Below are 71,367 nucleotides of genomic sequence, written 5' to 3'. Positions count from 1 at the left end.
TTTTTTACAAATTGACTATAGCATGTTATAGCAACCTACGGAAGTGATTTCAATGAAAACAAAGTGAGGACCGGCCAAAATGTCCTCACTCTGTTGGTTAAAAACCCTCACTGGTCCTCAGTATGCCGCAAGTACAAGAACACACACACACACACTACTCTCAGTGTTTAGATCCAGGCGAATCCATCGATCCCTAATGGACGATTGATCGACCCTCTTCCCTCGTCCGTACGCTCACGTCCAGCCTCCTCAAACGCCACAGAAACAGATCAAATGTTTTAATCTCTAATAAAAAAAGCGAACGAGACGAATCGTAACGAAACGCTGAAGCATTATCTGTGTTCGCCAGCCCGAGTCGTGGTTTCAGTTTTCCGATCCTGAAAGCGTCACGGAGGATTCTATCAGTAAAATACCTTTCCACTGCCTGATAATCCCAAATCCCTGCAATCTTTGAGCCCACCTTCACGATGCTGTGCTTTCCCACTTCTTAATCCGCCGTGCCAACAAATAAAGATTAAAGCCTCCTGATAAAAAATATATCGTCACGGTTATTGAAAGTCATGTTTTTTTTTTTTGATCAGATTAGAACTCTAGTTTATTTTAATCCCTGCCATTTGTCGAAAAAAAAAAAAAAGGTGCCCCAAAGAAGTTTACCCCCACGTGCCCACGGTCATCTCCATCTGCCTGCGCTACCTGACCTACGACCCCAACTACAACTTTGACGACGAGGACGAGGACGACAACGCCATGGACGCCGAGCAGAACGACGAGGATTACCAAGGTACCGACGTCTCTTAATCTGGATCCATGTGATGGATTAACGGGACATAATCTGTTGATTATTTACCCATTCGGTCCCAAAAAAATAATGATTTTGTGTTTGTCCACAAACCAAAATGACCCAATTTGACTTGATTTATGAAGCGGAAAAATCAGGAAACACTCCGATTATGACCACTAGGTGGCAGCAGCAGCAGCAAGGATTTAGTTTGTCGTTTTAAACTGGCGTTTGACCCACTCCTGTGTCTCTCTGTCCTTTGTCCAGGAAGCGACGACGAGTACAGCGACGACGACGACATGAGCTGGAAAGTGCGACGGGCGGCGGCCAAGTGTCTGGACGCCGTCGTCTCCACGCGCCACGAGATGCTGCCCGAGTTTTACCGCTCGGTGTCGCCCGCGCTCGTCTGCCGCTTCAAGGTACGAACGGGGGTGGATTATCTGTGTTACGGCCCTGTCGAACTCAAACTTGAGTTTAATCTCGGGATTTGAGATTTACTCACTCTCCCGCACCAAACCCCATAGAGAAAATCACTGATTTTAACGTCACAGAGACGCAGGCTTTTAAAAACAGTCATTCAGATTCAAATCAGTGACACAAAGTGACCACACGAGGCAGCAGTAGACCAGCAGCTCCTGTGTCCCTGTGAGCTAAAATCACTGATTTTCTCTATGGGGTTTGGTGTGGGAGAGTGAGTTGTTTACAAACTTCAGTTTCTTGTTGGAAAAAAGTCTGTCTAACAGTGAAATAAAGACGTGAACATGTTTTTAAGATGTCGTAGACTTGTTGTTATGGTGATTTTATTCAGTACAAAGGGCTCAAGTAAGAGGAAAGTGAAGTTTGAAAACCACTCACTCTCCCGCACCAAAGCCCATAGAGAAAATCACTGATTTTAACATCACAGAGACACAGGAGTTCACAGGAGTTGTTGAGTTTAAATGTCATATTTTGTCAAATTCGGCTTTTAAAATATTCAATTTAGACTTAAATTAGTGACACAAAGTGACCACACGAGGCAGCAGTGGACCAGCAGCTCCTGTGTCTTCATGAGCTAAAATCGCTGATTTTCTCTATGGGGTTTGGTGTGGCAGAGTGAGTTGTTTACAAACTTCAGTTTCCTGTTGTTAACGTCTGCCGAACAGTGAAGATAAAGACGTGGCGAGATTACGAAACGTGGCGTTTGTGTCTCCAGGAGCGCGAGGAGAACGTGAAGGCCGACGTCTTCCACGCCTACCTGTCGCTGCTCAAACAGACCAGACCGGCTCAGAGCTGGTTGACCGACCCCGACGCCATGGAGCAGGGCGAGACGCCGCTGACCATGCTGCAGAGCCAGGTAAATCTGCAGCCGCAGTGTCTGTGTGTGTGTGTGTGTGTACACCTGGTGGTGCCGTTGAGCCGCTGAAGTGAGTTCCATGCCGCTGTGGCGGCGACAGGAAACCATCAACATCCGGCGCCACCATCTGTCTGTAACATCGTCTCTCTCGGCCTCGTCCGCAGGTGCCCATGATCGTGAAAGCTCTTCACAAGCAGCTGAAGGAGAAGAGCGTGAAAACCCGTCAGTGCTGTTTCAACATGTTGACAGAGCTGGTCAACGTCCTGCCTGGAGCGCTGACTCAGCACATCCCAGTACTAATACCTGGTAATTTAAAAAACATACATATAAAAGAAATACCACTATGAGTAGCTCTTCTTAAGGAATAATTTTAATTTGCCCTGATACACTTTGACAGTGAGCTTTTTCAAAAAAACAAAAAGTATCTCGGAATGACTTGAAATTTACCATCATAATAGTCGGCATCACCCTGAACAAGGATCAGTTGAAAATATTTGCATATCTCTTAAGGAATAATTTTAATGAATTTTTGAAAATCAGGAAATGATCCATTTGCCCTGATGCACTTTGACAGTGAGCTGAGTTTTATCAAAAAATCAAAAAGTATCTCCGAATTACTTGAAATTTTAGATCATAATAGTCGACATCGCCCTAAACAAGGATCTGTTAAAAATATTTGCATATCTCTTAAGAAATAATTTTAAGGAATTTTTGAATATCAGGAAATGATCCATTTGCCCTGATGCACTTTGACAGTGAGCTGAGTTTCTTCAAAAAAACAAAAAGTATCTCGGAATGACTTGAAATTTAACATCATAATAGTCGGCATCGCCCTGAACAAGAATCCGTTGAAAATATTTGCAAACCTCTGAAGGGATAATTTTAATGAATTTTTGAAAATCAGGAAATTATCCATTTGCCCTGATGCACTTTCACAGTGAGCTGAGTTTCTTCTCAAAAAAAAAAGTATCTCCGAATTACTTGAAATTTTAGATCATAATAGTCGACATCGCCCTAAACAAGGATCTGTTGAAAATATTTGCATATCTGTTAAGAAATAATTTTAAGGAATTTTTGAAAATCAGGAAATTATCCATTTGCCCTGATGCACTTTGACAGTGAGCTGAGCTTTATCAAAAAAACAAAAAGTATCTCGGAATGACTTGAAATTTACGATCATAATAGTCGGCATCGCCCTGAATATCTCTTAAGGAATAATTTTAATGAATTTTATAAAAATATAAAAACTTTGTTTTTCAGGAATAATTTTCTCTCTCAACGACAAATCGAGCAGCTCCAACCTGAAGATCGACGCCTTGGCCTGCCTCCACGTCATCATGGTCACGCATCCCGCTCACGCCTTCCACGCCCACGTCCCCGCCCTCGTGCCGCCCGTGGTGGCGTGCGTGGGAGACCCCTTCTACAAGATCACATCCGAGGCTCTGCTCGTCACTCAGCAGCTCGTCAAGGTCTGGAGTCGCGAAAATCCGTTAAAAAACAAACAAACAAAAATCCTCCTCCGACGTCCCACGCCACTAACGTCACCGTTTGTCTCCTCCAGGTGATCCGACCTCTGGACAGCCTATCAGAGGGCTCGGACAGCTTTGACCCCTCCCCTTACATCAACGACCTTTTCACCTGCACGATCAAACGCCTGAAGGCCGCCGACATCGACCAGGAGGTGAAAGAACGAGCCATCTCCTGTATGGGACAGATCATCTGTAACCTAGGTAACCGCTACATCGCCACGACGACGATGTCACGACGTTAATCGTGCTCTGCGACGCCTTCGTTGATCTCGATTTGTCTTTTTTGTTTTCCCCAGGCGACCGTTTGCCCGCCGAACTTCCGGGAACGTTGCTGATCTTCTTGGAACGACTCAAGAACGAGATCACGAGGCTGACGACGGTCAAAGGTAAGCCCCGCCCCCCTCTTTAGCCTAGACACGCCCCCCCCCCCCCCCAAGTGTATGAAACGCCGCTGACTGTGCGTGCGTCTGTCGCCGCAGCTCTGACGCTCATCGCCGGCTCGCCGCTGAAGATCGACCTGAGGCCGGTTCTCCCCGACGCCGTTCCCATCCTCGCCTCCTTCCTGCGCAAGAACCAGCGAGCGCTGAAGCTGTGCACGCTAGCGGCGCTCGACATCCTGCTGCGAAACTACAGGTAACGCGCGACCGCTACATCAGAGAAAATCTCCCGACACGACTTACCTGATCAAAATAACGAAGTATTATTAAGCAATATGTTTTTTTTTAAATGCTTGAAAATAATGGGCGGAGCCTACTGAAGGGACTTTATCGCAATTTAGTTCGTATCATAAGCTTTCTGAAGACGTTCTGTTGTATTTACGGACGATGAACTAACATTATAAAAAGTGAGTTAACAAGAAATGGTGCAATGTTACAGTTAGCAAAGTTCGCTTTTATCTTGTAGCTGCTATTGCCGCTAGTATTGTTGCGCAATATGTAAAAAGATATGCTGTATAATATTACTTAATATCTATATAGATATATAATTCGTTAAAGGAATTGGGCGGAGCCTACTTAAGGCACTTTATCGCAATTTAGTTGATATTAGCATTCTGAAGATGTTCTGTATTTACGTACATAGAGAAAACGGATGAACTAATGCTATAAAAAGTGAGTTAGCAAGTAATGTCGCAGTGTTACAGACGCGTTAGCAAAGATCGCGTTTTTTCTTCTAGCCGCTATTGCTAACAGGCAATGAAAATATGTCATGTCACTTTTATCCCGACTAAAGTCATTGCAATTTCCGATAATCTTCGACATATGGGCGGAGTCTACCGAAGGCAAAAACACGACTTTCAGTGTTTTGGAGGCGGAGCTTATACCAAATGGGAGGGGGTAGGATATATATATGTATGTCGGTCGCAATTTTTAGCCGTGTAGCTGCTATTGCAAACAGGCGACCCAAAAAATGACGATATTTTTTCGACATTTGTGAACAATTCATTTTTTTTACGTGTTAAGAAAAATCTGTACCCTTCTATTGCACAGTTTGTTTGACGTAAAATGACCTGAAGTAAAATCAAAAGTACAAATTTCAGTGTTTGGGGGCGGAGCTTTAACCAGAATGATGAGATGTAGCTAACGGCGTAATTGTAAAAAAACATGTACCTTAAATTCATCAAATGTCTTTAAATAACGTGAGAAATTGCTCTGAAACAAATATTTTCAGTGGAAAAAACGAGATTGTTTTGTCCCCAGCTCGGCGGTGACCCCCGTCATGGTGGACGCCGTCCTCGCCGAGCTGCCGCCGCTCATCTCGGAGAGCGACATGCACGTGTCGCAGATGGCGCTCAGCTTCCTGTCCACGCTGGCGGTGACTCACCCGTCCTCGCTGGGTCAGCTGAGCGGCGGCAACATCCTCCAGCAGCTCATCGCGCTGGTCCGATCCCCGCTGCTGCAGGGCGGAGCGCTCGCCGCCATGCTGGACTTCTACCAGGTACGCACGCTGACCTCGCCCGGAGAAGTCGCGTGACTCGTGGCTAAAGGAACAAACGCTGACTGTGCTTGTTTGTGTTGTGTTTTCCAGGCTCTGGTCTCCACGGAGACTCCCGGTCTGGGCTACATGGACCTGCTGAGGATGCTAACCGGTCCCGTTTACTCTCAGAGCGCCGCGCTGCCGCACAAACAGGCGTACTGCTCCATCGCCAAATGTGTCGCCGCGCTGACCCGAGCGTGTCCGAACGAGGGACCGGCTGTGGTCGGACAGTTCATCCAGGTGAGCGTTCCTTTTTCCCGCCACTTTTAGGGAGCCTGCTTGTGGCAAAAACTAGTGTTGGGCAAGTTAACGGCGGCTAATGGCGTTGGCGGCTAACGGCGTTTGCGTCATCAATGTTAATGCACATAAATGCATGACGTGTTTCCATGACGACTGACCGGAAAAAAAAGTCCAGGCAGCATTAGCTCCGTTAGCTGTGTTAGCTCCTTTAGCGCCGTTAGCGCGCCTACAACATTTTCAGAAAGCGAGCACACATTCAGAGAGGGACAACTTCCAGAGAGCGAGGACATCGTCATAAAGTGTATACTTATACTTTAGCTCTGGGCACGTTAGCGTACCTGTGTACCGCGTATATATGTGCCTCTGTTTTTAAACTTTAGCGTTACTTTAGAGACTCATTTTAACAATATTAAAGCGTCTTTTTTTCGTTCAGTTGTCATGGAGATGCGTTAAAGTTGACGCCGGTAACATCGTTAACCGTCATTAACGTGGCTAGCACTAGCAAAAACACAACATTTTCAGTGTTTTCGAGGCGGAGCTTAGACCAAATGGGAGGGGGTAGGATATACATATATTTTTCCGTCATTTGTGAACAATTATACACTTTTTTTCCCACTCAAACGCAGACGTGAGATTGTCTTTGACGCAGTTTTTGTTGATAAAGTTTTTGTTTTGTTCAGGACGTGAAGAACAGCCGCTCCACAGACTCCATCAGGCTCCTCGCTCTGCTCTCATTGGGCGAGGTTGGACACCACGTGGACCTGAGCAGCCAACCAGAGCTGAAGACGGTCATCCTGGACGCCTTCTCCTCGTCCAGTGAAGAGGTTTGTCCGCAACACCTTTGTTGCGCTGTTGGCAGTGATTCTTCTGTGTTGTTCTGTGGCGTTAAGTCTCTCTCTGTCCTCGTGTGTCTCTCAGGTGAAGTCGGCCGCCTCGTACGCGTTGGGCAGCATCGCTGTCGGGAATCTACCCGAGTATCTTCCCTTCGTCCTGCAGGAGATCTCGTCCTCTAAGAGACAGTATCTGCTGCTGCACTCGCTCAAAGAAATCATCAGTGAGAGCCGCAGCTTACACTCTTAATCTCCGAGTGTGTGTGTGTGTTTGGTTTTAATCTGTGTGCGTGTGTGTGTTTGTGTTGTTCAGGTTCGGCGTCGGTGTCCGGTCTGAAGCCGTACGTGGAGTCGGTCTGGACTCTGCTGCTCAAGCACAGCGAGTGTCAGGAGGAAGGGACCAGGAACGTCGTCGCCGAGTGTCTGGGAAAACTGACACTGATCGACCCCGAAACGCTGCTGCCACGCCTCAAAGGATACCTGCTGTCAGGTAATCAATAATCAATAAATACTGCTGCCACGCCTCAAAGGATACCTGCTGTCAGGTAATCAATAATCAATAAATACTGCTGCCACGCCTCAAAGGATACCTGCTGTCAGGTAATCAATAATCAATAAATACTGCTGCCACGCCTCAAAGGATACCTGCTGTCAGGTAATCAATAATCAATAAATACTGTCAGGCCTAAAAGGATACCTGCTGTCAGGTAATCAATAATCAATAAATACTGCTGTCACACCTCAAAGGATACCTGCTGTCAGGTAATCAATAAATACTGTCAGGCCTAAAAGGATACCTGCTGTCAGGTAATCAATAATCAATAAATACTGCTGTCACGCCTCAAAGGATACCTGCTGTCATGTAATCGATAATTGATAATCAATAAATACTGCTGTCACACCTCAAAGGATACCTGCTGTCAGGTAATCAATAAATACTGTCAGGCCTCAAAGGATACCTGCTGTCAGGTAATCGATAATCAATAAATACTGCTGCCACGCCTCAAAGGATACCTGTCAAATGAGGTCACTGATCAATAAGTCGTAAAATCTTCAAATCAACGCTAATGCACGTTAGCGCGCGATGCGTTTCGCGACGTCATGTTTACGCGGCTCCCGATCTGTTAAAACGAGTCTCTAAAGTAACGCTAAACTTTAAAAACAGAGGCACGCACACGCAGTACGCATGCTATGCTAGTTATTTGTAGCGCTGCTCTATTTTCCTTAAATAAACAGACCGCTCCAGTTCGGCTGTAGGCTAACGCTAACGGCGCTAAAAGAGCTAACTGGTAAACGGTGACCTGGACTCCGTAAACATGACGTCACGCGCGTCTTTTTTCTGGTCAGTCGTCATGGAAACGCGTCATGCGTTAGCGTTGACGCCGTTAACGTGCCCAATGCTAAAGTATAAATATACACTTTATGGAAATGTCCTCGCTTTCTGAAAATGTTGTCAGCGTGCTAACGATGCTAAAGGAGCTAATGCAGCTAACGGAGATAACTGGTGAACAGCCACCTGGACGCGTCTTTTTCCGCTCACGTGTTTCCATGGCGACGACGCGATTTAACGTTGACTCTGCTAACGCCGCTAACGTGCTAATAAAAAGACTATGCGGTCGTTGGTAATCAGTAACTTTCATACGTAGATAAACGCACAATCAGTAAAGCAAATAAAAAAATCTTTGTGATTGGTTTTGTTATTGATTGTTTTTCTTCCCGGTAACAAAACAAACTTCGTCCAATAGAAATAAAGATGTGCTTAAGCCCCGCCCCCTCTTTTTTTTGCCTCCCAACCAATCGGAAAACCTATGTCTCTAAAACAAGTTTAATTGACGAGCAGGTCACGGATCAGTCACCTGATTGTTGATGTGAATTATTGACGATTGATTGATTGATTGATTGATCGATCGCAGGCTCGTCGTACGCCAGAAGCTCCGTGGTGACGGCGGTCAAGTTCACCATCTCTGACCAACCACAGCCCATCGACCCTCTGCTCAAGAACTGCATAGGTAACACACACTCACACACACACACAGACACACACTCGTTCATTGATCACGTATTGACGATTAACGGCTCATTGATCAGGTGACTTCCTGAAGACGCTGGAGGACCCGGACCTGAACGTGCGTCGCGTCGCCCTGGTCACGTTTAACTCGGCCGCTCACAACAAACCCAGTCTGATCCGAGAGCTGCTGGACTCGGTTCTACCGCAGCTCTACAACGAGACCAAAGTTCGCAAGGAGCTGATCCGAGAGGTGAGGAGCGAGAAAGCCGGCGAGGTGAGGAGGGAGGCGGGGCCACGCAGGTGTTTGACCTCCGTGTGTGTGTGTGTGTGTGTGTGTGTGTGTGTGTGTGTGTGTGTGCAGGTGGAGATGGGACCCTTCAAACACACAGTGGACGACGGTCTGGACCTGAGGAAAGCAGCGTTTGAGTGTATGTACACTCTGCTGGACAGCTGTCTGGACCGCATCGACATCTTCACCTTCCTCAACCACGTAGAAGACGGACTCAAGGACCACTACGACATCAAGGTACTGCAGTACTACTACTACTACTACTACTACTACTGTTACTGTTAAAGTACTGCTACTACTTTAATCCCTTTAACCTGGTGCTGTGCTCTCTGTCTGCAGATGCTCACCTTCCTGATGTTGGCCAGACTCTCGTCTCTGTGTCCCAGTGCCGTCCTCCAGAGACTGGACAGACTGGTGGAGCCGCTCAGAGCCACCTGCACCACCAAGGTACACACACACACACACTCAACCACCAGGGGGCAGCATACAAGGGTCTGAGACGGTATTTAAAGTCGTCAGTGACCTCTGACCTCCTGAAAGTGGCTCTGGTGTGTAAACAAACTGAGTCATGTGACTTGTTGTGACTTCTTGTGTGGCAGTGTTCAGCCATGATGTTGCATCACTGCCATCTACTGGAATTAATGAACTACTACATCATTCAGTCTGTGTTAGTCTGTGTCATCGACTCAGTCTGCTCATCCTCTCATTCATCTCACTCTCACCCACTCACGTCATGCCCTGTCACCCTCTCATGTCTCACCCACTCGCGTCTCACCCTCTGACACCTCACCCTCTCACATTTCACCTTCTCACATCTCACCGTCACGTCTTACCCTCTCTCATCTCACCTCTCCCCCTCTCACGTCTCACCCTCTGATGTGTCACCCTGTCACGTCTCACCCCGTCACCCTCTGAAGTCTTGCCCTTTCGCGTCTCACCCTCTGACGTCTTGCCCTCTCGCGTCTCACCCTCTGACGTCTCACCCGGTCACCCTCTCATGTGTCACCTGCTCACGTCTCACCCGCTCATGTCTCGACCTCTCACATTTCACCCTGTCACACTCTCATATCTCGCCCTGTCACGTTTCGTGTTCTCACGTCTCGCCCTCTCACCCTCACGTCTCGCCCTCTCACCCTCACGTCTCGCCCTCTAACCCTCATGTCTCGCCCTCTCACCCTCACGTCTCGCCCTCTCACCCTCATGTCTCGCCCTCTCACCCTCACGTCTCGCGCTCTCACCCTCGCGCCTCGCCCTCTCACCCTCGCGTCTCGCCCTCTCACCCTCACGTCTCGCCCTCTCACGTCTCGCCCTCTCACCCTCATGTCTCGCCCTCTAACCCTCATGTCTCGCCCTCTCACCCTCACGTCTCGCCCTCTCACGTCTCGCCCTCTAACCCTCATGTCTCGCCCTCTAACCCTCATTTCTCGCCCTCTCACCCTCACGTCTCGCCCTCTCACGTCTCGCCCTCTCACCCTCATGTCTCGCCCTCTCACCCTCACGTCTCGCCCTCTCACCCTCATGTCTCGCCCTCTCACGTCTCGCCCTCTAACCCTCATGTCTCGCCCTCTCACCCTCACGTCTCGCCCTCTAACCCTCATGTCTCGCCCTCTCACCCTCACGTCTCGCCCTCTAACCCTCATGTCTCGCCCTCTAACCCTCATTTCTCGCCCTCTCACCCTCATGTCTCGCCCTCTCACGTCTCGCCCTCTCACCCTCTCACCCTCATGTCTCGCCCTCTCCCACTCTCATGTCTCGCCCTCTCACTGGTGAAGGCTAACTCAGTCTCACCCTCTCACGTGTCTCACCCTCTCACAGTTAAAGGCTAACTCAGTCTCACCCTCTCACGTGTCTCACCCTCTCACAGGTGAAGGCTAACTCGGTCTCACCCTCTCACGTGTCTCACCCTCTCACAGGTGAAGGCTAACTCAGTCTCACCCTCTCACGTGTCTCACCCTCTCACAGGTGAAGGCTAACTCTGTGAAGCAGGAGTTTGAGAAGCAGGACGAGCTAAAGCGCTCTGCGATGCGCGCGGTCGTCGCTCTGCTAACGATCCCCGAGGCCGAGAAGTCGCCGCTCATGTCCGAGTTCCAGTCGCAGATCTCGTCCAATCAGGAGCTGGCGGCCATCTTTGACTCCATCCAGAGGGACTCCAGCTCCGCCAACATGGAGTCCATGGACACCAGCTAAACAGACGGACTACACTTCCCACAATGCAACACGGCACCACCACCCCCTCAACCCCACCCCCCCGTCTGCTGCTGGAGCGCTAACCCTGCAGCATGTTTCCATGACAACAGGACTCAAACACACACACACACACACACGATTAATGGTTTCATGATGCACTGACGTCGGAAAAAAGAGGGAGGAGCCTGAAGTACGACAAAAAAAACAACGGAAACAAAGAACAAAGAAAAAAAAATCAATAAATTCCTGAAAAATAAATTCCATGTGAGGCTCGGAAGCTCCTCCTACTTCCTGTTTGTTTTTCTAGCGCGGTCATCTGATTGGTCGATGTCCCTGTTCTTCATCATTCTTTTCCTTTTTTTTTTACTTTCTTTTTTTTCGTAATTCCAGAAGGTTCCACAGGTGCTGCGACCTGATTGGCCACTGCTGAGTGACTGACAGTGGGCGTGTTATCAGAACTGACCAATAGGGGGAGACGCAGCCTTTTCTGCCTGAGGCTGTGACAATGGGAGGAGGAGGAGGAGGGGCTCGCTCTGTTTTTTTTGTTTTTTTTGTTTGTTTTTTTTGCGAAACGTGTAGGCAGCCAATAGGATGCTTGGGAGTTACGTCGGGTGGGAGGGGCTTTACTGTTTGTGGACCAATCAGCTTCATTGTTTACCTGCCCTCGACCCCCACAGGTAGGGAGGAGGAGGAGGAGGAGGAGGAGGCGGGGTTATTGGACCAGGCCCCCACCTGACCACACCCGTCTGGACCACACGATGGCGCTAGCTGTGCGGTTGTCGCCGCGGTAACGCGCTGCGACACATTACAGGCCGATGGAATCGCGCGTGTAGCGCAAACAGGACGGCGTACAAACGCGAGGTTGTTTTTTTTTTTGTTTTTTTTTGTCGCCCGACGACGACGACGACGATTCTCTGCTAACTCGCGATAGCCGGTTGTTGGACACGCCCACTTTAACCCCTAACGTTAAAGCGACGGCGCGCGCGAGTCGGCCTTACGTCTGGTTTGAATGAAAACCAAATCAAGTCGGGTTTGTGGCGCGCTAATCTATTGTGATTTTTAAACTGGATTGAGTCGTCGTGTTGAACGAACCAGTTTAATCCGGTTTGATGCGGTTCAGTCCGGTCTGGTCAGGACACTTCACTGTTGTTTATCGCCTAAGAAAAATTAAAAAAGGTCCATTTCTGCCTGCCTTCATACTGAGACTGAGTCATTTCTCTGTGTGTGTGTGTGTGTTCTTGTACTTGTGGCATACTGAGGACCAGTGAGGGGTTTTTAACCAACAAAGTGAGGGCATTTTTACGGAGTGAGGACATTTTGGCCTATAACATGCTATACTCCATTTGTCAAAAAAAAATTACATTTTGACCAAAATGTTTTTTTCGGAAAAAAAATTGTTTTTTCGGAAAAAGAAAATGACATTTGTTTTTTCGGAAAAAGAAAATGACATTTGTTTTTTCGGAAAAAGAAAATGACATTTGTTTTTTCGGAAAAAGAAAATGACATTTGTTTTTTCGGAAAAAGAAAATGACATTTGTTTTTTCGGAAAAAGAAAATGACATTTGTTTTTTCGGAAAAAGAAAATGACATTTGTTTTTTCGGGAAAAAAAATTTTTATTTGTTTTTTCGGAAAAAAAACCTTAAATTTGTTTTTTCGGAAAAAAAAACCTTAAATTTGTTTTTTCGGAAAAAATAACTTAAATTTGTTTTTTCGGAAAAAAAAACTTAAATTTGTTTTTCCGGAAAAAGAAAATTACATTTGTTTTGGAAAAAAAAATTTTTTATTTGTTTTTTCGGAAAAACAAATGTAATTTTTTTTTTTACATTTTGGTCAACATAGTATAAGTATTATGTTTTTGTAAAATTTTGGACCAAAAATTAAAAAAAAAAAAAATCCAAAAAAGCTTTCCAGCCCTTTTTGCTCTGGGGCTCCACCTGCGGACATTTTATGGGACTGCAACCAGTAGATCTTTGACGGTTTCAGGTTAACGACTTCCTGTATGGACGAGAGGCTCCGCCTCCGATTGGCCGCTTCAACGAGGCAGAAAGTCGTCGGAGCAAACAAAGACGCTGATGCTCGTTCATCCGGTCGCCAGGCAACAGCTGCATTGATAAAGTGTGTGTGTGTGTGTGTGAGTGTGTGTGGCTGATCATTGACATGCTGATGATTTTTCCTCTTTGAAGTCGACTTAATTTATTCCGCTCTGATGAAACGATGCTGGAAACGACCACGATTCACGCTCGCACCAGAGACTCGGCAGAGAAAAGTCTACGACGCCTTTATCTAAGTTTGTAAACCACTCACTCTCCCACACCAAAGCCAGTTCACAGGAGTTGTTGATCCACTGCTGCCTCCATCACTAACTTACTATGTCTTATTTTGTCAAATTCGGCTTTTAAAATCCCAACATTTGGATTGACCTCAGTGACACAAAGTGACCACAAGAGGCAGCAGTAGACCAGCAGCTCCTGTGTCCTTGTGAGCTAAAATCACTTGTTTTCTCTATGGGCTTTGGTGTGGGAGAGTGAGTTCATTTTATTTATTTTTTGTTCTGTGGCTAAAATCCCATTTTCCCTTGTGTCGCCACTTACTTTTCTTGATTGACAGGGGGCGTCGCCGACTATGTGCACTTCAAAAACACCTTTAAAGAGCCGAGTTCCCCGTGTTTGTGCTGTGTTTCTAATAAAGTGCTCACACACACACACACACACACACAGGAAGTGTGAAGGGGAAGTGTCTATTCTTGGTGACCGTGTGGGTGTGTCTTCACAACTCGAGTGTGTGTCGCACTTTCACACACACACACACACACTGTCTCATTGACCTTTGACCTCCACTCTTAGTTGAGCGTCAACATAAAAAAACTCACAGTAAAACACTGATGATATAAACACAAAAAATCTGAATAATGCTATTTTAAATTGTATATTATATAAGATTATATAACATAAGAAGTATCATTAGTATAATTTAATATTTAGCTGAATAAGTGTTAAGATTAAAGGATAGAAAATAATGATTTTTTTTATTTAATAAAAAGTCAACATTTTTTAGGGTTTTGCATTTTTTTCAGGTAAAATTAAATATTTTTTGAATATATTTGAATAAAAACAACACTGTTTAATAACCTTTTAGTTTTTAGAAAATTGTTAGTAAGTTTAATTTGTGATGAAAATAATATATATTTTTCCATTTTTAAAATATATTTTTATTTTAAATATAATAATAAATTCAACAAGAAACACAAATAACATTATATTGTTTTGTTTTTTTAATTATTATTTTTTACAAAAATACAGTAAATTATCTATTTATTGAGGTTGAAAGAAACTTTTTTTCGAAGCCGGAAGCGGAAGCAGCTGAGCCTGTAACGTCATGAGGGGAAAAAAGGAACATCTGAGCGGAAAAGGAAGTCATTGTTGAGCTTTTCACAATAAAATCGTGAAAACTAAATTGTCAAACAAATGCGGGAAATGTTTGTTATTTTACACGGGAGTTATTTTTGTCACGATTTCTTTCATTTTCAGTATTAAATGTGTAACATATATAATGCTGTGAGGCTTTTATTTTGTAGATTGCCATCATATATTATGTCAATTTCAGTTAAAACGTGATTAATTACAAACTGGGTCATTCAGTGTGATTAAATATACTTAAAAATCTTATTTTAAGTACATTTCGTCAGACATTACAGTCCATTTCAGATTGGACTGCTTTTAATTTGAAAGCGTAGACCGGAAGCAGTTCGCGTTCACCACGTCCGGCTTGACGTGAGAGCGCGGCGGCAGCAGGAGGGAGCGGCTCTGGTAGAGCGACATCCACGGAGAGTGGAGGAAAGAGAGAGAGAGAGAGCGCAGCGCGGCGGACGGACGCACGGGTGGCTGACGGTGAGTCCCGCTTCTTTTCTCCCTCTTTTTTCCCCCCGTTTTCTCCTTCCTTTCTCGGCGTTTCCTTCTCCTGCCGTCGCGCCACCTGCGGGCGAAGCCGCGTCGGCACCGTGACAGCCCCCGGGGTGTGAGACAGACAGACAGACAGACGGGCGGACGGAGAGAGACGGAGGAAAGGCGGAAAGCAGGGGGAGACAGGCCGGTGCCGCGCCGAGCCGAGCCGAGCAGAGCAGGGCTGGGTTTGCGGAAGCGACCGAGAGCGACAGACAGTCAGACAGACAGGAGCTCCGTGTGTCATGATAATAATGATAATAATGATAATAATGGTGGTGGAGGTAGTGTGGGTGTGGACACACGGACACACACACACACACACACACACACACAGACAGCTGGGAGCATCATGGCGGCGGCGGCGGCTGTGTGTCTGTGGCGGTGTCTGTGCTCCAGGCTCCGCAGGTCCTCCACTCAGCGGGGCCTGCTGCCCCTGTGCGGCCGGGTGCGGAGCGCTCTGAGGCGGCCACAGATCTGCGGAACCCCCGCTGCTCTGCCGGAGGAAAAAAAAAAAAAAAAAATAGAGAGGAAGTAACTTATCACTGTGTGTGTGTGTGTGTGTGTGTGTGTGTGTGTGTGTGTGTGTGTGTTGCCTCTCTAGGACCTTTTCCAGTGGTCCTCATGGAGACCAAAACCCGGTCCTAATGAGGCACAACTGGTCAAGTGTGTGTGTGTGTGTGTGTGTGTGTGTGTGTGTGTGTGTGTGTGTGTGTGTGTGTGTGTGTGTGTGTGTGTGTGTGTGTGTGTGTGTGTGTGTGTGTGTGTGTGTGTGTGTGTGTGTGTGTGTGTGTGTGTGTGTGTGTGTGTGTGTGTGTGTGTGTAAAGACAAGGCTTGGTTTTATTCCTCTGTTGTACTGTCAGCAACACACACTCACACACACACACACACTTGGTATTGACAGGCCCCACCTAGTTGTGGTTGACTCAGGGATCTCTCTCTGTGTGTGTGTGTGTGTGTGTGTTCACTGTCAAGTGTAAAAAAAAAAAGCAGAACCAAACACTGAGGAAATTCTAAGATGTCATTTTTAAAGTTTTTCAAACGACTAATAATCTAATAATCTGATCATCTCAATTTAAAGAAGTACATAGTTCTTACTTTTAATCCAGTTAATCTCTTCAGATTATTCGTCAGTGTTACGACAACATTAGCGCCACGCTAATGTCGTTTAGTCTCGTAATCGGATTATAAAGGATAATAAATACGTTTTTTTTTAAGTTTGTTTGTTTTGTAACTTTGAGCTAGCTTCCCGTCTCTTGCTGCCGTTAGCGACCACCGACTCTCTGTTTGTATGCTAACAACATGGCGCCGTTGACATTGGTCAATCTGATCATAATCAGATTATTACTGGATGCGTTGACGTATAGATTTACAGGATGAACGTTATGCTACACGTTTTAGCTAACTCTGGGCTAACTTCCATTGCTTTGCCGTCGTTAGCATCCGTCCTCCCCGACGTCACCTCGCGAACGTAATTGTCCTGTAGGGGGGCGGGGCGTTGAGCTTTAGCTGTTAGCGTGTTTGAGAACCAGGATAACTCATGTAGAAACGCTCTCTCTCTCTCTCTCCTGGCCTCGCCTGCTGTTAGCGCTTCCCTCGCTAACTTCCTGTAAATCCCTGAACTCGTCAGGACTTGTTGCGTCACGCTGCAGAGCGTTGTTGTCGTGACTCACTCAAACTTTCACTCTCTGCTCTGGACGTGTCGGTTCTTCTGCTGACTGTTAGCATCAGGCTAACGAGTAGAGCAGGAGTGCAGAGCCGATCCAAATTTGGATACTAGCCTTCATGTATTCATCCAGATTTGCTTTAGACTGAGTTAGAAATAACCCAGGGTTAAGGCTAGCCCTGTGTTAAAGATAGCACTTTACTAAAATCTTGAGTTAAATGTTGTCCTGGCTTGAGGTTCTGAGCTTCATAAAGGACTTTGCTAATGATAATGCTAGGCTAAAGATAATTCTGGGTTAGGGTTAGTAGGGATAGTCTTATGTTAAAGATTAGTCTGGGTTATGGATGAGCTATCACTGGCTAATCATATTACCTTTTCACACGGTCATTGCTAACCCGGGTTTAACTTTAGCCCAGGGCTATACGGATTCACGCTGCTCCTCTCTTAGCCCTCGGGGTTTAAATGCCTGTTGGAAATGTTTGACAAATTATTTTAACTCTTTAACAACAAACAGGTTACAAGCTGAGACCTAAAGGCTAAAATCAGAGTTAGCTAGAGTTAGCCCACTTTGGAATGAGGATTCTGGGTAATGTAGCACATGTTTGGTCCTGACATCAATGCTTAAACACTCACAACAAACACACTTATCTCATCACCACGGAAACCACGGCAGGATCTAAAGCCCTCATCTGTGTTTGTGTGTGTTCTTGTATTTCTGTCTTTGTGAGGACCGGTGTCATCTTCAGACTTTTTGAGGACCTTTTTGTTTTTTTGTTTTTTTAAACGTGAAAATCATGTTTTCAAATGTCTTTTTTTTTTTAGCTCATAGCCGTTAGCTGCGATATGCACATCTGGACTTGTACAATGGAACTTCCCGTATTAAATTTAAATTGAGGCCTGATCTGTAATCTGGATCAGATCTTAATGCAAATTAGTTTACTGATAGAGTGTCTAATCCTACACACAATTCCCAAATTTCGTTCAAATCCGACAACGATTGACCGAGTTTTGATTTATACAGTTTTGCCCGTTTATAAGAAATCAGCATTTCTTGAAATCGTATTTTCGACGTCACCCGTGGATGGATTCTTACCAAAATTGAATGGGAGTGTCCTCACGTGATGACCTACACATGACGAAAAATTCAGACTGATCCGTGAAAAAAAAAAACAAACAATAGACAGGAAGTTGCTAACAGAAACTTACAGATTAACTTTAAAGGCCTTTTTTATGGGTTATAGTTACATTTAGGTGTGTGTGTGTGTGTGTGTGTGTCCTGTTGGGTCTTGTTGCCACCAGCACCAGAGGCTACGGACATACAGTGAAGCATGACTGGTATGCTACACACACACACACACAGAGGACTTGTTGTTTGTCCCCAAAATAAACGCGTGTCCCCACAATGTCAGTTGTGTGTGTATGAGTGTGTAAGTAATGCAGGTACACACACACACACACACGCGCATAGCAACAGTTACTAAGTGAAGATTCCTCAGTTATGACTTAACCACCAGCTGGGTGATCACGTGACCTGTTTTCATTAACTCGCCCCAGATGCATGCTGGGTAATTATTACCTAGCAGTGAGAATGAGGAAGTCTTTATTGTGTGTGTGTGTGTGTGTGTGTGTGTGTGTAATTGATAGTTTCACAGCTCCAGGTGCGTCCACAGTAAGAAGGGGGCGGGGCTTATGTTAATATTGGTTTTTGCCTGATTGGCTGTTGGTAAATGATGTCCAGAATGGTAACCTAGTAACCCGTCTCTCTCTCTCTGTGTGTGTGTGTGTGTGTGTGTCCCTCTGCAGACAGACAGTCAGAATGCGTGAATACAAACTGGTTGTTTTAGGATCAGGAGGCGTCGGCAAGTCAGCGCTGGTGAGTCCCTGCGTTCAGCCACACACACACACACACACACACACCTGGACACGGGTTCAAATTGTAGAATTTTCATACATGTTGTTAAACATTTATGCTAGGTTATCAATAATAAAATAAAAGAAGGAAAAAAAAAATCCTATAAAATGTTTATAGCTTCATTTATATGAGCACATTTTTGTCCTCAAGGGTGTGAACGTGAGTATTTTATGAAATATGACTTAAGAAAAAACGAATTAAGCCAAAAATAATCCAGTTTTACATGAAGTTTATTGAAAATAATTATATTATATAATTCGTATTAATATTTGATATGTATAGAAATGACTCATTTTGAAGCTCTAGGTTAAGCTAACGCAACGTTTATAATGTAGCCACGTGCTAATTTTTCAATAACATTAGAATTGACAATGTGTGTTGTTGGTTTTTTTTGAGTAAATGTAATCATTTAATAATATAAAAAGTAAAATATTATGTTTTTCACTTATGTTTCTGAGAAAAAAGTCGTGTAATCTGCCAGATTATTGGTATTAAAAAATGGTAAATAAACCAAAAACATCTCAAACTCAAAAAAACTCATATTTACAACATATTTTATTTATATTTGTATTATTTTGAGTGTTTTAATATGAAATAATTACACAAATACACATGTTTGAGTACAAGTACATGTCGACAGATTCATATTTTAAAGTGTTGTTTTGACTTTATGATGCTTTTACTTCACGTTTGATTTATTACATGTGTTTTTGCATCAAAATCTCACTCACACACACACACACACACTGTCTCCACTACAATGAAGTGCTGTAGTCCAGATGATATAATGGAGACGTGTCAGTGTGTCACATTAATTCCAATGGAATGAGTTTGAAAAGAGAACAGAGCTCCATTAACATCCACTGCCCTAATTCTCTTCATACTATACTGTCTCCCTGTCTGTCTGTGTCTCTGTCTGTCTCCCTGTCTGTCTCTGTCTGTCTCTCTTGTCTTTCTTTGTCTCCAGACTGTCCAGTTTGTTCAGGGAATCTTTGTTGAAAAATACGACCCGACGATAGAGGACTCGTACAGGAAGGTAAGACTCACTGTCTCTGTCTCTGTCACTCCACAGACATGCTAACATGCTAAAGTTAGCATGCTAACGTTAGCAGCGAACATTACTGTCAAGTAGAAAGAAGGAAAAGTGTAAAGGAAACAAAGGAAGTGAGGAGAATCGGTGATTGTAGTGTTTGTACGGAAAGCCGACAGGGTCATAATTAACAAAAAAAAAAAAAAAAATCAGGAAAGATTTGCCAAAATTAATCAATATTAAATTTAGAGACATGATGTTTTATTTTTATACAAATCAAATCAGCCAATGGTGGATAATTAATGTTGATATTTTTACCCATACATTAAGCCAATTTTCTTTTTTTTAATTTAATTTTGTCATTTGACTTTTGTGTGTGTGTGTGTGTGTGTGTGTGTGAAAATGTGGTCACTGCATCACTGACTCCACCCATGCGAGACGCGCCGCGGATGTAAATGAAGCGAAAATGCGTTTGTTAGATACTGAGAAACTGCAGGTGTGAACGGACGACGCCAGTTAGCTTAGCGCTGTCATTTCCTGCTTTTTGAAGGGGCGGACGTGTTTTCATCATCATTTAGTTTTTTAAATAAATCCACATTTATTTATTTTTATCAGATTTGACCTCTCACCTGTTCTTAATCTGAATCTGGGATTAATAATCACTCACCTACATTATCATTGTGCTGTTAGCATAGTTAGCTAAGTATCAAAGGATAAAAATATTAGTAAAAGTAACATTTTTTATATATATATATATATATATTGTAACATATTTTGATATAAGTTGTGTTTGTTTGGTTCCTAACAACACAAGTTTATATTTATTTTATATTTAAATTTGAATATAAGTAATTTTTGGTGACATTATGCTTTGAAAAAAATTAAATAAATGATTAAATTCATTAAATTAAAATTAAGTTGTTTTTATATCTTGTCTGTGAATGTAATGAATGGTTTTTGTAAAGTTTGTAACTTTACAAAAATGTGTTAACATATATATCACATCACAAAATATAGATGTTTTGTTTTTACAAAAAGCATTTGTATTTACAACATTATCAAAAAAATTTTTTTTTAAAAGTAAAAAAAAACAAAACTAATTTTAACAATTAAAAAAATAGTTGCCAGTGAGTTTTATTTTGAAAGTCCTGATGTGATGTTTTGATGTTTTTCTCACAGCAAGTGGAGGTGGATGGACAACAGTGTATGCTGGAGATCCTGGACACAGCAGGAACAGTAAGATCCGTCTGCGTCCAATCACAGATTCAGCTTTTAAGGAATATTTTTAGGGACATTTTACGATAAATTAAACTCAAAAGTCTTTCATGTGACAGAGTCATGCATATAATTATATTTGATTATATGGAGAGACAATTTGTGTCCTCGCAAGCTTTAGTTTAACCTTTATTTTGAAATAAAATCATCACTTTAAATCAAATCCATGACATAATGCAAGGACGTCCACATGTGAGACGTCCGTCCGTCCCTGACCGTCTGTCTCTGTCCACGTCTCCGTCCACAGGAGCAGTTCACGGCGATGAGGGACCTGTACATGAAGAACGGTCAGGGCTTCGCTTTGGTTTACTCCATCACGGCTCAGTCCACCTTTAACGACCTTCAGGACCTCAGAGAGCAGATCCTCAGAGTGAAGGACACCGAGGACGTACGACACGCACACACACACACACACACACACACACACACACACACACATGTCGAAGCAAAACATTTTTAATCAAGAGTTTGTAAACCACAGGGAACTGTTTGTACGGAAAGCCAACAAGGTCACAATTTGCAACTTAAAAACAAAAAATTCTAAATTCTGGAAAAATTTGCCAAAATTAACCACAAGATTTTTTGGGTTTTTTAGAGCAAAAGCAAAGCATTTTTAATCAAGAGTTTGTAAACCACTCTGTGATAATCAGTGAACTGTTTGTACGGAAAGCCGACAAGGTCACAATTTGCAACTTAAAAACTAAGAATTCTGGAAAAAAAATTGCCAAAATTAGCCAGTTGACCAAAAGATTTTGTTTTTTTTTAGAGTGAAATTTAAAAAAAATAATTAATCAAGAGGTTTAAAAATAATCATAATAATAATAAAAAAAAATTTTTTTAAATTATTAATTTTTTTATATTATTATTTAATTTATCATTATTTATTTTAATCAACCAATTAACCACAATATTTTTGTTTTTTTTATAGAGCAAAATCAAAAGACTTTTAATCGAGAGCTGTGAACTGTTTGTACGGAAAGCCAACAATCCCACAATTTGCAACTAAAAAACTAAAATTAATATTTAAAATGAATTTTTAATTCTGGAAAAATTTGCCAAAAATCAAGAGGTTTAAATAATAATAATGAATTTAAAAAAATAATTTAAAAGTATATATATTATTATTTTTATATTATTATCTATGTATTAAAATTTGCAACTTAAAAACAAAAAATTCAAAATTCTGGAAAAATTTGCCAAAGTCAACCGATTAACCACAATATTTTTGGGGGGTTTTCAGAGCAAAAGCAAAACATTTTTGATCAAGAGTTTGTAAACCACTCACTCTCCCACACCAAAGTCCCTAGAAAACCTTCATTCAAATTTAAATAAGTGACACAAAGTGACCACACGAGGCAGCAGTAGACCAGCAGCTCCCGTGTCCCTGTGAGCTAAAATCACTGGTTTTCTCTATGGGCTTTGGTGTGGGAGAGTGAGTGGTTTACAAACTTCATGTTTCAGATTAATTGTTACTTTTATTTTGGTAATGGTCAGTAAATAAATGATGTCACAGTGATGTTGACGGTAACCGTGGCGTCGTGTCGTCGCAGGTCCCGATGATTCTGGTCGGGAACAAGTGCGACCTGGAGGTGGAGCGAGTCGTGGCCAAAGAGTCCGGAATCGGACTCGCGCGCCAGTGGAACTCCTGCGCCTTCCTGGAGACTTCGGCCAAGAGCAAGATCAACGTCAACGAGGTGACGTCATCGTCCGCGTGATCGCATAAATTTAGCTACTTTTAAAATGTACGCAAACGTGACTGTAACGTTAGGTTTCCCGGATCGGGATTGGCTCCTTATTTTACTTTCTAAAATTTTTCGTAAAGTTAAGATTTTTTTTTTTTTTCGTAAAACAAATTCGTAAACTTGTACGTGTTTTTTTTTTTGTTGTTTTTTTACTTGTGTGCAGATTTTCTACGACCTCGTGCGACAGATCAACAGGAAGAGTCCAGTCCCGGGCAAAACTCGCAAAAAGTCCACCTGTCAGCTTCTCTAATGACAGGTACGTTGTTCGCTAGCGTTAGCATTTTCTAGCCCGCTAACTCTTTTTAAAAAAAAAAATTTATATTCCGAATTTAACGAACTCTCGCACTTCTGCCGCCAGTTTCCTGCTCACCTGACCGACAACCAACCAACCAACCAATCACGGGACATCTTCCAGCTGGCCACGCCCCTTTAACATAGCCATGTCACCATCGACAACATCATCAGCCGCCACCTCTGACCTCTGTTACCGCGACGACCACACCCCCCCCCCCACACACACACACACACACACACACGGAGACTGTTGCCGTGGCTACGTTTAAACCAAACGTCAACAAAATTGCAGCGTTGATGTTGATGATGATGATGAAGATGTTGTTGCAGGAATGGGTGGAGGGGGCGGGGCTGTTCAAACATCGGCCCAAATGTAAACTACATTTCCCATCATGCTCTCTGCTTGGCCATTTTTGCGCTGGGGGAGTGGCTTCTTGCTTTTATTTTGTTTTTAAATGTTTCGCGTTTCCTTTTTCTCGTTTTTTTTCGTTCGCAGAGTCGTTCGCACCGTTGCTGTCGGCCATGTTGGTTCCGCCGTTACCGTGGTGATGTTGTCGCTAACATGGCCGACAGGTGTGTGTGTGTGGCTCTGGTTAAACCTGTGGATTCATACCGTGATTATTCTTATTATTCTTATTATAGTGGTTATAATTATGATTATGTGTGAAAAAATATAAAATTAAGTTCATGTTTTTGTTTTTTTTGTGGGGGGGGTTAGCATGCAGCGGGCGGGGCGCCAGCTCACGGTGTTGTTAGCTTTGTCTTACGTTGAGTTAGCTGACCACTTAGCTTGTGAAAGGGACCGCTAACCCTGCTAATTCACTGTTTTTGACACGTTAGCCTCGCAGCTATTCAAGTGTATTGCCATTTGTGGTGTGTTAGCATTGTTGGCATACCCCCTCAAAAATGGTCACAGCTGCTGTAGCTGTAGCCATAGGCTAGCTACCGGTCATACTTGCTAGCGTTAGCCATCCATCTTGCTAGATGTTAATGTGAAACAGTTAGCTGATTATGTCAGGGAATGCTAATGCTAATTTTTATTATGTTTTGGTAGGTGTTGGCATTCCTTGCACAAATATGTGGATATTAGCTGCTGGATTTAGGCTAGTTGGACTATTCCAGCGATGGCATCAGCAGTTGCTAGCAATGCTAACACAAATCTTTTTGGGAGTACTAGAATTGTTAGCATGTTCACATAAAATAGCGTTGTGAGGCCATCTTGTCGGCTAGCTTCCAGTATGAGCCGCGTTGTTGTTGTTGTCGCATCGGAATGCTAACGGCGGCGCTCGCCCTAACGGTTAACATGTGGAGAGCTTAAGCTTTGTTAGCCTTTTTTTTCTGTAAATAATTTTTAAAAATGAACGGCTCCTGTTAGCCTGTACGCTAGCTAGCTTGTGGCGCCATTGAAATATTAATGCGATATTTTATGTGTGTGTGTGTGTGCACGCACGCTGAGGGGGGAGTGCTAATGCTAACAATTCTAGACTCCTCAAATGAACTAATATACGGTAGTAGTCGCTTCGGGCTAACTGGTTAGCGTCGCGGTGAGCTGACCTCTGACCTGCTGCTCAGGGTGGACATGTTGCCTTTAAGACAGCAGACTCACACTGGTCCAGTACTTTTGCTCTGTGTGTGTGTGTGTTTGTGTGTGTGTGTGTACTACAGTGAACCAGGCCAGTTTCTATGACGACCATTGGGGGGTTGGGGGTTGTATTTCCGTAGCAGGACGGCGCCAGCAAGTGACATTTCTGTTATTATTGATTTTTATTAACAACACATTTAAGAGGAAAACACTGAGTTCTTTTTAACTTAAGGGAAAGAAAAAAAAAAAAAAACGCATTAAACTCTGAAAATCTTACGTTAAAAAAAACCCAAAGAGCATGCTCAGATCAGCGGGCGAAGTGTTCCGTGTTCCGTACGCTAATTTTTATGCACATTTTCAATTTGTGCAATAGAATCCTGTGTGAAAACACCAACAAATATACAGTATATGATATTTTTACACTCGGCAGACGTGGAAAAACTTGCGCTTTACTCACGGAGAAATGTTTTTTCACGACAAACACACTCCTCTAGTATTTACGCGACAGTATGCGCTAACTTTTGCGTAATTTGGTGAAACGCGACGACGCCAGTGTTATCGTCGAAGACGCGCCGGTGGTTTTCCAGCGTAAATAATCTCAAAAATATATCAGTATCGTTGGCTAAGGTGAGACGAGACGGGGGGGGGGGGGGAGGGCGGGTGTAGAAGGTAAAGCCACGCCCCCTTACCCACGGGGGGGGCGTGGCGTCGGTGTTTGTTTGAAAAATGTGAGCGCGTGTTTTCGGGCCAGTGACCTCTGTGAGTACTGCTGCCCAGTGTCGTACGAGCAGAAGTGCCGCGGTAGCGCCGCGCGGTCGTGTGTAGCATGTCGTTGTTGTTTCTGTCAGTACTCCGTCTGACCTCCAGGTGGTGCTGTGACGGTTTGCATGCCCCCGCAGAAGCTAACGAGAGAAAAGTATCGTGACAAACGGACGGACGTTCATTCCAGTGTTGGCCGATTGTTTTTTTTTTTTTTTTTAAAGTCGTGCAGTAAAAGTAAATTTCGCAGAAAAAGTTTTTTTTTTTTTTTTTTTTTTTTAAATAATCGCCGAACGATTCTCGGTTCTCCCAGTGCGCTTTTTCGCATTCCAAGTATTAACATATTATTTTCCATAATAGCCTCATTGTTGCCCCCTTGTGGCTGGACGGCAGATGACACCCAATTATTAATAAGTCGCGTTTTTTTTTTTTACAACAGAAACCTTTCCCCCTGAACCCAAGATTAACGAGACGCGTTCCATTTGTAGTCGGAACTCGGAATTTCCAAGGTCGGATTCACGAATAACAAAAAAAATTGTTTTGCGTAGCTATGAAACTTTAACAGTGGCTAACCCCGGATATGTTTGCGTCCATTTTTTTGCGTCAAATCCAACCTCCAACATAAATTGAACACACAAAAAAAAAAAAAATTTGGAAGAAAATCCGATTTGCGAGAAAAAGTTGCTGACTCTGCATTCCCGACGAATAAATAATACAATCGTATGTTCTTTCTATGCCACAAGGGGGCGGGAGTGAGTCTATAATGTGCTCTAAAAATATGCGTCATCGCAATTTTTTTTTTCAAGTTACGTTTTGGCAAAGCATTATGGGAACACTTTCATTTTAAAACCCGCACTCTTTAGCATTTATAAGCAGTATATTAACTATATAAAAAACACTGTGAAGATGATTTTAAAAAAGTATAAGAATAACTTGTAACACGGCATTAGCAGAGCGCTAATCAGATTCAATAATAATATACAAATGTTCTTGTTTTTCATGCTAACCCGACGTGCTTTTAATTTGAAAACCTTCCTCGTCTGTAGGAATGCTAATTAGCCCGAGACGAACTTTTACGAATACGTATCGGAAAGTGTTTGATTACAGCTGTGCTACATGTGTCGTTATCAGTTATTCATTACGTGGTTAATATATGATCATTAAATATGTAAATAATCTTCATAAATGCTACTTTGATGCTGGTTAAAAAAAATGTTCCCGGGTTTTTTTCCCCCCGACACATTCCCGAACTGGATTATTCCAGGGATGAGAATTCCCGCCTTTTTGTTATTATTTTTTTTTTAAAGTCTCGACCAATCAGACGTAAAGACGGCTGCGGCTGATGCTCTGAGGCGGCGGCTGCAGCCTCCTGGAATGATCGATTGATTGATTGATTGATTGATTGATTGATTGATCGATGGATGATAACGATGACATCACTGACATGAATCTGCTTGTGTTTCTGTGTATCGGCATGACGACCAGTGAAATGTAAACGTTGAGCCGGTGACGTTTTTCAGGTTCAGATCTCAGACGCGCTGTTTGTTGAACTGGCATGGAAATTTAAATAAAACATTTTAAAAAATAATGACAATATTAATAATTCTAATTCTGAAATGGTCTGAACCGGTTTTGACCACCGGTGAAAACCACAGCAGCAGCAGCAGTGTGGGGGGGGGGAGGGGACGGGGGAGGGGTCAGTGGGGGGGGGGGGGAGAAGCCAAATGTAAAGTAAAAACTAAAAAGCCTTAAATGAATAAAAGTGGTGCAATTTTGTAACAGCAAACTGTGACGTGGTTTTATTCTCATTGTACACAAGATGTATCAGAGTCCTGTCATACTACTAGCTTAGATAGATAGCTAACTAGCATGGATGGATAGATGCTAGTTAGCTAACTAATTTAGATAGCATACTAATTTTCAACTAACTAAGATAGATGTTAGTTAGCTTACTAGCTTAGATAGATAGCTATATCGTGTGGATAGATGCCAGTTAGCTCACTAGCATAGATAGATAGATGCTAGTTAGTTTACTGATTTGTGTATATGCTGATGTATGATGCTTAGATAGATCGCTATAAAGCATGGATAGATGCTAGTTAGTTCATTGACTTTTATATACGCAAAGTAGCTTAGATAGATAGATGCTAGTAAGCTAATTGACTTAACTAGGTAGCTTACTAGCTTTCAATAGATAGATGTTGGTTAGGTAACTAGCTTAGATAGATGCTAGTTGGTTTACTAGCTTGGATAGATGATAGTTAGCTACTAGCATAGATAGATGCTAGTTAGTTTACTGATTTATGTATATGCTAATTAGCTTAGATAGATAGATGCTAGTTAGCTAACTCATTTAGATAGCATACTAATTTTCAATAGATAGATGCTAGTTAGGTAACTAAGATAGATGTTAGTTAGCCTACTAGCTAAGATAGATAGCTATAAAGTGTATATAGATGCTAGTTAGTTTATTGACTTTTATATACGCAAAGTAGCTTAGACAGACAGATGCTAGTTAGTTAGCTAACTAACGTAATAGGTAGCTTACTAGCTTTCAATAGATAGATGCTGGTTCGGTAACCAGCTTAGATAGATGCTAGTTATTTTACTAGCTTGGATAGATAGCCAACTAGCTTAGATAGATAGATAGATGCTAGTTCGCTAACTACCTGACTGAGATAGATAGATAGATAGATAGATAGATAGATAGATAGATAGATAGATAGATAGATAGATAGATAGATAGATAGATAGATAGATAGATAGATAGATAGATAGATGACGACCTTAAATGGATCGATGCTAGACAGGTAACTAGCTATAGCGAAATATAAATCTATATAAATATAGATATAATGTATGTTATGTTATATAATGTTTTCCTACAACAGTGTGCATGAAAATATTACAATGTATTTTCTCAATAAAAATCATAAATATGTATTTTCACTTAAAATCATCATCATATTATCAGTTGAAAATGAAACACACACACATACACTGATGCTGTGATGACGTCACGCGTCGCTGCTGTAAGAACGCGCCTGTGCGTGATGACGTATCGTCGCCATGGTAACGTCAGTGACTGGAGCAGCGGCAGGAGCCGCGCGTCGCCGCCGGTTCTCGCTCGTTAAAACCTCCGAAGTCACGGAAACACCGTAAAAAAAACCGAGCGTAAAATGTCACGTGGACGTTACGTCGAGTTCGTGTGATGATGATGATGACGCAACAGAGACGACGCCATGACAGTCCGCTTCAAGGTAACAACAACACACACACACACTACATACACAGGTGTGTTAGCATCAGGCTAGCTAGCCTAACAAACCGACGCTAACCGACGCTCTGACGTCATTATCGCGTCCTTTCTGATTTAAAATAGATCCAGGTTTAGTGAAGACTCTTTGGTTCCGGTTTACCGGACAGAAGTGGACTAGACTGCCGAGTCAGGAGGGAATACTGCGTTAATCTGATCAGATAATCCGGCTAATCTGGGTTAGAAGCAGCACACAGACAGTTAGCCTGACGTCACAATGAGAGTTCAAATCAAAACAAACTAATAAACAACATTACATTAAATATACAGAGTGTTCATTTCCTTTTTACTATTTTAATGTTTGTTTGTTATTATTGTTAGCACTTAGCTTTGCGCTATCGTAACTGTTTAAGACCAAACAAATCATGTTATTTACTGTTATTTAATTAGATTTGGATTTTATTGGTCTTTTTTGCTCATTATTACAGATATAAACATTCGTTTTTCATACATATATTTATGTTTTTAAGTGTTTTTACTGTGCTCTATATAATTTTTAATGTTTTTATGCTTTCTACTTTTTACCGTTTACCTTGTTTCTTATATACATACATATAGAAATACATTTGAGTTGAGAAAAGATGCAAAAAGACTAAACTAGCACAGATTAGCTAGTTTAGTAAGCTAGCAATTAACTAAGAATACAGAATATCATACAGTGCAGTAAAAAAAAAATCTAATCCCACTTTTTAAATATGTCATAATTTGAATCGACTGGTGAAATAATACCCTGATAACGTTTGTGCGTGTTATTTAAAAACATAAATATTGTCGTAACCTTAAGTTAAGCGACCCGAAAATAATCCGCCGCGACCCACGTGAGGGTCCCGCCCCAGTGTTTGGGCCCCAGCGTCGTCCTCGTCATCGGTGTCTGTTTTTTTGTCGGTGTTTCAGGGTCGGAGTGAATACCAGAGGTGCTTCGGCGTCCCCCGCTCCAGGAGCGCGTCGCCTCAGCGCTGCCCCCTGGTGGCCGGCCTTCGCTCCGACCAGAACTGTGAGTTTTTATGTGTATGTTAAAAAAATCAATAAATAACAACGTCACATTATGATGATGAGAGTGCCTGCTGTGCAATGCAAATTACTCCAGTTAGTACTCCGATTTAATTTTAGTACTCGCAAAAAAACTGCGAATAATTTCCACATACACATTAATGGGGAAAAATGATCACAACCTAGCCCAGTTTGGAGCGTCACAGTGTCGTCGTACTTTAACGTAGAGACGTGGTTCAAACTTTAAACGGGTCACGAGACTTAAGACTTCACTCACCTGAATCAAAGTTTCGATAACTGTTACGCTTTTTACACAATCGCAGTTTAAGTTTTGTACTTTTATTTTTAACGTTATAATGAGCGTGTATTGCGTGGCTAGAGTGGCACACTAATAATCACAAAAACCTCTAAACAAACTCTTCTCCTGACCACAAATTTCAACCCACACAGACCGTTTTTACATGAAAACGTAGCTATGGTCGTCGTCTAACGCCGTGTGTTGTTTTGATTTTCATATGACTTATAGTTTTTACTAAAATCACCTAAAAGCGCAGAGAGTTCTGCTCAAACCTCCCATTCACTCCCATGTTAAAACTCGGCTCAAAAATGAAGACGAGGCTGATTTTAAACTGTCATTTCTCGGTCAATTCACGCCCGTTTGTCACAAATTTGAACGTGGGAGTTCCCGAACGCCTCCTGACGCTCGCAAACCAAAAACTGCATCTGTATCATGAACCGTTCTTGAAATACGACAACTTTAAAGCGCGACGTTTGTCTGTTTTTCACCGTTTTTTTTGGACACTTTGTGTGTGGAAAGGGGGCGGGGTGAATCAGGGAGGGGGAGGAGCTTGTGCAACCGTGGCGACTAAAAATAATAATAACGTCAACTACTATACGGCATCGTTTCCTCAGGCGTGAGCAGAGAACCGGGTCTGCAGCGCCGCAGGAAGCTCCGCCTTCACGGCCTCGCTCGCTCCTGCTCGCCGCTGCCCGGGCCGTCGCAGCCACAGCGCCCCCTACCTGAGGCCAGCGCCACCGCACACAGACATGGGCCCTCGGCGCCGCGTGTCGACAAGAAGCGTAAGAAGGAGCTGCAGGAAAGAACAAAGTGTGTTTTTGTTGAAAATCCGATGTGAAGTGAAGAGTTTTCTTCTTCTTCTTCTTCTTCTTCAGCCTCAAACGGATGCTCCACTCCCCTCCAAACAGCACCTCCTCCTGCACCTCCTCCTGCTCCTGCTCCTCCTCCTGCTCCTCCTGCAGAACCAGAGACTCCAGCGGGACCGAGACCCGCCATGGAGCCAGAACCTCCTCGCAGATCCGCTGAAAAACCCGGTAAACGCAGACTTTTGAAATAACGCGGACGCCATTTTTGTTTCGTTCGGTTGAAGCGCGTGAGCGCCCCCTACTGCTGAGAACCATTCGCAGGCTGCCAGTTGGTCAGTGGACACAAAGGGAAAACACATTTTTGCCAAAAAAGAATCACCTAAGAATCTTACAACTGGAGGTTTTTGTCATTTTCTAAACCACTCACTCTCCCACACCAAAGTCCATAGAGAAAACCAGTGATTTTAACGTCACAGAGACACAGGAGTTCACAGGAGTTGTTGATCCACAAATGACTTATTCTTTAAATTCGGCTTTTAAAAATCTGCGTTAACAATCACCTCAGTGACACAAAATGACCACACGAGGCAGCAGTGGACCAGCAGCTCCTGTGTCCCCCGTGAGCTAAAATCACCGGTTTTCTCTATGGGGTTTGGTGTGGGAGAGTGAGTGCTGGTTTACTGTTGGAAACTGAAGTTTCAGGCAGTTTTCCAGCAGCAGGGGGCGCCACAGCACTGCTGTGAATGTGTGTCAGTGCCACACACAAGTACACTAACATGATTTTAACTGTGCCGTTTCCTCAGCCAAGCCCCGCCCCGCTCAGCCTGACGGCCAATCGCAGCCCGGCCGCCCTCTGACATCAGCAGCACCTGGCGAGCAGCGGCCGTCGGCCAATCAGGTGAGCCTCCGCCGCCGCCTCACACCTGTGTGTCAGAACAACACAACACGACACAACGTGATTGATTGACGCGAACTCCGCCCCCTCTTTTTTTGGGTGCCGCAGGACGATCGCGCTCTGCGGTGGAGGGCGGGGCTTAGGTCAGCAGGTCAGAGGTCAGAGTACCACAGACAGTACAGCTCAAAGAAGCCCGTGACCTCGGCGTCACCTTTACTGACTGCACAGAAGGTAAAGTCACAGCTGCAGTTCAGCTCTGTGTCCACCAGGTGGAGGCAGAGTGTTCGTTATGATGATGACTGATGATGATGATGATGTTGATGTGATGGCGCTGACGTGTGACCTTTGACCCTGCAGGTCATGTACTCCAGCAGCAGGTCCGTCCCTCCCTTTAAGAGAAGCACCGTTGCCATGGAGACAGAGTATGGCCGCAGCTTCCAGGGCGAGGCCCCGCCCCCTGAGCCACGCCTCCGGAAACATCTGGAATATCAGCGAATCCCGTTGTTCCACACGTACACGGTACTGAGTGTGTATGTGTGTGTGTGACTTTGTGTGTGTGTGTGTGTGTGTGTGTGTGTGTGTGTGTGTGTGTGTCTTTGTACGTGTGTGTGTGTGTGTGTGTCTTTGTGTGTGTGTGTGTGTGACTTTGTGTGTGTGTGACTTTATGTCTGTGTGTGTGTGTCTTTGTACGTGTCTTTGTACGTGTGTGTGTCTTTGTACGCGCGTGTGTGTGTGTGTGTGTCTTTGTACATGTCTGTGTGTGGGCGCGTGTCTTTTTACGTGTGTGTGTGACTTTGTATGTGTGTGTGTGTGTGTCTTTGTACGTGTGTGTGTCTTTGTGTGTGCGTGTGTGTGTGTCTTTGTACGTGTGTGTCTTTGTGTGTGTGTGTGTCTGTGTACGTGTGTGTGTGTCTTTGTGTGTGTCTCTATGTATGTGTGCTTGTGTGTGTGTATCTGTATCTTTGTGTGTGTGTCTGTGTGTGTTTTTGTATGTGTGTCATTCTAAGTGTATTTGTGTGTGTGTCTCTGTTTGTTTGTGTGTGTGTGTCTTTGTGTGTGAGTCTTTGTTAATGGTTTTTGTGTGTGTGTGTGGTATGTGCATGTCTCTGTCTGTGTGTGTGTGTCTTTGTACATGTGTGTGTGTCTATATTTGATTTAAAGAATGTTTTAAATATTTCAGATCAATAAAAAGAGGGAGGAGTCTCAGAAGAAGCTCCGCCCAGCAAATTATGTCACGTCCTCGCCTCCTCAGGTGCAGAGACGACACAGGTGTGTGTTTCTCTACGTGTGTGTTAGTGTGTGTTACAGTGTGTTACAACAACCGTGTTCATGACATTGTGTGTGTGTGTGTGTGTGTGTGTGTGTGTGTGTGTGTCGGTGTGTGTGTCTGACAGGAAGTTGACAGAGTATCAGTCCAGCTTTCACTCTCCTGCTGACAGAACACCAGAGAAGGGCGGAGCCACGGACGGCCACACCCCTCAGGTTAGTGTGTGTGTGTGTGTGTTCTTGTACTTGCGCCATACTGAGGACCAGTGAGGGTTTTTAACCAACAAAGTGAGGTCATTTTTATGGAGTGGGGACATTTTGGCCGGTCCTCACTTTGTTTTCATTGAAATCACTTCCTTAGGTCGTAAACATGCTATACTCAATTTGTCAAAAAAAAAAAAAAAACATATTTTGGACAACATAGGACGTTTTTGTCAAATTTTTGGCCAAACATTTTGGGTCAAATTTTTTTTTCAAATGTTGGGTAATTTTTTTTTTTTTTCAAATTTTGGGTCAAAGTTTTTTTTATCAAATGTTGGGTCAATTTTTTTTTTCAAATTTTGGGTCAAATATTTTTTTCAAATGTTGGGTCAATTTTTTTTTCAAATTTTGGGTAAATTTTTTTTTTCAAATTTTGGGTCAAATATTTTTTTTCAAATGTTGGGTCAATTTTTTTTTCAAATTTTGGGTCAAATTTTTTTTTTTTCAAATTTTGGGTCAAAGTTTTTTTTATCAAATGTTGGGTCAATTCTTTTTTTTTCAAATTTTGGGTCAAATTTTCTTTTTTCAAATGTTGGGTCAATTTTTTTTTCAAATTTTGGGTCAACTTTTTTTTTCAAATGTTGGGTCAACTTTTTTTTTCAAATGTTGGGTAAAAAATTTTTTTTCACATTTTGGGACAATTTTTTTTTTCACATTTTGGGACAATTTTTTTTTTCACATTTTGGGACAAAAATGTTTTTCAAATTTTGGATTTAACCATTTTGTTGAATTTTTGACCAAAAATTTAAATTAAAAAAAAATTTCCAGCCCTTTCTGCTCTGGGGCTCCACCTGCAGACATTTTATGGTACTGCAACCAGTAGTTCTTTGTAGATGTCATTCATGAAGTAGATATTTGTAATTATGTTGATTTATAAAGTGGAAATACTGGTCCTCAGTATGCAGTAAGTACAAGAATGTGTGTGTGTGTGTGTGTGTGTGTGTGTGAAACTGACTAATGTAGCGTTGTTTCCCTGAAATAAACTCTGTGGTTTTACTGCTGACACTCAGTACTCAGGTTTTCCATCGTGAGCAAAACACAACTCTCACACACACGCACACACACACACACACACACACACTGATTAAAGCCGAATTTAAATCATCATTTTCTTTTACGATTGTTTCTGTATTTGAGCAAAAGTTTGTAGATCCTCAGCTCTTCAAGCTCATCACTCACTCACTCACTCTCCCACACCAAACCCCATAGAGTAAACCAGTGATTTTAACATCACAGAGACACAGGAGTTCACAGGAGTTGTTGATCCACTGCTGCCTCCATCACTAAGTTCACATGTCATATTCGGTCAATTCGGCTTTTAAAATCTAGCGTTTGGATGTACTTAAGTGACACAGAGTGACCACACGAGGCAGCAGTAGACCAGCAGCTCCTGTGTCCCTGTGAGCTAAAATCACTGGCTTTCTCTATGGGCTTTGGTGTGGGAGAGTAAAACAGTTTTCAAAGCAAAAAAAATAAAAACAAACACCTTTTCCAAGTGTGAAAGGCTGTCTATTGATGATATACAATGACATGTAGTTCAATTTGTAAAACCACTCACTCTCCCACACCAAAGCCCATAGAGAAAACCAGTGATTTTAACGCCACAGGGACACAGGAGCTGCTGGTCCACTGCTGCCTCGTGTGGTCACTTTGTGTCACTACAGTACATCCAAATGCAAGATTTTAAAAGCCGAAATTGACCGAATATGACATGTGAACTCAGTGATGGAGGCAGCAGTGGATCAACAACTCCTGTGTCTCTGTGATGTTAAAATCACTGGTTTTCTCTATGGGCTTTGGTGTGGGAGAGTGAGCGGTTTTAGAAACTCGGGTTTCCTGTTGGAAAAGTCCGTCTTAACAGTGAAATAAAGACGTAAAGTCTTCAGTGAAGTGGTTTAAACCACGTGATGTTCAGAATAAAAACCTGAACAAAGGTTTTCTTTGATCAAACCAGTTCAGTGTCACTTCTTGTAAACCCAGCAGTGACCCCGACCTCGACCCCACTCCAGATCCTGGATTAACCCCCCGACTCCGGTTTCTTTCTCCCCATCAGCCTCAGCCTGACTCTGCAGCCGACCTCAGGTCTGCAGTGAGTCTGCAGCGATCTGCGTGTTTCCTGTGAAGCTGCAGCGTCGCTCGGTGCAGACGCGACTCTCAGACCACAGCCGCGGAAAAAAAACGCTTCACCGGACGATTCGAGCGCTGATTTTTAAACTCTGGACAAAAGTCTCGTCTCTGCACCGTTGTACGTTTGCCGTTGATACGTCAGGAAAAAGTGCCGATTCTGCAGCTTTTTAAACAACGCTGAGTCACGGAGATGGTTTCACTTCCTGTCTCACCTCTGTTCCACTTTCTCTGTTCCTGGACTCGACTTTAAACGTCGTCTCCGTGACGACCGTCGTCGCGGAGACGCATCAGTGGAGCGCGAGCGTCATGTCAACGGAAAAGACACACATTTAGTCCCTCAGCGAAACACTCATTTAAGACTTTATTTCACTTTTCCAACAAAGGAAACTCAAGTTTGTAAAAACCACTCACTCTCCCACACCAAAGTCCATAGAGAAAACCAGTGATTTTAACGTCACAGAGACACAGGAGTTCACAGGAGTTGTTGATCCACAAATGACTTATTCTTTAAATTCGGCTTTTAAAAATCTGCGTTAACAATCACCTCAGTGACACAAAATGACCACACGAGGCAGCAGTGGACCAGCAGCTCCTGTGTCCCCCGTGAGCTAAAATCACCGGTTTTCTCTATGGGGTTTGGTGTGGGAGAGTGAGTGCTGGTTGACTGCCTGAAACTTCAGTTTCAGGCAGTTTTCCAGCAGCAGGGGGCGCCACAGCACTGCTGTGAATATGTGTCGGTGCCTCTCACAAGTACACTAACATGATTTTAACTGTGCCGTTTCCTCAGCTAAGCCCTGCTGCCTCCATCACTAACTTACAATGACTGATTTTGTCAAATTCGGCTTTTAAAAACCTACATTTTGATTAACTTTATTGACACAAAGTGACCACACGAGGCAGCAGTAGACCAGCATCTCCTGTGTCACCATGAGCTAAAAATCAGTGTTTTTCTCTATGGGCTTTGGTGCGAGAGACCGAAGCTCATAAAGATCTGAATAATTATTAATTCTCAGTATTATTTGCGATGTTTCTCCCGTCTCCAGGTGGTGGCGCTGCGTCAGCAGGCCTCGTCGCATCGCTGCCGCGCCTGGGGCGCCAACTTCTCCAGAGGTCACCTGGGTCAACTGAGGTCGGCGCAAACCGCTCTGTGGGAGGAGCCGGCGGACGCAACCGACTCTGACCCGCCCTCGCCTCGTCTGACCTTTGACCTCTGCCAGACAGAGCCCGACAGCCACAGTTCACCCTGTGTGGAGGCGCTGGACCTGATCAGGTGTGAGAGAACTGTCTCTTATATGTCAGAAAACTTTCTTTTTGTCTCTAAATTGACATTAAAGTCATTTTTTTGTGTCTAAATTGACAGAAATCACATTTTTGTCTCTAAATTGACAGAAAACTCACTATTTTGTCTCTGAATTATCAGAAAACTCACTTTTTTGTCTCTAAATTGACAGAAAACTCACTCTTTTATTTCTAAATTGACAGAAAAACGTATTTTTTGTCTCTAAATTGACAGAAAACTCACTTTTTTGTCTCTAAATTGACAGAAAACTCACTCTTTTGTTTCTAAATTGACAGAAAACTCACTTTTTTGTTTCTAAATTGACAGAAAACTCAGTTTTTGTCTTTAAATTGACAGAAAACTCACCTTTTTGTCTCTAAATGATCAGAAAACTCAGTTTTTGTCTTTAAATTGACAGAAAACTCACCTTTTTGTTTCTAAATTGACAGAAAACTCACTTTTTTGTCTCTAAATTGACAGAGAACTAATTTTTTTTGTCTCTAAATGATCAGAAAACTCACTTTTTGTCTTTAAATTGACAGAAAACTCACCTTTTTGTTTCTAAATTGACAGAAAACTCACTTTTTTGTCTCTAAATTGACAGAAAACTCACTTTTTTGTCTCTAAATTGACAGAAAACTCACCTTTTTGTTTCTAAATTGACAGAAAACTCACTTTTTTGTTTCTAAATTGACAGAAAGCTCAGTTTTTGTCTTTAAATTGACAGAAAACTCACCTTTTTGTTTCTAAATTGACAGAAAACTCACTTTTTTGTCTCTAAATTGACAGAAAACTCACCTTTTTGTTTCTAAATTGACAGAAAACTCACTTTTTGTCTCTAAATTGACATAAAACTCACCTTTTTGTCTCTAAATTGACAGAAAACTTACTTTTTTGTCTCTAAATTGACAGAAAACTCACTTTTTTGTCTCTAAATTGACAGAAAACTCACTTTTTGTCTCTAAATTGACAGAGAACTAATTTTTTTGTCTCTAAATTGACAGAAAACTCACTTTTTTGTGTCTTAATTGACAGAAAACTGAGTTTTTTGTCTCTAAATGATCAGAAAACTCACTTTTTGTCTTTGAATTGACAGAAAACTAATTTTTTTGTCTCTTATTTGACAGAAAACTTACTTTTTTCTCTTAATCAACAGAAAACTCAGTTTCATTGTCTCTAAATTGACAGAAAACTGTGTTTTTATTGTGCTGTTGTCACTGATTTGCTGATCGCTGCTTCTTTAAAATTGTGTGTGTGTGTGTGTGTGTGTGTGTGTTGTTGTCAACAGTGGCTCCAGTAACAGGTCGTCTGTTGTGGGTTCAGCAGAAATAAACAACAACACAAACAAAACCATGCAAACAAACACACAAACACCTGTGAGTCCTGTGAGACACACAGCGTGGGAGGAAGATGATGATGATGATGATGAAGATGATGAAGATACAGACGAGTGAGTTCTTACAACATTAAAACTAACTATTGTTTTATCTTCATTTTCTTTGTTTTGTTGCCTAAAATTGTGCAGTTTATTTGCAACTTAACACGCTGTGTGTGTGTGTGTGTGTGTGTGTGTGTGTGTGTGTGTGTGTGTGTGTGTGTGTGTGTGTGTGTGTGTGTGTGTGTGTGTGTGTGTGTGTGTGTGTGTGTGTGTGTGTGTGTGTGTGTGTGTGTGTGTGTGTGTGTGTGTGTGTGTGTGTGTGTGTGTGTGTGTGTGTGTGTGTGTGTGTGTGTGTGTGTGTGTGTGTGTGTGTGTGCAGGGAGGAGGGAAGATTACCGACACCAACGCTGAAGATGAGACCAGTTCAGAGAACTCACCATGACCTCACCACACCAACCACAGGTGAACACACACACACACACACACACACACACACACACACACACACACACACACACACACACACAGAGGTCACATTGTCGTCCAAACTTTAATCAGAGCCTCAGAAAACAGCAATTTTGATGAATATCATCAGGTTCAGTGAGTGAATGAATGAATGAATGAATGAATGAACACATGAATGACATGAGTTTATGTTCACAATAATGACGTCTGTCCTCTGTTTGTCCAGCAGGAGGCGCCATACTGGTGGGAAAACTGCACAACAGTGAGGAAGACAGACATCAGGTATGACATCATCATCACGTCACTGTATGACATCACATCACCCTATGACATCATCATGCCACCGTATGACATCATCACGCCACCGTATAACATCATCACGCCACTGTATGACATCATCAAGTCACTGTATGACATCATCATGTCACCGTATGACATCATCACGCCACTGTATGACATCATCACGCCACTGTATGATATCAAGTCACTGTATGACATCATCATGCCACTGTATGACATCATCACATCACTGTATGACATCATCACATCACTGTATGACATCATCACGCCACTGTATGACATCATCAAGTCACCGTATGACATCATCACATCACTGTATGACATCATCAAGTCACCGTATGACATCATCACATCACTGTATGACATCATCACGTCAATATATGACATCATCACACCACTGTATGACATCATCATGCCACTGTATGACATCATCATGCCACTGTATGACATCATCATGTCACCATATTACATCATCACGTCACTGTATGACATCATCACGTCAATGTATGACATCATCACGCCACTGTATGACATCATCATACCACTGTATGACATCATTACATCACCCTATGACATCATCACGTCACTGTATGACATCATCACGTCAATGTATGACATCATCACGCCACTGTATGACATCATCATGCCACTGTATGACATCATCATCTCACCATATGACATCATCACGTCACCGTATGACATCATCACATCACCCTATGACATCATCATGCCACTGTATGACATCATTACATCACCCTATGACATCATCACGTCACCCTATGACATCATCATGCCACTGTATGACATCATCACATCACCCTATGACATCATCACATCACTATGTCTGCGTCTCCAGAGGTGTGGATCAGCCGTTTCCGCGGAGGCGTGGCCTGAGAATGACCACTCCCTCCGTCCGTCGCCCGGCCCCTCCCCTGACCACAAACCCTCCTCCAAACCAATCAGGGTGAAGCAAACGCCTCCTTCACCCCAGGTGGCTCCGCCCCCTCTGGTCACACCTGCAGTGCACGGCATCAGAGGTCAACTGAGGAGCGCTGACTTTCAACACAACGGTGAGTGAATGAGTGAGTGAATGAATGATTGAGTGAATGAGTGAGTGAATAAATGAACACATGAAAGAGTGAATGAATGAGTGAGTGAGTGAATGAGTGAATGATTGAGTGAATGAATTAATGAAAGAGTGAGTGAATAAGTAAGTGAATGAGTGAGTGAGTGAATGAATGATTGAGTGAATGAGTGAGTGAGTGAATGAATAAATGAACACATGAAAGAGTGAATGAATGAGTGAGTGATTGAGTGAATGAATGAACACATGAAAGAGTGAATGAGTGAGTGAATAAATGAACACATGAAAGAGTGAATGAATGAGTGAGTGAGTGAATGAGTGAGTGAGTGAATGAATGAATGAAAGAGTGAGTGAATAAGTAAGTGAATGAGTGAGTGAGTGAATGAATGAGTGAGTAAATGAATGAGTGAGTGAATGAATGAGTGAGTGAGTGATTGAATGAATGAGTGAATGAACACATGAAAGAGTGAGTGAGTGAATGAACACATAAATGAGTGAGTGAATGAATGAGCGAGTGAGTGAATGAAAGAATGAGTGAGTGAGTGAAGGAGTGAATGAGTAAGTGAATGAGTGAATGAACACATGAATGACGTGTCCTGTCCTCTCAGGTGACCTTGGTCTCAGGGTCAGATCACGTCCATGTTCAGCTTTTCTTTCTGATGAAGGTAAAAAAACAAAACAATATTTTTGTATAAATGAAACTTTATTATTTTATATTTGTTGACATTAACGCTCTCTCTCTCTCTCTCTCTCTCTCTCTCTCTCTCTCTCTCTCTCTCTCTCTCTCTCTCTCTCTCCCCGTCGCCCAGACGACCGTCTCTCGGTGATGTCATGTCGTTCCGCGGCCTCGTTCTCGGCGGCGTCCGGCGTCCTGGAGCGCGCTCAGAAGAGACGGGAGAACTTCTGGGGGAAGAGATGACTCCGCCCCCTCTTTGTCGCCATGGAAACAGTGTGTCGTCTGTAGAGAGTTTAGAGATTAAATGAGTTTTATTCGTTTAAATAGAGATAATTTCACTGTATATTTTTATAGATTAATTTAAAATATAGTTTTGTATTAGATATGTTTTTGTTTGTTTGTTTGTTTACAAACTGATTAAAAAAAATCACCAAAAAACAAAACTTTTTCTCGCCATTTTTTCCCCCAAAAAACAAAAAAAATGAGAAAATTCAACTTAATTTCCCCAGTTAACGAGAAAATTGGCAGTGCGAGTGTCCGACTAGCGCTGGAGGACGCTAACTTCGGAACAAGACATGCTAATAACGTTAGCGCGACACTTAAAATATTCCCGAAAATAACAACAAACAAACGTGCACGGATGGAACTGTTCACGCAAAAAAAAACAACGGCTGAGAACAGAAGAAAACGTAAATATCGCTCGTTGGTTTATCGGAAACGGGCCCAAGATGGAACCATGAGGAACTCCAGAATCACGTGGCGTAAGTTTTCAGAGTTTTTTTTTAATAACCACAAAACATCGCAGTCTCACATCGCTACATTTGAAGTGTTTTAGCATCGCTAGCTTTAGCGATGTCGCATAGAATCCAAATCATGTCATTTTTAACGAATCGAAACCAAAGACGCAGCTTGTGAATTACGTCGTGAGTGACGCTATATAAGATTTTTTTCATCAAAGTTCGTACACACGACTGTTTTCTTTTCTTTTTGGCCGAATAATTTATTTTTTATCGTAATCACAGTAAAAATCAAATGCGTTCAAAGCGGATTAGCTCGCTAAATGCGACAAATTTCCAAAGTTAAGTACTAAATGTATTAAAGCGAACAATAATTGTGACAAACTTTTTTTTTATGACGCAAATCTTTCAATTTCATTCAATATCCGCGACTAGCGCGACCGAAACTATGCTAATGCTAATGCTACGCCCACTATCGTACGTAATCTCAAGAGTCGCGTTTGGCGTAAAAGCAACAATTTTTTTTAGTGGAGATCAAATCGATCAAATAAAAACTTAATTAATCAGGATTTTTTTTTTTTTTTTTTTTTTTACGACGTTTAAATCCACAGGTTTACGTCATTCGACTGGGAATTAACGGAAAACACACACACACACACACACACACACACACACACACACAGATTAGCATCTAAACTTTTCCCATTACGCACACTAAACAAACACACACACACAAAGTTGAGCGTGAATTCCCCCTCGTAACAATATAACGACGAGAACAAACAAAAGTGTAGCTACGCTAACACCTACGCTAACACGGTCGGGGACTTTTATTGACATTAACGCATGTAATATTTAACTTTTAATAAACTTTGCACACAAAACACAGACGTTAAAGAACGACAGATGCATGAATTAGTCTTTTTTTTTTAATTATTATGTAACGTGACTTTTAGAGACACAGAAATATCGCAACTCTACACAAATTAAGTTGAATTTTATTTCCGAATAAGAGAAAAAAAACCTTTTGTTGACCTCGTCATAAAAAGCCTGTGGTTACTTCCCCTCCGTCACAAAGTGGTTTGCTCCACTTCTGATCTTCCTCGCGTGTCGTGACTAACGTTTGTGCTTTTGTGATGATTTGATTTACACAAAAGAAATCAGCAAAAAAAAAAACACCAAAAAAAAAAAAAAACGGCGGAAACGTCGCGTTCGCCCGAAACAGCTTTGATCATGACTCCGCCCCCTCGACCGCCGCGAACCACAACAAGAAAAGTAAAAGTTAAACAGAAAAATCACTCAGTCATTTCATCCTCTCATCTTCACGACCAGGAAACTAAAAATAACCGTCGTGTTAAAAAAGATCGGAAAAACATCAGCGATGAAAAAAAAAAAAAAGATCGGAAACGACAGAGACAAAAAAATCTGACGTTGTGCGATAAACGTACGATCTAAAAAGAATTTGCTCCACTTCATTTTGTAAATTTTGCTCCCGTTGAGAATAAAACGTAAACAAAAAGTCGGACGTGAATAACGTAACTGATTTGTTTTATCGTAAAAGGACCCAGGATCGAACCATGAGTTACTCCAGCGCAGAAAACATCGCGGTCCGACAACTGAACTTCTTCTGTCCGTGTTCTCTTGAATGTCCATCAGGGGGCGACATTATTCTATCAAATTCGTCAAAAAGCGAATTATCGCGATCTTCTTTTTTTTTTGCCTCTTCTTTAATGCAGCACGGCGGCCATTTTGTTAATTATGCTAAAAAGAAATATATTGTAAATGATTAACTTTACGACAGATTGGGTTATTTTAAATAAGCTAACGTTATATCCCGTGTAGCTAAAAACAATAAAGTGAACGTTATTTTCTTGGTCGTACTTGCGTAGCGCCACTTCCTTTCAACCTGGCTTTCAAAATAAGAGCCACTGACTTTGGTTCTTAACAACCTCCTAAAATACTTTCTTTCTTTTTTTTTAGCTCGCGCTCATGAATCTTATAAAATAAAATACACGTACGAGTTGTTTTTATCGTTATTTTAAATTTAGTCGTCATTCTGCAATTTTTTTCTTCTATTACAGCTAAATCTGAAACTCGCGATTGCGTCTATTTACTCGTCCGCAAAAATAATTTCTCTTCGCCACCGGCAGAGTCGCCCCCTGGTGGCACACTGCTGTTATTGATGTCCAATTCTATCACTGATGGGAAAAGTCGATATTAAAAATAGCATTTTATAGTTCGAAAAGACCACGAAGCAGGAGATCGTTTAGGGGTGGGGCTATGGAGTGATTGACAGCAGGTGTTCCGAGCTATCTCGGTAAGCTCCGCCCCTCGCTTCGCAGTAAGCCCCGCCCCTCGCTTCAGTAACAAAACCGTGACGAAGTTGGACAAACTAGAGGAGGTCATTAGCTCTGGAGTTCCTCAGGGTTCCGTCCTCGGCCCGTTTTATTTGTTATGTTTAACGTTATTTTTCCGGTTGAATGGCGATGTTTTCAGACATCGCAATTATTTAAACCCGCAGATATAATAATTGTTATTATTTATAATAAAAAGTGATAATAACGTGGTTTAGTTTTCATTTCGTGAGCTAGTTTTTAGAGCTAGTTTTTAGAGCTAGTTTTTAGAGCTAGTTTTTATTCGTTTTTATTTTTTTCAGGCTTGAGATTGAAATAAGTCATAATAATAAATCTTCTTCATAAGAACACAAACAGATTATTAATCTGTGAAATTAAATTAAAGTTTCAGTTCAGTTCATTTTTACGTCAATTCTTTAATTTAAACGTCGATTATTAGCCGAGTCGTCGTTAGCTTTAATAACCTCGGAGTTTTTTTGGTCATTCTTTACGTCTCCTTTTGTCGTTCAGTGTACACAGTCGTGACGTCGTTTGTCCGTGTCTGAGGGAACTTTATTGACACGCGCGCACACGGACAATGGAAGAGGAAGTGATGTCACAGCAGGAGAAGAATTCAAACGCGGCTGTTTGGCAAATTGATGACAAACGTTTATTTTGTCGTCACTTTGAACTAAAGTTAATTTCCTCTTTGTGTGAGTGACAGTAAACACACACACACACACACACACACACACTGCTGACCTGTGTGTGTGTGTGTGTGTGTGTGTGTGTGTGTGTGTGTGTGTGTGTGTGTGTGTGTTGGGGTTTTTCTGCTGGTTATTTGTCCTACATTTCTGCAGAGGGGGCGGAGGGTGATGAGTATAAAGAGACGATCGACAAGACGACTTCACACAACTTCTGCTCACACAGGTGAGCGCACACACACACACGCTCACACACACACACACACACACACACACACACACTCACACACACACGCTGATCACCGTCTGTTTCTTCTTCAGGTTCAAACTTCTTCATCATCTTCAGCTCGACGACTTTTCTCGCTCTCTCACAAAGATGAAGATGGACCTGGTTGCCGTGGTTACCTCCTCCTCCTCCTCCTTCTCCTCTTCCCTCTCCATCCGCTCAGTGGCCACTAAGCTCCTCCCCCTCCTCCTGCCTCTGCTGCTGATTGGTTGGATGGAGCAGGCTTCGGCTCTTCCTGCAGAGCGAGCGATGAGTCCACCGCTGCGGAGCGTGGACACGTACAACGCTGTTCAGGAGGTGTCAAGAGATGTGAGTGCAACTAACTAACCTACTAACTAACCAACTAACTAACCTATTAACTAACCTACTAACTAACTAACCAGCTAACTAATTTACTAACTAACTAACCAACGTATTTACTCACTGACAGTTTACGTCTTACTGAAGTAGCTTTGCTCAGTAAATGTGCTAACTTAGTAAGTTTACTTGTCAACTAGTTTAGCTAGTTAATGTACTCACTTGCATAAAAAATTTCATCCATTTGCTAGTTTACTTTGTAACTAACTGCCGAACTAACTCACTCACTCAGTTTAGTTATTTTGCTTTTAGCTTAGCTTACTTTGGTTTACTACTAGCTTATTCAATTAGCTAACTTTTTACTTATTTACAAGTTTAACTAACTAATGAAACAATGTTGACTTATTTACAAGTTTAACTAACAAACCAAAGTTTACGTATTTACAAGTTTAACTAACAAACCAAAGTTTACGTATTTACAAGTTTAACTAACAAACCAAAGTTTACGTATTTACAAGTTTAACTAACTAACCAAAGTTTACTTATTTACCAGTTTAACTAACCAACTAACTAACTCAGTAAGTTTACTTATTTACAAGTTTAACTAACTAATGAAACAACGTTTACTTATTTACAGGTTTACTTTGTAAGTTTAACTAGCTAACTAACTAGCTAACTAGCTAACTAACTAACTGTCTGTCTCAGGCTCAGAGTTCAGAGACCGTTGACGACACCAGCATCAGACTCCACCCCCACGTCGGCCCTAACCAGGTAAGCCCCGCCCCCCCCCCCGTCGTTATCGACCACCGTAACGCTCGCCATCACCTCTGACCCCTGACCTCTGACCCCTGACCTCTGTGGCTCCTCCCCCTCCTCCTCAGGACCACATGAAGGTCTGCTGCCTCCACGCCAACATCCTCAACTATTACCTCGACAACATCCTGTGTCACCGCGGCAACGAGCAGCATCCCAAGATGCAACGGGTGAAGGTCGACCTGAGCCGAGTCAGCGAGGACCTGCAGGCGCACGGCTGTGTGAGTGTGTGTGTGTGTGTGTGTGTGTGTGTGTGTTTGTGTGTGTGTCGTTGTGGTCGATCTTATCTCTGTGGTGAGTGAAAGCGAGCGCAGATTAAACTGATAATCTCCCTCAATCTCTGCAGAATGTGACTCACTACCACGATCACCGTCACGCCGTGGAGTTTCGCAGGAAGCTAGCGAGTGTAAGTTTTTAAAAAAAAACTCCGACGCACAACGAACCTCACGGAGAAAACCACTGATTTTTAGCTCACGGGGGGAAAACAGGAGCTGCTGCTCTAGCGCTGCCTCGTGTGGTCACTTTGTGTCGTGATATTCGTACGCGCGTCGTGACTGACTCTCTCTCTCTCTCTCTCTCTCTCTCTCTTTGTTCCAGATGGAGAGCGAGCGAGGCATCAACAAAGCCGTGGGCGAGATCCAAATCCTCTTCACGTATTTGTCCAATTACTGCGTTCACGGCAGGAACAACACCGCCGCTAACGCCGCTAACGTCGCTAACGAGGACAACGATGACGACGACACGGTCTGACGCCGCTAACGACGATGCTAATAATGCTGACAAGGGCGACGAGTCCGGACGTCGCTAACGGCGCGTTCCCGACGCCGCTAACAATGCTAACGCTGTTTTTATTTATTTTTATACGTCGACTTTCATACATTTATTTATTCTTATGTTATTTAAATTAACGACATATTTAATGTTGAGTTTTTTTTTAATATTTATAGACTAAAGTATTGATCGATTTATTGATCAGAGTTTTAATAAACGATCACTTTGTCGTCGTTTATTGATCTTGTTGCCATTTTATGGCCGTGATGTTGACCTCGTTCACCTGAGTGTCAATAAAGTTTGCTTTGAATATGAAACCAGCAGTTGTGTGTTTTTTAATGAATTAAACGATCTCCTTATCTCCTCTTCTTCTCATCTTCTCCTCATCTCCTCACCTCCTCATCTTCTACTTGTCTCCTCACCTCCTCATCTCCTCATCTCCTCATCTTCTCCTTGTCTCCTCACCTCCTCATCTCCTCACCTCCTCACCTCCTCATCTCCTCATCTCCTCACCTCCTCATCTCCTCATCTTCTTATCTTCTCCTCATCTTCTCCTTATCTCCTCACCTCCTCATCTTCTCCTCATCTCCTCACCTCCTCATCTTCTACTTGTCTCCTCACCTCCTCACCTCCTCACCTCCTCATCTCCTCATCTCCTCACCTCCTCTTCTCCTCATCTCCTCATCTCCTCACCTCCTCATCTCCTCATCTTCTTATCTTCTCCTCATCTTCTCCTTATCTCCTCATCTTCTCCTCATCTCCTCACCTCCTCATCTTCTACTTGTCTCCTCACCTCCTCATCTCCTCACCTCCTCATCTTCTCCTTGTCTCCTCACCTCCTCACCCCCTCATCTCCTCATCTTCTCCTCACCTCCTCATCTTCTCCTTGTCTCCTCACCTCCTCACCTCCTCACCCCCTCATCTCCTCACCTCCTCATCTTCTCCTTGTCTCCTCATCTCCTCCTCACCTCCTCATCTTCTCCTTGTCTCCTCACCTCCTCATCTTCTCCTTGTCTCCTCACCCCCTCATCTTCTCACCTCCTAATCTCCTCCTCATCTTCTCCTTGTCTCCTCACCTCCTCACCCCCTCATCTCCTCACCTCCTCATCTTCTCCTCACCTCCTTATCTCCTCACCTCCTCATCTTCTCCTTGTCTCCTCACCTCCTCACCCCCTCATCTTCTCCTTGTCTCCTCATCTCCTCCTCACCTCCTCATCTTCTCCTTGTCTCCTCACCTCCTTATCTCTTCTCACCTCATCCCTTCCTCACCTCCTCACCTCCTCCTCATCTTCTCTTCACCTCCTCATCTCCTCCTCGTCTCCTCCTCATCTCCTCCTCGTCTCCTCCTCTCCTCCTGACCTTTGACCTCACCATGTTAGATGTGATGCGTTTAATGACCTTAAAGAAAACAGTAAATTTGGGTTTATTATCGATTCATTTATTGATAAATTAATTCTCTAAATGAATCGTCTGCGTCGGCGTTTTTTTCTCAAACAGGAAACTGAGACGGATCTTCATCTTCATCTTCATCTTCATCTTCATCTTCATCTTCATCTTCATCTTCATCGTCTTCGTCGTGGGCGTCGACGTTTGGACTGTTTTGAGTCACTGTTGTTTTTTGATAAACGGAGATGTATATATACTTATACACATATGTATATGTGTATACTTATACACATATGTATATGTATATATACATAAACACATACATATACATCTATATACATGTATACATATACACATATACATATACACATATGTATATATACATATATATGAATATATACATATGTGTACATGTATATACATGTACATGTACATATATATATGAATGAAATCAGTAGTAATTGTTGATTTTATCAGATTAGATTAATGTTATTTTATCTATGATAATCTCTCTCGCTCACACACACACACACACACACACTGACCTATAAAGTCAGTCAGTGCAGAAACCACAGCTCCATAAAAACCTACTTACCTACTTTAAACGGTTTCAGTGTGTGTGTGTGCGCGCGTGTGTGTGTGTGTGCGTGTGCGTGCGTGTGTGTGTGTGCGCTGAGTCTTGTTCTACGAATAAAAAAAACACTGATCAAACTCTCAGTGTTTTATGTTTTAATGTTTATTTCATATGTTTCAGAGTGTGATGTCACTTCCTGTGGCTCCACTCAGGCTCCGCCCCCTCACCTGGATCAACACTGTGATCATCGTGGATCAATAAAGTGAATATATGGAGTTTAATATGATCATAATCTGAAGTATAATATGATGAAAATCTGGAGAATAATTTGATTATAATATACACCCCCCCACACACACACACACACACACACACACACACTCACACTGCGTGAACCTCGTCTACCTGTGTGACGTCATCACCGGGGATTTCCCACACAGGTGACACCAGGAAGTAAATAAAAAACGAAGCAGACGCTTTTAGATAAGGATCTATTTTAAGCCTTTGTTGTGTTTGTTGTGTTTTTTTTGTTGAGGAAACTAAACACAGAGAAAACCACGCAGTCACGTCACGTTCAGGGAACTCGGACATTTGTGTTCTATTTATAGACACATTATTGTTCCTGTAAACAAATGATGTGACATTATTCAAAACAGTGTGTATTAATGAAAGAAAGTCCCGCGCACATAAACCACGTCTAGGTTACAATTATATTTGTTCATATGTTGACAAAACGGCACCATTTTACAGTCTACATTAATAATAAGTATGCCGAATTAAACACTAGCATTTTTTATTTATAGTGCACTCGTATATGTACGCACACCTGTCACTGTTTAAATATAATACTGAATTAAACCTAAAAATGTAGTTATTCTCAATCAGGTTCTGTGAAAACAAACGCTTCCCCCACGGCCTTTTAAACACAATTATTTACAAATCTACCATCCTATAAAACAATATACGGACATTAATTTAAAGTCATTTTATAATATTTAAGGGAAATAGTTCCTCTTTGAGTTTTTGGAACTACATATCCCATAATTAAGGGCGTTGGTGAACGTAAACAGGAAGTGCACTGTTGCTAACAGTTGGAACCGGAGAGCTAGCGTTAGCCCCCGAGTTTTTAGCCGATATTTTGTTCACATTTGCTCAAAATTAACGTCATTAAACACATGCCGAATTATTTATAACGTGTTTATGTTTGACTTCCACTCGTGTTTGTACCGTCAAGCGTCACCGCATCAACGAGGCCCTTGAAGACGAGGTAAAAACGCGAGGATTCTCAGGCAGGTTCTGCAGCTGGATGTTTCTGGGACTTCACGAGGGGGTTTGTGGACGTTTACATGGGACAGATGGACACATGAGGACACGGATGGACACATGAGGACACGGATGGACAGAGTGAGTGACAATGAATGTGTGTATCGTGTATTTTTAAGGTAAATTAGCAGGAACTGGGACTTTTAAGATAGATAGATTTATCTATCTATCTATAAGCTAATTCACATATTTTTAAGCTAATAAACATCTATCTACTATGCTTACTAGCTGTCTATCTAGCTTTTAAAGCTCATTATCTATTTATCTATTGAGTTCTTTTTGCTAATAGCCATCTTTCTAGCATTTTAGGCTATCTATCTATCTATCTATCTATCTATCTATCTATCTATCTATCTATCTATCTATCTATCTATCTATCTATCTATCTATCTATCTATCCATCTCACATATTTTAAGCTAATTAGCATCTATCTATCTATCTATCTATCTATCTATCTATCTATCTATCTATCTATCTATCTATCTATCTAGCTAACTGTCTGTCTGTCTGTCTGTCTGTCTGTCTGTCTGTCTATCTAACTGTCTGTCTGTCTGTCTGTCTGTCTGTCTATCTATCTATCTATCTATCTATCTATCTATCTATCTCACATATTTTAAGCTAATTAGCATCAATCTATCCTGGTTATTATCTATCTATCTATCTATCTATCTATCTATCTATCTATCTATCTATCTATCTATCTATCTATCTATCTATCTATCTAAGCTAATTCACATATTTTAAGCTAATTAACATCTATCTATCTTGCTTATTAGCTATCTATTAAGTTCTTTTTGCTAATTAGTATCTATCTAGCATGCTTACTAGCTATCTATTAAGTTCTTTTTAATTAATTAAATTAATTAATTTGCCATCTATCTAGCTTTTTAAAGCTTATTATCTATCTATCTATCTATCTATCTATCTATCTATCTATCTATCTATCTATCTAATTCACATATTTTTAAGCTAATTAGCATCTATCTATGTTGCTTAGTAGTTATCTATTGAGTTCTTTTTGCCATATATCTAGCTTTTTAAAGCTACCTAGCTATCTAGCTAGCTATCTATCAGCTAATTTACATATTGTTAAGCTAATTAGCATCTAAGGCGTGTTCCCTCTTGCCTGTTTTTTAATGTCATTTTAAGCTTCAAATGACTACAATAGAAACACAATAAATACATAAATACGTGCTGTGTATTTGTCCAAAGTTCACGATTTAACCTCCGTCTAAACCTTAATTATCTGTCAGACGTCGTTCCTCGTGACACTGACGAGCGATGAAATGTGTAAATTTCCAGCGTATACTTTCAGTTGTTCTGTGTTTGTCTTCAACATTCCTGAAACGCCACAGATTAACAGATTAACGGAGGAAAATCCACCGACACACACACACACACACATATGATATGTGTTAATGATACATATAAGAGGAAGTTTTCGTGTGTTTTCATGTGTTTTCATGTACATGTACAGCGCTAACCAGAAAAATACAGTGTCAAACCCGAGGCGTCTGCTGTTTATGGGTCAAACAGCAGCTCATGACTTTCTGTAGCTGCTCACTCATTGTTTCCCTGAAGTTAAGTTAAGTTTAACCTACATCGATCTCACCGCGGCGCGTAAAAGATGCTAATGTCATCACCGCAGAGCCTAGAAAAAAAGGCTCAACGTTTACTGACACTGATGTTTTAGTGCTAACTCATCTATCTATCTATCTATCTATCTATCTATCTATCTATCTATCTATCTATCTATCTATCTATCTATCTATCTATCTATCTATCTATCTATCTATCAGCTAATTCACATATTTTTTATTTTTAAGCTAATTGGCGTCTGTCTTTCCTGCTTATTAGCTATCTATCTAGTTCTTTTTGCTAATTAGCTATCTATCGGTTTAGGCTAATTTATACCCATCTATCTGTTTAAGCTAATTAACAGCTATTAGCATCTATCTTGTTGCTAACTTTTCTGTCCTAAAGCGTAAAAAAAAATAGACATAGTTAGTAATAGTAGCAATGCTAATGCTAATTCTTTATTTACTATTTAAAAGAAGTTGTCTTTGTTTATTTTGCTTTTTTGGTTGTGCGATTCTTCATCATCATCTTCTTCATCTAATTCATGTCCTTCTTGTTGTTTTTCTTCTCGTTCTTCATCATCTTCTTCTTGTTCTTCATTATCATCTTCTTCATCTAATTCATTGTTCTTCTCGTTCTCCACCTTCTTGTTCCTCATCATCTTCATCTTGGTCTTCATCATCTTCATCTTGGTCTTCATCATCTTCTTGTTCTTCTCGTTCTTCATCATCTTCTTGTTCTTCATTATCATCTTCTTCATCTAATTCATTGTTCTTCTTGTTCCTCATCATCTTCATCTTGGTCTTCATCATCTTCTTGTTCTTCTCGTTCTTCATCATCTTCTTCTTGGTCTTCATCATCATCTTGGTCTTCATCTAATTCATGTTCTTCTTGTTCTTTATCTTCTTGTTCCTCATCATCTTCATCTTCTTGTTCTTCATCGTCTTCTCGTTCTTTATCTTCTTGTTCTTCTTCATTATCATCTTGTTCTTCTTTTAATTCATTGTTCTTCTCGTTCTCCATCTTCTTGTTCCTCATCATCTTGTTCCTCATCGTCTTCATCTTCTTGTTCTTCTCGTTCTTCATCATCTTCATCTTCTTCTCGTTCTTCATCTTCTTGTTCCTCATCTTCTCTTTCTTCATCGTCTTCTTCTCGTTCTCCATCCTCCTCGTCTCCTCTGCTGACACATCTTCTCTCCTCGTCTGTAATCTGGGTCGGACGACGAAGACGAACGGCGACAGCGACAGCGACGACGACTCTGCGTTTTCTGCTCACAAACCTGCTGAGTCGGCGTTTCCTTTTTCAGAGTCCCAACCTAGATTTGATCTCACCACAGCATCTGAACACCAGAAACACCTCAGCAGAGAGGGGAGGACACAGGAGACGAGGAGACGAGGGGAGGACACAGGAGACGAGGAGACGAGGGGAAGACACAGGAGACGAGGGGAGGAAAAGTGATGAAGAGGAAGAGGATGGAGAGCTGGGCAAAGAAGACGAGAGGAGGGCAAGGGAATAAAGGAGGCCTCAAGGAAAGGAGAAGAGGAACTAGGGAAGAGAGGAGGAAACAAAGGAGGAAACAAAGGAGATAAAAGAGGGAAATGTGATCCGAGAAGAAAGAGAACAAAGAGAAGAGGAAAAGAGATGATCTGGAAACTCACAGGAGTGAGTCAGTGATGAGAGGGAAGTTTTGAAAGAGGAGAAGAAAACATGGAAGAGGTGAAGAAGAGGAGGAGGAGTGAGGGAGGAGGAGGAGGAGGAGAGGAGGTATAAATGCAGCACAGAGCTGTGAAGCTGCTGCACTTTTTAAAAACCATGTTTGTCGTCCGCTCGTCCTCCCTCTCTCTCCTCCTCCTCCTCCTCCTCCTCCACCTCTTCCTCCTCCTCCTCTCCATCAGCGCCGACCCCGTTGCCGCGGCGACGACGACCCGGCGACACGCTCCCTCCTGCGGTCACGAGATCCCCCCCGCACTGATCCGAGACCTGTGGAACCAGACGTCCGCCGTGACCCGACAGCTGCCGGTAAGAGCCGTAAACTTTATCGACTTTAACGATCGAAGCGATCGATTATTACGGATCAATAAAGTTCTGAACACCTGCACGGATCAGTAACGATCACTCTGATTGATCGTGTGTCGCGACGATGCGCGTTATTGATTCTGTATTTGTCGTTAAAACGTATATAATATCGTTGGATATCGGTCAACGTGTCGATAATCGCGTGAAAAATGATCGATCGTCGGTTTATTGTGATTGTTTATCGTGTTATTGATCGTGTCACGGGCAGAGCAGAGTCGCTGCCTTCAAAATAAAAGTCCACATATTGATGAGTAAGAAAAAAGGTGAAATGCGTGTTTTTGTTTTTTTTTTGACAGGAAGTGAACGTTTGAAAAAGATCAAAGAGTTTCTGAGTGAAAACACATCAAAGACTTTTACTGAGAAACAAACTTCACACTTTGACTTTTTTACTCACAAATTAAAACCACGACATTTGAAAATATTTGTCATTTATTGTCTTATTGTCTGCTTGTTTTCTTTGTTGCGTTATTATTTTAAATGTTTCAAAAAAAAACTTCTATGGAAAATATCGTACAAATATCTACATTTTTTGATCGATTGTCTCTAATAACGCGTTTTTTTTTTGCATTCGCAGAAAGAAGAAAACTCCTCCAGACGAAAGAGGCTGCTGCCCAAGTTCTGCACCAGTTGTCCCACGGTCAGTGAACGCATCACGGAGAGAAAAACGTGATTTTTTAAAAAGTTATTTCGACTTCTGGTTTTTGTGGAAGTGAATATTTTTGATGATGAACCTCGGTCTCTAAGATCTAATACTTTACCTCCACCATTGCTGTGTGTATGTGTGTGTGTGTGTGTGTGTGTGTGTGTGTGTGTGTGTGTGTGTGAGCTCCCAGAATGCACCACAAAAGTGACGTAAACTGGTCAAACCAGCTGGTTCCAGAGTCTGGACTTTTTCAGGAGGAAGTGTTTCCTTTTTTGAGCTAAGGAGATTCCCTCAGATTAATGTTTGATCCCACGAGGCGTTCAATGTCTGCAGGGAAAAAATCATGTCACCCCCCCCCCCCCCATTAACCATTTACAGTTAATTTCTTTAAAAATGTCAAATTTTCTATCAAATACTGGAAAAAAAAAAACACGCCCGATTTTATCTGCCGTACTTCATTGGAGTGCTAATGTGTTAGCATGCTAATTAATCGAAGCTTAACATTTAACACACCTTTATAATGCTAACGCTGACTAACTTGGAAACAGCACACTGAGTCATCATTAGCATGTTAGCATGATATATTGCAGTCTGGACCAAAAGATGGGTGATGGTTAGTGGCCAGTGTTAGCATGCTAACACTACATGCTAACACTGACTAACATGGAAACAGCATAGTTAATCATCAGTAGCATATTAGCATGATATATATGTGTGTGTGTGTTCGTGTGTTTTAATTCTGGAGCAAAGTAAGATCGCTAATCCTGATTAGTATGCTAACACTGACTTACATGGAAACTGTTCACAGAAACATCATTAGCATGTTAGCATGATATATTTGTCTGGACCAAAAGATGGGAGTTGGTTAGTGTGGCCAGTGTTGACATGCTAACAATCAATGCTAAGGGGTGGTAAACATTACACCCTTATGAACATTAGCATGTTAGCATGAGATCGTTCAGTCTCGGACCAAACTGGTGGACATACGGTGGCTTGTCTTAGCAAGCTAAAATTATGAACATGGAAACAGTACAGCTAGTCACGAGTAGCGTGTTACGTAACGGTAGCTAAGTAAGATGGCTAATTATTACATCTGATCAACGTTGGCATGTTAGCGTGAGATATTTCAATCTTGGGTGTGGGCAGCCACTGTTATCATGCTGTGAGCTAAGATGGCAAACATGCTGATCATGTACACCTGGTCAACATTAGCATGTTAGCATGAGATATATTAGCGTGGACAGAAGTGGTGGACTGTTGGCAGCTGTTGTTAGCATCACTAAGAAGGTAACCTAAGATGACAAACAGGCTAATCATTACACCAGGGGTCCACATTAGCGTGTTAGCATGAGATATTTCAGTCTGGACCGTTAGCTACCAGTGGCTAACACGCGCGTCTGCTCCTCCTCAGCATGCGATTGGCTGGCTGGAGGTGAAGGCGGTGATTGACGTGTACCAGAGGAGCGTCTTCAGCAGGGACTTCGTCCAGAAGCTCCTCCCCCTTCACTACGAGGACCTGCTGTACCGACTGCAGTTCACACTGCATCACTGTGTGAGTACACAACTGTGAACGCACACTGTGTGTTTGTGCACACTACACTGTAAAAAAAATACACTGTAAAAACAGTGTAATTTATTTTTTACAGTGTACACTGTAAAGAAAAACTACACTGTAGAAACAGTGTAGTTTATTTTTTACAGTGTAGTTTTTAAGGTTTTTACAAACTGTAAAACACTGGAAAAGAACTACACTGTAAAAAAAAAAAACTACACTGTCAAAAAAAAAAACTAAACTGTAAAAAATGTTTGTCCTTTGTTCAGGTTCCTTCTGCCCGGCCTTCGAAATGGTTCAAAATCATCAAGAAACTGGAAAAGAAAATGAAAAAGGTAAAGGAAAAAATCCAGCGTTTCCACTATGAACCACTCACTCTCCCTGCACCAAAGCCCATAGAGAAAAACAGTGATTTTAACATCACAGAGACACAGGAGTTCACAGGAGTTGTTGATCCACTGCTGCCTCCATCACTAACTTCACACTCTTCGTCTTATTTTGTAAAATTTGTAAAAAATTTAAAAACTTCATTTGGATGTACTTTAGTGACACAAAGTGACCACACGAGGCAGCAGAGGACCAGCAGCTCCTGTGTCCCCCGTGAGCTAAAATCACTGATTTTCTCTATGGACTTTGGTGTGGGAGAATAAAACTTCAGTTTCCTGTTGTTAAAGTCTGTCTAACAGTGAAATAAACACGTGTTTCTAAAGATGTCGTACGAACGATACTCAGATATCGGAATTAACGTTGACTCTTTGTCGTCCCGCAGAGACGACGTGAATCCGCTGTGAAGGCCGTCGGAGAGTTTGCGTACGTCCTGCGGTGGATCGACGAGCTGGCTAAATTTTGACTTTTTATTTTTTTATTTTACACAAACATCAGTGTTTATTGAGTATTTTGTCATTTTAACTATTTATTATTTTTATTTCACTCATCGGAACCTGACGTCAGCATCTTTTTAAATACACGTGTTACCTCTGCACCTTTATTTAACAAAAAATAAGTTATTTTTTCCAGCAAATATTTATAATATTTGTGTTCAGAGAGTATTATTTTTAATATATTGAACTGAAAAAAAATGATATAAAGGACGGTGTTTTGTATGGAGTGATGTAGCTGTTTATTTATATGGGGAAAAAAGTGAAATAAATTATATATTTTTGTCCCAACCATTGCTCACCTGTGCTTATTTTGAGTGTTTGTCGCCCTCTGGTGGTCAGGAAGTGGTAATGCAACAAATGTTGGAGTTTTTTTTATTATTTATTTCATCACTGGGAGAGAAAAGAAGAGGAAACTAAAACAAAAGAAGAAAATGGAGTTTAAAGCTCGTCAGGATTAACGGAACAGTTTGAACAAAAGCAGAACTGAGTCACGGCGGAAACTCTTCATCATGAGCTCCGCCCCCGCACACTGACATCATCATCATCATCGTCATTTCTGCTTTCTGTTCCCTTACGTCGTGGCTTGAAAAATTGCAAGCTTTAGCTCGATACGTAGCCTGGGCTACGTCGTACATATTTCGCTCCACAGACGTTGTCGCTAACTTCAGAACCTCTGGGGAAAAAGGGGAACCGGCCACAAACGTGTCATTCCCCCCCCCCCCCCCCCCTTCCGGCGTGCAAGAGGCGGAGCTTAACACAACGACGATGGCGACAGAGAAGCTACGTCCGGCGGCTAAAGAAGAAGCGGACGTTGCTTCCGTTTCTGCGGCGTTCGGTTGTCGGTCTGTCCAATTGCGTACCGAGGCGTTTTTCGTCCACGTATATCGGCCACGCCCCTATTAGCGCTAGCCAGGCTAACCCGATTAGTATGCTAACACTGACTTACATGGAAACAGTCATTAGCATGTTAGCGTGGTATAATTCAGTCTGGACCAAAGTATGGGAGTTGATTAGTGTGGCCAGTGTTGCCATGCTAACAATTGATTGCTAAGGTGGTTAACATTACACCCTTATAAACATTAGCATGTTAGCATGAGATTGTTCAGTCTCGGACCAAAGTGGTGGACGTTCGGTGGCTTGTCTTAGCAAGCTAACATTATGAACCTGGAAACAGTACAGCTAATCATGAGTAGCGTGTTAAGTAGCGAGCTAAGTAAGATGGCTAATTATTACATCTGATCAACATTAGCATGTTAGCATGAGAGATTTCAATCTTGAGTGTGTGCAGCCACTGTTATCATGCTAATGCTGTGAGCCAAGATGACAAACATGTCACTTATCATTACACCTGGTCAACATTAGCATGTTAGCATAGGATATATTAGTGTGGACAGAAGTGGTGGACTGTTAGCAGCTGTTGTTAGCATCACTAAGAACGTCAGCTAAGATGACAAACATGCTAATAATTACACCAGGGGTCAACATTAGCGTGTTAGCATGAGATATTTCAATCTTGAGTTTGGGCAGCCACTGTTATCATGCTAATGCTGTGAGCTAAGATGGCAAACGTGCTTATCATGTACACCTGGTCGACATTAGCATGTAAGCATGAGATATATTAGTGTGGACAGAAGTGGTGGCCTGTTAGCAGCTGTTGTTAGCATCACTAAGAAGGTAAGCTAAGATGACAAACATGCTAATAATTACACCAGGGGTCAACATTAGCGTGTTAGCATGAGAGATGTCAATCTTGAGTGTGTGCAGCCACTGTTATCATGCTAATGCTGTGAGCTAAGATGGCAAACATGCTTATCATGTACACCTGGTCGACATTAGCATGTAAGCATGAGATATATTAGTGTGGACAGAAGTGGTGGACTGTTAGCAGCTGTTGTTAGCGTCACTAAGAAGGTAAGCTAAGATGACAAACATGCTAATAATTACACCAGGGGTCAACATTAGCGTGTTAGCATGAGATATTTCAATCTTGAGTTTGGGCAGCCACTGTTATCATGCTAATGCTGTGAGCTAAGATGGCAAACATGCTTATCATTACACCTGGTCAACATTAGCATGTAAGCATAAGATATATTAGTGTGGACAGAAGTGGTGGCCTGTTAGCAGCTGTTGTTAGCATCACTAAGAAGGTAAGCTAAGATGACAAACATGCTAATAATTACACCAGGTTAACAAGCGGCTGTTTTCCATTTCTGCGTTCGGTTGTCGGTCCGTCCGATTGCGCACCGAGGCGTTTTCGTCCACGTACGTTTGCCACGCCCCTATTAGGGTTAGCCAGGCTAGGCTAGGTTTGACAAATTTTGCAGGAGAAAAAAACAAACAGACAAAAAACAGACAGACTTCGCCCTCAAATTACATAAACTTTATCCAAAACTCTGCAAATAAACTCACTCGTGTCTAGAAACACCGTATGCAGATGATGTGCTGCTCTACGTTTTAGTTGAACCAGGTTGTTATTGGCGCGCGGCGCGTCTTGTTTTTGTCAAATTAAACTTAAAACGTAAAGATGAAAACGACGCGTTTAGTCATTTTCACCCGTTTCACGACGTAAAACCTGGTGTTTGATAGTTTGACGAAGCGAATTCAGGGTCAGAATTCAGAGGCGACGATGGCAGAGAGTGAGCTGCACTTGGGAAAGTCTAACCTCCGCCTCCTACAGAAGGATGTGGTGTGTGTGTGTGTGTGTGTGTGTGTGTGTGTGTGTGTGTGTGTGTGTGTGTGTGTGTGTGTGTGTGTGTGTGTGTGTGTGTGTGTGTGACGCTCCTCCCCCCCCCCCCCCCTTTGGTTTTGACTTCTAGGAAAAACACATACAGAGGAGAATGATTTCAAACGCAGGAGACGAGCTGTTAATTCCACTTCAACGTTTACTTAGAAAGCCAACAGTCAGTGTGTGTGTGTGTGTGTGTGTGTGTGTGTGTGTGTGTGTGTGTGTGTGTGTGTGTGTGTGTGTGTGTGTGTGTGTCAGACTGGCACACAACTTTTGTTTGATTCAGAAACATTAAATCATTCGCCTGCGTCTCCACCACAGGAAGTTTAATTCAATGATTCACGACTCGTCGGTCGTATCGAGAGTTTAATGATATCACCCTTTTTTTTTTTTTTTTTCAATGCAAATTCACCCACTCATTCATAACAGAGGAAAAAAGAAATACTGGATTAAACCATCACCACGTCAGCAAAAAAAGAACCCGTTACTCAGTAAAAGTCACTTATGAATACTTATAAATACACATCTGTCATTATCATTATTGTCTGTTTTTTCTTTACCCAAAAAGTTTCTATTTCACACGTACGATAAAAAAAATATAGCACTCATGCTAGTAATCGATCATAAAAGAAGTTTTTTAATATATATTTTAGTTAAAACGTGTTGGAATCAACACATTAATTAATTTACTGCACTTTAATGACACATTTTCCACTTCCTCCCACTGTGCTAAAATAATATATATATGTATATATACTGTATTTATATATAAACTGTATTTATATAAAATAATCCGAGTAAAAAAACAGCTGCAGCTTCACAAAAAGGCAAAACAACATCGGATCCAAACTGGAGCCCTGTGGAACGCCAGCAGATCGGATCAGGGTTTATCGGTGCGTTCCGGTTACGTCGGAAGTCGTAAAATCGGAGTGACGTCACCTACAAGTTGACCACGTTCCACCTGACATGAGTACGCAAACGTATCGCAAGCTAGCCATTGTTAGCCGTAACGACACGCGTTGTTTCACTTTGTGTTTGTGAGGTTGTCCTGACGTTTTCCAAGTCGGAAAGCCGACTTTCCGACTGCGACTGGAGCGTACCATTATTTGCTTGCGGGGTTTTAAAATTCTTAAAAATGAAAAAATATCTTTCTTTCTTGTGAAATCATTAACTTAACTCTTAAGTTTTGTTTTCCGGATGATGCCGCAGTCATCGTTGATGAGTCATTTCAAAATGGTGTTAAGAATTATTTATTTAAACCTGTGTGTGTGTGTGTGTGTGTGTGTGTGTGTGTGTGTGTGTGTGATAACACTCCTCATGCAACATTTGAATCTGGACTCGTGAATGTCATGAGGTCTGAACGGGGGAATCCCTGGAGTAACGGCGGCTCTACCTGCGCTTGATGACTCAGGCTTTGGTCTGAACGCCTTGTGGTGGCGTTTCCAGCAGCAGTGACGGTGAATCTGCTGCAGTCACTTTCAGAGGCCGTTTCCACCTGAACAGCAGCAGCAGCAGCAGCAGCAGCAGCAGCAGCAGCAGCATCATCTCTGCCCACGATGATGCACAACATTTCTTCCTGCACAGCGTGTTCTAGAGAAAGTCGACTCATGACTTTTAAAGCCGTTGAAATTCCCCCCCTCTCAAACACGCGGCACGACGCGATTTCTGCATTCAATCGTCCAAAAAAACGAGCCAAAAACGTTTCTGTCGCTCTTTAAATCAACAGAAAAATGTGTTTACGTTCAAGAAAACAAAGAATATCCACAATTTACAGTCACACTGTATTTTGAAAGTCCATTATAATGTGTGATCTACAGATTCTAAATCTAACCCCACACAGAAAGTGCCCAGTTTCACGTTAGCATGTCATCACAAGTATCAGTCACTGTTTGGGCAGCCACTGTTATCATGCTAATGCTATGAGCTAAGATGGCAAACATGCTTATCGTTACGCCTGGTCAACATTAGCATGTAAGCGTAAGATATATTAGTGTGGACAGATGTGGTGGACTGTTAGCAGCTGTTGTTAGCATCACTAAGAAGGTAACCTAAGATGACAAACATGCTAATAATTACACCAGGTCAACAAGCGGCAGTTTTCAATTTCTGCGTTCGGTTGTCGGTCTGTCCAATTACGGCGTCCAAATCATAGATTACTTGCTTATCTATTAGTTGGGGAAACTACACATTCACCATTGATTTGGCGAACAAGCGGAGTGAGTGAGTTCCAAAGGGTTGGAGCAGTGACTCGGAATCGTTGCCGGGCGGTGTAGGTTGGTGTCAGATTCAGGAACCAAAGGATTCCCTCCCCTCCCAGCTTTTTTGCCGACGGCGTGGTCCTACTGGCTTCGACGACAAAGTGCGAATCGGTTTGGATGAAGATCGAAATCCGAGGCCGCGGTATTCAGGAATGTTCACTAGTAAGGGACTGGCACGGACTGGTCCAGCGATTCATTTGTGGTGAAAAGGGGAGTCGGTTTACCGGCCGTTCTACGTTGCAACCCTCGCCTTTGGGCCGGAACTGTGGGTGAGGACAGGAAGAACAAGACCGCAGATACAAGCCGTCGAAATGAGTTCCCTCCACAGGGTGTCTGGGCTCATCCTTAGAGATCGGACATCCTAAGAGGCCGGGAGTCGAATCCCTCGGAATCCTCGGGCATCTAGTCTGGATGCTTCTTGGATGTCTCCCATGGCTAAGTGAAGAAGGCCTCTAGGGGCAGACCCAGGATACGCAGGAGAGATTATATCTCGCGGACAACCTGGGAACGCCTTGGGTGCCCCACCGGCAGAACCGGTCTGGGTCGCAGAGACAACAAGAACCAGAACCAACAAGAACTACAGTTGACGACAGAAGATCATCACTCGTAGACTAGGTGGTCAAAAATGGACGACCAAAATAAAGTGATACCAGTACGACCAGTTTGTCAGTTTTGTTCTCCCTGAAACCCCGACCCTAACCCCAGCTCAGGTCTTTGGGTTGCAAAACAAACTCCCCACACCTGGGAAGGAGTGACTGGTTGGAAGATAAGATACCAGAACCGAGTCATGGCAGAAATAAGTTGGCTTGGGCCTGTTTGAAACCTTGAAAATCGGACAGGAAGTCCACGGAGGGAGGACAAAACTGTGGCCACGCGCTAATCTGGAACACCTGAGATTATGTCTCTTGGACGGCCTGGGAACGCCTCGGTGCCCCACCGGCCGAACCGGTCTGGTTCTTGTTGTTCCTGATAACCGCCAGAGAACTCCCTGAAACCCTGACCCTAACCCCAGCTCAGGTCTTCGGGTTTGCGAAACAAACGCCCCACACCCAGAACATGATTTTTACGAAAATTGGGGGGGAAGCAGTAGTGTTGCACCTTGACCTGGGAACTCCCAGGAGCGACTGGTTGGAAGATAAGAAACCAGACCACATAAATAAGTTGTGTTGGGCCTGTTTGAAACCTTAATAATCAGCGATAAAACCTTGAAAAGTCCGCGCTGCTGCATTTCGCGCTAATCTCGAAACACCTGAGATGAAGGTCAGATCTCCAGTGAGTCAGTTAGCGATGCCGTAAATGTGAGCAGAGCTAAAGGACACCAGTAACTTTTACAAACTTTCTTCCCCGAACAGTCATCTGTGCACAGGAGGTTTGAGTGCAGGGGAAGACGCAGCCCACCCTGTGGATGCTGTAGAAAACAAAGGTTAAAGAGGCCACTGTACTTTCACTCTGAGGCTGCACGGACCCCCGCGCTAGCTCAACCTACTTCTGTTGCACGAAGGCGCCTACTCACTCTGCTGCGCCATAAAAAAACCACTGCGATGTCAACGATTTCATGCTAGGCCTGTTTTTTTTCTTCAGTTTCAGTGTTTGTGTTGCGCTAAGCTAAACTTCTGCTGCTAGCGCCGAAACAAAGCACGCTCGGTCGTTGTCGTGGTTAGCGCCCCGGGGTCCTTTCTGCACGGAGGTGACGTCTGTGAGGGTTTTCAGTTGTAAACACTTTGTAATGTGAGTTTTTAATAATTGTTTGTATCTTTGGTTCCTCTTAGATTATATCGACGGCCCCTCGTTTAAAAAAAAAAAAACCCCTGGAAAGGTGGCGCTAGGTGTCGTGATTTTTTAGCTTTTGTCAATGAATTAGTCATTGTTGGGTGAAAAAAAAGTGGATTTTTATAATAATGCTAACAATGGCTAACAATGCTACTACTTTTGCTACATGCTAATACTTTAAGATACATTCGTGTTTCCGACTTCTCAACTAGCGCTGAACGTCACTTCCCAGGACATTAGACACGTCCACGAGTTCTTTTAAAGTTCTTTTAAATGTTCAGTATTTTGTTGTTTTGCTTCTTTTCTGGAGTTAAAAAAAACCCATCGCATTATTAAATGATCGTGAAAAAAACACTCCATTCACGTCTTAATCTATGCACACGTCTCAGTTCCAGTTAAGTTTAAGACAAATTCACTTTATAAACCTTACTTTTGGGCATAAAACACACAAAATAAAGGCAGCAAAACAACAGCGGATCCAAAGCGGAACCCTGTGGAACGCCAACGCTGAACTCGCCTGCAGATTCACTTAATAATTGTCCATTTTTTTAAATGTGTTTATTATTTTATAGCAGAAAACAACAATGCCACTAATTGAACAGTAAATCCATTAGAAACAATGTGTCAAAGTGTTTAATTTTTTTTATATATTTGTGGACGTATATTAGCATAAACACAAACACGACGCGCTCGAGACGTTTCTGCGTCGTTTTTAATAAGGTTTTGAAGGAGCCGTGCATGCAAAAGCTGCCGTGCACAGAGGGTTTGCACACACACACACACACACATGCACACACACACACACACAAAGGTCTTTATAGTTTCATAAAGCTTAGATGAGGTTTGATAAAAAATCTTTGAACCACACACACACACACACACACATATCACTGTGCAAAGCTGCTGCTGATGATGCTGATGCTGCGACAGTGAAACTCTACTTCAGCCACTCTGACCCCTGTGTGTGTGTGTGTGTGTGTGTGTGTGCACGCTCAGGTGCACGTGCACGCTCACAGTGAACGGGAGTGAATGAATGGAAACCTGACCAGGGAGTCTCCTGAGTGCGCGGGGGTTTAGAATTAGCGCCGCGACTTTAGAGGAAAAGTCTTGTCGAATCTGCTGTTTCGGGTTCTTCTGCTGAAAGCCCACAGACCACAGACGTACACAACCACAGACACACAGAGAGACACACACACACACACAGTTACACACACACATATATATATACAGGCCCACAGGTCAACACAACACACTCCGCCGTCGAGACTCTTCAACGCTCTCAGTCTCACTCTCGGACAAACGTGGTCCTCGTCCTCGTCCTCCTCCTCCTCGTCTTCTTCTTCTTCTTCTTCTTCGTTGGTTGTCCCCCCCCCCGTCGTGGACATGTCTCTGGGCTGTGGGTCACTGGGTCTCCTGGTCTTACTGGGTCTGGCTCTGGCTCTCGGGAGTCCGCACCGCATCAAGCCCGAGAAGCAGCCGTCCGAGTCCACCACCGACCTGCTGGTGAGTTTCCCCCCCCCGCGGCGTCCCACAGGGCGCCGCTCTGGGGCCGCTGTCGTTCTGCTTTAACGGCGCTTTTAATAACATTAAAAAACAAAAGGCTAAAGGTTTTTAAGGGTTCTCTCTTTACGTAAAGAAGAGATAAAGACTTTAGCTCACGTGCAGGGATTTTGTGCCTAATTTGAGAGATTAAGAGATGATTGAATTCCCTCCCGCGACTTCCTGCGGTGGCCGTGGATTAGCGTTTATCCGTTGACACGGAAATGGCAGATTGTTATTATTACTCATAATGATCACTGTGGTGAACCAGAGTCTGATTTCACACTTAATCTACTGTTTTAACGTGTAGTTATTACATGTAGGAATGAATGAATGAATGAATGAATGAATGAATGAATGAATGAGTGCACGAAAACTGAACTCATACATTTCAAGACAGGACATGTGTTGATAAACAAATTTGAATATGAATTTAAATGTAAAAAGTATTTTAATAGTAATTCTGGTTTAAAAGCAAAAGCAAGTTTATTTTCCTTAGAAGAGCTTTTCTTGTTTTTCTTGTTTTAAATAATATATGGAAATTAATTGTTAGAAATTTATGTTTTTTAAATTATTTTTTATCTACATCCATTATTAATTATTTTTTTTAAAATTTAAATCCGCTTATTAATTAATTAATTAAATAATTAAATAATTTTTATTTTATTTAAATCCGTTAATTAATTAATTAATTAATTTTAATTTTTTATTTAAATCCATTCATTAAATAATTCATTAATTAATTAATGAATTAATTAATTAATTCATTAATGAATTACTTAATGAATGAATGAATGAATGAATGAATGAATTATTTATTTATTTTTATGTATTTTCTTCGTATTTTAATATCCAACATTTGATGCTCCCTATTCCCAGTAGGTGGCGCAATGACTATCATTGATTATCATTGTGGACCTTATTATTATTATTATTGTCTGTGAAAAAAAAAAGGTGTCAGAAAATTGCTTTTGCCAACCAGCTTATAGTTGCACTACCGCCCCCTACTGGGCTGGAGTTTATTGGTGGTGAAAACTTTGTCGGATCACCGTAAATCTCGGTCAGATCGCGATTCACGCAGTTTCCGATGAACACGCGGAGTTTGGTGCGATCAAAGACTCAGTTTAACTCAGATTCCCGTCGAGTTTAATTCAAATGCACTTATTTTTTTTAAAGAATGAAATGAATAAATAAATAAACTCTCACACTCTTTGCGTTTTGCAGCGTCTGAAGGAGCCCGAGGTCGGAAGAGAACCTCTGTTCAAGTCTGTGGTCAGACGCATCAACACGTCCTGTCAGGTACAGAAAACTAAAACATGTGTTTGTTTGATATCTTTATTTTTAATAAAAAATAGCCCTAATATTTGTAAATAACTACGCCGAATACTATATATGTGTTTCTGTACATAAGAAAAAGTTCATACATAGAATAATATATAAACAAAACTCTCTCACACCAAAGCCCATAGAGAAAACCAGTGATTTTAGCTCACAGAGACACAGGAGCTGCTGGTCTACTGCTGCCTCGTGTGGTCACTTTGTGTCACTGAGGTTAATCCGAATTAAGGTTTTCAAAAGCCCTTAGTGATGGAGGCAGCAGTGGATCAACAACTCCTGTGAACTCCTGTGTCTCTGTGATGTTAAAATCACTGGTTTTCTCTATGGACTTTGGTGCAGGGAGAGTGAGTGAGTTTCCAAACTAAAGTCTTTTTTCCTCCACAGAGGAAAGAGGACGTCCAGGTGATGAACGCCACTCTGGGCGTCTACATGAGGATCTTCTCCAGCATCCTCCTCCAACATCATCATCATCATCATCATCAGAACCAGAACCATCACCTGGGCCGAGACTCTGGCGCCGCCCTGCTGGACACTCTGTCAGACTCTGAGCAGGAGCAGGTGACGATGGAGTTGATGGTTCTGCAGCGGGAGGTGGAGGAACTGAGGAGGAGACTGAGTGTGGAGAACCACACCACGGAGAACCTGCTGAGAGAACTCAACAAGATCCAGGTGAGTGTGTGTGTGTGTGTCAGTGTGTGCGTGTGTGTGACGGTCTTCTGATCCTATCTCATCTACTTTATCTTATCTTGTCTCCTCCTACCTTGTCTCCTATCTTGTCTCCTCCTATCTCATCCTGTCTCCTATCTTGTCTCCTCCTACCTTATCTTGTCTCCTATCTTGTCTCCTCCTATCTCATCTTGTCTCCTCCTATCTCATCCTGTCTCCTATCTTGTCTCCTCCTACCTTATCTTGTCTCCTATCTTGTCTCCTCCTTCCTTATCTTGTCTCCTATCTTGTCTCCTCCTATCTCATCTTGTCTCCTCCTATCTCATCCTGTCTCCTATCTTGTCTCCTCCTACCTTATCTTGTCTCCTATCTTGTCTCCTCCTTCCTTATCTTGTCTCCTATCTTGTCTCCTCCTATCTCATCCTGTCTCCTATCTTGTCTCCTCCTACCTTATCTTGTCTCCTATCCTGTCACCTCCTATCTCATCTTGTCTCCTCCTATCTCATCCTGTCTCCTATCTTGTCTCCTCCTACCTTATCTTGTCTCCTCCTTCCTTATCTTGTCTCCTATCTTGTCTCCTCCGATCTCATCCTGTCTCCTATCTTGTCTCCTCCTTCCTTACCTTGTCTCCTATCTTGTCTCCTCCTAACTTATCTTGTCTCCTATCTTGTCTCCTCCGATCTCATCCTGTCTCCTATCTTGTCTCCTCCTACCTTATCTTGTCTCCTATCTTGTCTCCTCCTATCTCATCTTGTCTCCTCCTATCTCATCCTGTCTCCTATCTTGTCTCCTCCTACCTTATCTTGTCTCCTATCTTGTCTCCTCCTATCTCATCTTGTCTCCTCCTATCTCATCCTGTCTCCTATCTTGTCTCCTCCTACCTTATCTTGTCTCCTATCTTGTCTCCTCCTATCTCATCTTGTCTCCTCCTATCTCATCCTGTCTCCTATCTTGTCTCCTCCTACCTTATCTTGTCTCCTATCTTGTCTCCTCCGATCTCATCCTGTCTCCTATCTTGTCTCCTCCTGCCTCGTCTCCTCTCCTCCTGCCTTGTTTCGTCTCCTCCTACCTTATCTTGTCTCCTATCTTGTCTCCTCCTATCTCATCTTGTCTCCTCCTATCTCATCCTGTCTCCTATCTTGTCTCCTCCTACCTTATCTTGTCTCCTATCTTGTCTCCTCCTATCTCATCTTGTCTCCTCCTATCTCATCCTGTCTCCTATCTTGTCTCCTCCTACCTTATCTTGTCTCCTATCTTGTCTCCTCCTATCTCATCTTGTCTCCTCCTATCTCATCCTGTCTCCTATCTTGTCTCCTCCTACCTTATCTTGTCTCCTATCTTGTCTCCTCCGATCTCATCCTGTCTCCTATCTTGTCTCCTCCTGCCTCGTCTCCTCTCCTCCTGCCTTGTTTCGTCTCCTCCTACCTTATCTTGTCTCCTATCTTGTCTCCTCCTGCCTCGTCTCCTCTCCTCCTGCCTTGTTTCGTCTCCTCCTACCTTATCTTGTCTCCTATCTTGTCTCCTCCTTCCTTGTCTCCTCTCCTCCTTCCTCCTCTCCTTCAGAGCTGTGTGTCCTCATGTCTTCTCTTGTCCTCTGTCAGTTTACACTTTCACCACAAGGTGTCACTAACTCTCACTTTATGATTTAAATTCTCTTCAATGAAACAACAATAAAAGTTTATTTATATCATTCTCATGAATAATAAAGATGATGTAATGAATGAATAATGTGTGTGTGTGTGTGTGTGTGTGTGTGTGTGCAGGTCAATGACCAGGTGAACCAGCGGAGGGCGCTGGCTGAGTTCCAGATGGTTTACAAGGCGGCGTCTCTGATCGTGGCCACGCCCACTAACTCTGACCAATAGGAATGCTGGGAAAAGTTCTCCATGACGACTGATCATCACTCATTTACATAATCTCTGTTTGTTTCCATGACGTCAGCACTTTTGTGTATTTATTGTTATTTATGGAGTAATTTCACGTCAGTTTAATTGTTTTATTTAATTTAATTTAACAATTTTTTTTATTTTATTTAATCTTAATTTAACAAAAACGTTTTTCAATTTATGACTCGTTTATTTGTTTAATTTAATAATTTATTCAATCTCATTTTTTTTGTTTGTTTGTTTGTTTTCTTTTGAATAAAAACAGAAACAAACAAAGCTCTGAGTTCTTTCATCATTTCTGACAACAGAGATTAACAGTAATCTTAAATCATCTAATCTGGTCTCAAACCTGCATTTAAAATCTGATGTCGTCTCGATAATCTCATATGAATAATCTCTAATCTGAAATAATCTGATGTCATAAAATATAATATGTGAATTATATTTTAAAATTTCCCTCTAAATAATCTAATCTGACACTGTGTGTGTGTGTGTGTGTGTGTGTGTGTGTGTGTGGTGACCGCAGGGGTTTTCCCTCGCGCTAAACAATGACGTCATCTGAATTAGAAGAAGCTTCAGTTTCGTTCAAAAGTTTAGAAAAACTGAATCATCTCAGGTGAGAAGGAAACATGTGACGTCACCAAAGAAAAACGTTCACGAAACATTTATATTTACATTTATAAAGCAACAACTTTACGGATTTACCCGAAAATATGTGTTTAAATGTTAAAAACAACTTACAGGTGTCCCTTAAATGCATCATATGAAACTAGAAACACTAAAATTCACAGATGTTCCGTGAACGCGTCTCGTGCCTCAGCAGCCAATCACAGCGCCTCAGGTGTTTCGCCGCGGCTGCTCGCCCGGCGGACGTGTTTGAGCACCGCGACGACCGATGGCGGCGGCAGCGGCGTCTCGAGCTCCTCGCGCACCTCCGACATGTTCGTGAAATCAGCGGGTCACGTGAGTAAGTCCGGCGCGAGCCACGGGACACCATGGCTAAGCTAGTTTTTAAGCTAGTTTTTAAGCTAGTCTGGCTAAACACGTTTGGCCTAAAGTGAACGAAGAAACGTTTATTATTAAACCGAATAATTACATAACTTGTGGTTGTTTGAGGTACTGCACCTAGAACCGGACATTTAAAACAATAAAGTAAATGTTTATTTACAGATTTTGTTGACTTAAATATACTTAAAAAGTACAAGAACACAAAAGTTAGCAGCGTGGACTCGGCGAAAAACTGATTTTCGCCATTTAAAAAAAGAATTGCCGTTTAAATTCTACGTTGGTTTAAGTCTACGACATCTTTAGAACGAGTTTCGCGTCTTTATTTCACTGTTAGACAGGAAACTGACGTTTGTAAACCACTCACTCTCCCACACCAAACCCCACAGAGAAAATCAGTGATTTTAACATCACAGCAACACAGGAGTTCACAGGAGTTGTTGATCCACTGCTGCCTCCATCACTAACTTACTATGTCTTATTTTTTTTTAATTCGGCTTTCATAAACCTTCATTTGGATGTACTGTAGTGACACAAAGTGACCACACGAGGCAGCAATTAGACCAGCAGCTCCTGTGTCCCTGTGAGCTAAAATCACTGATTTTCTCTATGGGCTTTGGTGTGAAGTGTTTGAACTCATCACTTTTTTACTTGCTGTATCTTGTAGTTTGCCCAGTTGTCCAGTAGAGGGCGATACTTTGACCTACAGCACGTCTTTTTGACCTAATCTTTGTGATGTGACACGAAACAAAAAGTTGGCTAACTGTGTTTAATACAAATGTTTGTTCGGTTGTTGTTGTTGTTGTTGTTTTTTAACTTTGAGTAATTTTGTAGCTTAGGATCAAACGTGAATTTATCCATTTATTTATTTATTTATAGTCGGTGATTGTTTACAGTAACGTTTTAATGTTGTCACTTCAGCTGAAATTAAGTGAAAATTTCACACTTGTGTCTGAAGAGAAACGAGTGTGAATTCCCTCAAAACCTGTGAAACCTCTTCCTGTGTGTGTGTGTGTGTGTGTGTGTGTGTGTGTGTGTGTGTGTGTGTAGGGGATACCCGTGTCTGTAACACTCGTCCACTTCCTGTTTCCTGTTGTCAGGATCCAGAGTAAAATAAACCGTCCACGCTTTACTTTGAAATGCATGATTGATTCGTGACGCGTACACATCGCGTACTTTCACTTTTGTGTTCTGCTGTTGTTGTTTTTTAAAACTTTTACCTCATTTCTGCATTGAAACTAGTGTGTTTTCTAAAGGGATATTTCAGGTGTTTGTTGCGTGTGTGTCGTTGTTAGCCTCGTGTGGCACCTGTACCTAGCTAACCCTGCTAGTTCTCTGTCAAAACACCAGGAAAATACGGATTTTAATCGCATAGCAAAAGTCACGCTAAGTCTACGACGTTTTAAGATCGTGTTCGTGTCTTTATCTCACTGTTAGACAGACTTTACCAACAGGAAAGTGACGTTTCTAAACTCACTCACTCTCCCACACCAAAGTCTGTAGAGAAAGTCATTGATTTTAGCTAGTTTTTTTTTTACGATTTTTACGATCGGCAGTCATTAGTGCTGTCAAACGTTAACGCGTCAACGGCGTTTAACGGCGTCAACGTTAACGCACGGCGCGTCGTGACGTCATGTTTACGTGACTCCCGATTGTTAAAAAAGAGTCTCTAAAGCTAACGCTAAACTTTAAAAACAGAAGCACACATACGCGGG

General features: G+C 42.3%; 4 protein-coding genes across 4 annotated transcripts in view; all 4 read left to right on the top strand.

The window, feature by feature from the left end:
* Window positions 1–11,293, top strand: part of cand1 (cullin-associated and neddylation-dissociated 1) — a 17,631-nt gene extending 6,338 nt beyond the window's left edge. The window contains exons 8-25 of the mRNA XM_083902758.1: window positions 636–781; window positions 1,046–1,197; window positions 1,971–2,111; window positions 2,276–2,417; window positions 3,372–3,580; window positions 3,673–3,841; window positions 3,937–4,026; window positions 4,120–4,273; window positions 5,338–5,575; window positions 5,666–5,854; window positions 6,535–6,678; window positions 6,773–6,908; window positions 6,998–7,174; window positions 8,598–8,693; window positions 8,773–8,942; window positions 9,054–9,218; window positions 9,321–9,428; window positions 10,944–11,293. Of these exons, the coding sequence (XP_083758884.1) occupies window positions 636–781; window positions 1,046–1,197; window positions 1,971–2,111; window positions 2,276–2,417; window positions 3,372–3,580; window positions 3,673–3,841; window positions 3,937–4,026; window positions 4,120–4,273; window positions 5,338–5,575; window positions 5,666–5,854; window positions 6,535–6,678; window positions 6,773–6,908; window positions 6,998–7,174; window positions 8,598–8,693; window positions 8,773–8,942; window positions 9,054–9,218; window positions 9,321–9,428; window positions 10,944–11,168 (2,851 nt within the window). The 3' untranslated portion in view covers window positions 11,169–11,293. The remainder of the gene's footprint in view (window positions 1–635; window positions 782–1,045; window positions 1,198–1,970; window positions 2,112–2,275; window positions 2,418–3,371; window positions 3,581–3,672; window positions 3,842–3,936; window positions 4,027–4,119; window positions 4,274–5,337; window positions 5,576–5,665; window positions 5,855–6,534; window positions 6,679–6,772; window positions 6,909–6,997; window positions 7,175–8,597; window positions 8,694–8,772; window positions 8,943–9,053; window positions 9,219–9,320; window positions 9,429–10,943) is intronic.
* Window positions 11,294–14,938: 3,645 nt separating this feature from the next.
* LOC310938062 (ras-related protein Rap-1b) lies at window positions 14,939–23,638 on the top strand. Its single transcript, XM_083902463.1, has 8 exons — window positions 14,939–15,056; window positions 18,578–18,647; window positions 19,654–19,722; window positions 20,896–20,952; window positions 21,239–21,379; window positions 22,542–22,685; window positions 22,897–22,989; window positions 23,092–23,638. Exons 2-7 carry the CDS (start codon window positions 18,591–18,593, stop codon window positions 22,981–22,983), a joined length of 555 nt encoding a protein of 184 aa, XP_083758589.1. The 5' UTR covers window positions 14,939–15,056; window positions 18,578–18,590; the 3' UTR covers window positions 22,984–22,989; window positions 23,092–23,638.
* Window positions 23,639–28,566: 4,928 nt separating this feature from the next.
* mdm1 (Mdm1 nuclear protein) lies at window positions 28,567–40,752 on the top strand (the record flags this gene model as incomplete). Its single annotated transcript, XM_083902831.1, has 16 exons — window positions 28,567–28,628; window positions 29,579–29,678; window positions 30,587–30,754; window positions 30,848–31,006; window positions 31,582–31,676; window positions 31,782–31,904; window positions 32,031–32,192; window positions 32,854–32,942; window positions 33,068–33,155; window positions 36,371–36,599; window positions 37,930–38,056; window positions 38,364–38,446; window positions 38,679–38,731; window positions 39,606–39,819; window positions 40,442–40,498; window positions 40,643–40,752. The coding sequence occupies exons 1-16, from the start codon at window positions 28,611–28,613 to the stop codon at window positions 40,750–40,752; spliced, it is 1,875 nt and encodes a 624-aa protein (XP_083758957.1). The 5' UTR covers window positions 28,567–28,610.
* Window positions 40,753–52,824: 12,072 nt separating this feature from the next.
* il26 (interleukin 26) lies at window positions 52,825–56,434 on the top strand (the record flags this gene model as incomplete). Its single annotated transcript, XM_083902830.1, has 5 exons — window positions 52,825–53,332; window positions 53,964–54,026; window positions 55,444–55,584; window positions 55,854–55,919; window positions 56,354–56,434. The coding sequence occupies exons 1-5, from the start codon at window positions 53,084–53,086 to the stop codon at window positions 56,432–56,434; spliced, it is 600 nt and encodes a 199-aa protein (XP_083758956.1). The 5' UTR covers window positions 52,825–53,083.
* Between the last annotated feature and the right edge of the window lie 14,933 nt (window positions 56,435–71,367).

Source organism: Microchirus variegatus, assembly GCF_963457635.1.
Source record: "Microchirus variegatus genome assembly, chromosome: 16".
In the NCBI taxonomy this organism is placed as follows: domain Eukaryota; kingdom Metazoa; phylum Chordata; class Actinopteri; order Pleuronectiformes; family Soleidae; genus Microchirus; species Microchirus variegatus.
This window is presented reverse-complemented; position numbering and strand designations above follow the sequence as displayed.

Excerpts from the sequence above, each read along its gene's own strand:
- LOC310938062 (XM_083902463.1), top strand. The coding sequence starts at position 18,591 with ATGCGTGAATACAAACTGGTTGTTTTAGGATCAGGAGGCGTCGGCAAG. Across the intron at positions 20,953-21,238 it reads TCCTGGACACAGCAGGAACA|GAGCAGTTCACGGCGATGAG; the intron begins GTAAGATCCGTC and ends CTCCGTCCACAG. Across the intron at positions 22,686-22,896 it reads GCAAGATCAACGTCAACGAG|ATTTTCTACGACCTCGTGCG; the intron begins GTGACGTCATCG and ends ACTTGTGTGCAG.